General features: G+C 39.7%; 2 protein-coding genes, 1 long non-coding RNA gene and 2 other non-coding genes across 5 annotated transcripts; 2 read left to right on the top strand and 3 right to left on the bottom strand.

Moving 5' to 3' along the window:
- Positions 1-2510: 2510 nt before the first annotated feature.
- Positions 2511-2582, top strand: Trnad-guc. The gene has a single exon. It is a non-coding gene; the product is annotated as a tRNA-Asp (tRNA).
- Positions 2583-5244: 2662 nt separating this feature from the next.
- Trnad-guc lies at positions 5245-5316 on the bottom strand. Its single transcript has one exon. It is a non-coding gene; the product is annotated as a tRNA-Asp (tRNA).
- Positions 5317-20175: 14859 nt separating this feature from the next.
- Positions 20176-21508, bottom strand: LOC124166781. Its single transcript, XR_006866504.1, has 2 exons — positions 21170-21508; positions 20176-21024 (listed from the first exon to the last, which is right to left on the bottom strand). It is a non-coding gene; the product is annotated as an uncharacterized LOC124166781 (long non-coding RNA).
- A 16094-nt stretch (positions 21509-37602) lies between these two features.
- Positions 37603-38626, top strand: LOC124167100. The gene is made up of 5 exons (XM_046544890.1): positions 37603-37647; positions 37785-37838; positions 37913-37997; positions 38085-38170; positions 38260-38626. Exons 1-5 carry the CDS (start codon positions 37606-37608, stop codon positions 38518-38520), a joined length of 528 nt encoding a protein of 175 aa, XP_046400846.1. The 5' UTR covers positions 37603-37605; the 3' UTR covers positions 38521-38626.
- A 271-nt stretch (positions 38627-38897) lies between these two features.
- On the bottom strand, positions 38898-39894 carry LOC124166483 (putative nuclease HARBI1). The gene is made up of 4 exons (XM_046544012.1): positions 39814-39894; positions 39560-39689; positions 39206-39452; positions 38898-39033 (listed from the first exon to the last, which is right to left on the bottom strand). Exons 1-4 carry the CDS (start codon positions 39814-39816, stop codon positions 38898-38900), a joined length of 516 nt encoding a protein of 171 aa, XP_046399968.1. The 5' UTR covers positions 39817-39894.
- Positions 39895-72089: the final 32195 nt, after the last annotated feature.

The following is a 72089-nucleotide window of genomic DNA, read 5'->3' as shown; positions in this document are numbered from 1 at the left end:
ATCACAGACCGCCCCTGACCACGTAAAAGCCCATCCTATTTTATTTAACATCCTCCAATCCCTTATTAAACATCCCCGCACCCAAGGGCGTATCCAGGATTTTTTCGGGGGTGGGGGGCATAAGAGTCTGGCGGGCAAACCGTCTTCTCAAATTTGAAATCAAAAGCAACATACCAACAATTGGGTAGTTACCTTCATCAAAGAAAACGAAATGCATTGATTGCTATTCGTTACCCACCATTAGGGTTTTCATAATATACAAATTATTTGGTTTTAGAAATCCCAGCTTAGACGAATGGCAATGGTCAATTTTAACCTCATTTGGAAAAGGCCAGATTGGCGCCCATGCGATGCCACTCATGACCACCTAGATACTAAGTATCTAGGTAGTCATGTGCCACTCCACGTGACGTTATAGGGACCTAGTTTCTACACGAGAGGATAGGAGTTTTGCATCGTCTGAGATTACCAATGCATGCATGAGGCACAGAGATCAGGGAAACATCTCTTAATAATCACTTATTAAAATTGTCTTAATAACCACTTATTAAAATTCTAAAATAAAGCAGGGTACTCAGCTACCTGCTAGCAGCCTGCGTCGTATCAGCGCTCAAGCCTCGCCTCAAGGTCACCTTACAGGGAGGCAGCGGGAACCAGAAATACGTTCCACGGACTTTTCCCATCATTCCTACTTAGCCATCGCGTTTTCGCGCGCTTGAAATTTTTCACTTTTCGTTTAATCGCGAAAAATAGATATCGGCATTCGAAAATCTAAGAGCGTGAAATGCGTACTCTAGGAGTAATAATCTTTCGATTTAGGCAATAAAAAAATAGTAGGAAACCACCCTATTACTTTACGAAATATTCTCTTTATTTGAATGCGAAAGTTATTAATATAAAATTAAAAGATTGAGGTAACAAACAAATCAAAAATAACATAATGATTCCCGCATCAAAAATCTGGTATATGTTTGAAGCGTCTGGGGGGGACGTGCCTCCGTCCCCCCTAAATCTGCCTATAGGTACTCCATTCCATTGAGTGCTACACAACATGATACAAATGAGGCATTCAGGGGCGTATGTGTTGGAGAGACGAGAAGCCCCTTACCCCGAAAAGAGGAAATAAAGATTTAGTCTAGAGACGAATGGATAACGTGAATTATACGCGAGCAAATGGCTCCGCAATTCAGCGATACCCCGTCATGTGCAGCCACGAAGCCAGTTCGGGAGGTTTGGGAGCAAATCCCCCCGGAAATTCTCTCCTGTGTGGTGACTTAGGCCAGGAAGGCTGAGGCGATTCTTATATCTATCCTATGTGACGACATTTTCCGATATAGTTTCATTTCATAATTTCTAACAATAACGAACAATGAATTTAATTTCCAAGATTACATAAACGAGATAAGTAGCTGACACATTCAAGGGCGCAGCTAAGAATTAAGGCTGGAGGGGGGGTTAGGTGCAACTAATACCGGTGTGTGTGGGGGTATGGAATACCCACCAGGAAATGCGAGATAAATAAATTGAGGAATTTTGAGGTAAATGGTTCAAAATGATGAGTTTTACGGCTTTCTGAGGGAAATTTTATTAACATATATATTATTCTATTAGTAATGTCAGTCCAATTAAGTAAAATGGATTAATCTTAAAAAATTCTCTGAGTCTCTGAGCTCTGGGGGTTTATCCCCCAACCCCCCCCCCTCGCTGCGCCACTGGACACATTGAATTATACCTCCTGAAGAGGATTGAGTCAGCGCTGGAATAGAAAGTGCCTCCATGACAGTGTCATCAGGGAGTTTGAGGGATTGAGAGTGGGGAGTATCCTATTATAGAGTAAGTATATACACTTACACTCACTCTATGATCCTATCTAACTCATACTTACGCAGTACGGGTAGTACTATTGCCCTTACTTAATTTCCATTCACAAATAGATATCGCGAGAGTGATTTTCTTGGGCCAAATGGCGATGTTATTCTCATTAACTATTCATGAAATTATTTCAATAAGTCCTAGCATGTTTGTTTGGATAGGTGAGGGGAGAGGTCACTCCAGACTAAACCACAGAAGCGTGAATATCACATATTCAGGTTAGAGGGGGCTAGTTCTTTCTGTGGGCGCTTCGAGAACTATATATGGGGAGTGTTTCAAACCGTAGGTTGGTTTGGGTAGAGCCCATTCCAGCCTAAACCACTGGCCGTAAGTAGCAGTACAATACCTTTCCCTCGGCCAACTCGCATTTCGAGGATTTTTGAGTTCGATACCAGAGGGATTCACCCAATATTTGAACCCGGCACCCTTAGATCAACCCCTTCCGCTTCAATTTATTCTCTGAATATTGTGCTCCTATCCTCCATTTATTTTTTAAGTGAAAACTTCTTTAGCGGCGTTAAGCACTTTTGCGGGATGGGGAAAAAGCTTAGAATTCGCGTGAGCGTCACCGACCCGACACCGCGATCGCTACAGCTACCTATAGATTTACCTATTAAAATTCATTTCTTTATATCACATCCTCGGTAGTATAGTGGTCAGTATCCCCGCTTGTCACGCGGGAGACCGGGGTTCGATTCCCCGCCGGGGGGGATTTTTTTCTCAATCTCATACAATTTAAAAAATTTTACAATGGATATTTCAACTACGCAGGCTTACTAGGTATAGTAAATAAACTTTGTTAATATATTGTTAATATACAGACTATTAAAGTGTTTTTGTTTTAAAAATATTAAAATTGAAATTAAAAATCTATAGTGTATATTGTATAAGTTCATTAAATATAAAGAGCTCGTGCATGAACGTGTAGAAGAGTGTACACGCTATAAAAATACAGGTCAGTGCAATTTAAGGCAGTTTCTTTTATGTGCATAGTGAACAATTATAGGTTTAAAGCATATTAAATAAAAGAAATAAAAGCATATTATATTTTAATATATAAATGATGTTACTTTCTATTCATACACATCGTATTTTTAATATATATTTAATAATAAACAGTTTGCTGAAGAAAATAATTTCAATTTTTGTTGAAAAATGAGTATTACTGGAAAAATTAGTTCTTTAATAATATTAAGTCTATATAAAAAATGAATGGATAATAATTATTTCAGTTTTCACTTCTATCGGCCAGTCCCACGACTGCCCCGTTTTTTTCCTGTGGTTCTTTTTTATTGGAATTGTAGCTAATGAAATAATATTTCGTAGTTTGTAATCAACCTGGAGCAGTGCAATTAAAAGTGGTCAATATTTCATATTGTTCACCAATGAGTCCTCTTCCCGTAAGGACCTCGAGAACACCGCCATCGCTACTCGCATAAAATCATTTTATCCCTTCCAATGCTTAATATTTCATGAAATATTAGTTCTTAATGTATAATATGGATGTTTTTAACATTACTAATTTTTCAAAATATCTATTTGTTGCCCTAAATAGTCATAAATTGCTAAAGTCTGATGACGAGCTACACTCGTTGCATTGCGCGATTTGGAATCAGAAGTTCATGACGACATAGAGTCGTCAATTCAGTGCAAGGGGTTAAAAGTTGAATGTTCTTCCCGATGGGATAACAGGACCTCATTACGTTTCGTTTGAAATTAATAATAATTAGATTGTGAAATTGCGTTCAAAATAAAAATAAGTACGCCTGACCCCACTTTCATCTTGTCCCTCACTGAAAGATTTCCAAAATACAGTGCTGGTCAGCGCTATTATCGAAGATACTGGTATAACAGCGCGCTGGTATCTTTCTGGTAGGTCTTTTTGTATGAGTCCCAGGAAAACAACTCACTTTGTCGAGGTTTGAACGCTTTTAATAGAAGCATGGTCTTCGATCGTATCCAAAGATAACGAAATGAACTTCGATGAAACGTGCAAGTACATCGCATGAAAAACCTCCACTGTCTTCACCATAGACCATTTGAGAATCGGTGTCTTGAAGTAAAACATAAAAACGGTGAATGTTAAGCGTTAAAACCCATACAGCTTCAATAACCTTACCGCGGCGCGGCTAATCCAACTCCCGTCGTGCGGAGAAGAACCCTGCCGCGCGATCGAAAAATCAATGTAATTTCCGGCGACGCAAACTTATTTCAAAGAAAACTGCATAAAGACCTCAAGAAATCTTCAAACAATGCTCTCATATATGTTACTCTGCGCGACCTTGCCGAAAACCTATTTGAAACTCTACCTAAATGTAAAACTTCGTCGAAAAACAGTATCCGCCATTTTGTTACTGCACGGTAAGAATTTATGGGCTGTATTCTTTAAGATTACGGAAAATTAAAGAAAAAACACCATGCTAACAGATTATATGGTTTTTTATTCGGCAAGAATCCACCCATAACTTCACCATTCACTTACTTAGGAAGATTTTCAGAGAAAATTGAAGACGGGCGTTTTTATGGAAATTTGCTCACGTTTGAGCCTCTGTATCTCAGTAACGGGTAGAATCTATGTCAAATGAAGTACATATCAATAAATTTCAATCAGTTTTTAGTATACCTGCGAAGTTTCAAGTTTATAACTCAAAAAAAGCCATTTTGTAATTTTGTCCGGCTTTTTCCGATTTCCGCCCACTGTGCAGCGCCCCAAATGACCAAGAAGGAAATGGGGGTGGGAAGGGCGAAGCGGAGATAAGGGGAACATTTTCGCACAGGGGACCTCAACACTTTGAGTCGCGGCCGGTAATTTTAAAGCCCTACCGAAAAATCCAGCCATTTTTACTAAATTCGCAATTTTTTTTACTTTAGCGTCAAAAATATATTTATATCGATATGTATTTCAATAAAAATGGACTTTGCTCTTCTTTGTGAATGAGTTGAATAGCACATATTGCTAAAGTTAAAATATATATTTTAACAATGAAAACCTACTGGGCAGTCGTGGGACTGGCCGACAGAAGTGAAAACTGAAATAATTATTATCCATTTATTTTTTATATAAACTTAATATTATTAAAGAACTAATTTTTCCAGTAATACTCATTTTTCAACAAAAATTGAAATTATTTTTTCAGCAACCTGTTTATTATTAAATATATATAAAAAATACGATGTGTACCAGCTCTTTATATTTAATGAACTTATACAATATACACTTTGGATTTTTATTTTCAATTTTAATATTTTTAAAACAAAAAGACTTTAAAAGTTTATATATTAACAAAGTTTATTTACTATACCTAGTCAGCCTGCGTAGTTGAAATATCCATTGTAAAAATTCTTAAATTGTATGAGATTGAGAAAAAAATCCTCCCCGGCGGGGAATCGAACCCCGGTCTCCCGCGTGACAGGCGGGGATACTGACCACTATACTACTGAGGATGTGATACTAATAAACGAATTTTAATAGGGAAATGTATATCTCGCTGTAGCGGTCGCGGTGTCGGGTCGGTGACGCTCACGCGAATTCTATGCTTTTTCCCCATCTCACAAAAGTGCTTAACGCCGCTAAAGAAGTTTTCACTTCAAAAAAGTTGCAGCAAATGATGAACCGCCTTACAATGCATAACATTTTTTTATTACGCTCAATTTGAACTATTTAAACCATGGAAATCATAAAAAAAAGCATTGTTCCAAGCATTGCATTCAAAATCCTGGATGACAAAAACTCGAACCCTCAGCGAACGGTTCTTTCCTCCAAAGAATTTTCACACAAAGTAGGCTGAGATAAGGGTGCCGGTAGCTACAGCGGACTTTTCGTCCTCAAGGCAATAAAAGAACTCTTTTTCCATCGAGCAGTTGATTTTTAAAATAACAAAACCACTAAGCAGTGAACTGGATAAGTACCACGGGCGAAATATTACGCCTTCACGCAAACTAAGTTAATGAAATAGAAAGACGTAATATTACGTCCATGGCACGGAAAGTGTTAAGGGTGTTCTATACCTCCGCGAAAAACGGCTCTGCAGACTTCAATTTGCTCGCCATTTACTCGCTTATTCTCCACTCTGGAGAGAACTTCTTTTGGATATGGTTTAAGTTAAGATTATTGTTGAAGGCTAGTGAAAAAAAATAATCTGAAAAGCATTTCTTAATTAGTTATTGGCGCTGAAAAACACAATAAAACGCCTGTTTTCTCGATGTAATTCTACCTCGTAGAAAACGCGATTTGAATTTTTTTTTTCGGGAAATGAGAACATTCGTCCATCTTCTTGGAAATAAGACACGATTCATGAATGTCATCTTTGTAATAACCACGCTGTAGTTCAAATTCCCGAGCGTGTTTTCTCAACGTCAAGCGCTTACGATCTTTTCTTCCATGGCGCTGCTGTGTGATCCCCCACTCTCGAGGAAAGAGCTTCCCACCCCACAGCAGTCTCTCTCACTACTTCCCCTCCAACGTCTCTTGTGTCTCCTCCTTTCCTCTCTCTCGCCCATCTTCGGACCCCAGCGAGCCAACAGTTTTTTTTCTTTATCATCCGAAGCCCTGTGTTGTGTTGCGAGCGGTGTGTTTGAAACGGGGGGAGCACGAGTTTTCAAGTTTTCTGCTCTCATGCAAGGAAAGTGAAAGGAAATCTAAGAGGAAGAAGAATATGAAGACCAATAGAGGAGAAAATAGGAAGCATATCTTTTGTGGGAAGGTAGAAAATAAGTACTAGGAATAATCCTTTTTAAGTGTGATACATTATTAACTGTTTTTATATCTTTAGACACGTATTTTCGTCCACGTAAAATCTGTAAAAAAACGTGATGCAGCTAATAAATACACTATCAAATTATTTTAATTATTTTTGGCATCCTAAGTGCCAAAATTGCTTCCCTTGTGCCCCTGCTTTTCATAAATCCGAATTGGTCCTCATCCAGGAATTCTTCTGCTCTTCGTTCAATTCTCCTGTAAATGATTCTTATCAGAATCTGCCGCATGTGTGGTCAGGCTTATGGTCCTAAATTCTTCGCACTTCTCAGCTCTCTTCTTTTTTGGTATGGGAATGATGATGTTCTTCTCAAAGTCACCAGGTAAAACTCCTGTTGAGTACATATCGCAAATAGTTTTATACAGTTGAGTTAAGACCTTTTCTCCTGCATTTTTTATTAACTCTGCTGGAATGTCATCTATTCCTGGAGCCTTATCCTTTCTCAGGTCTCTTACTGCAGCGTCAAATTCCGATCTTAAGATGCTTGCTTCAATGTCATCCTTTTACCCCAAAAGATAAGGGGCATAAGATCGAAATTCAGAGGAAAAGGTTCCGCCCTAAATAAATGGATAATTATGGTAAAGCTAGAGACTAAGCCGGTAGATACCGTAGTGGTACAGGTTTACATATCTATGACGGACTACTAGGATGAAGAAGTCAAAGGCGTCTACGAAAATATCACAGCAGTAATCAAACAGGTAAGAGGCGGAGAAAACCTTACAATTTAAGGTAATTGGAAGGAGAAGTCTTTGGGTGTCAGTATTAACGGATAAAAAACAGTACATATGCTATGATTCGCTGATGGCAATGCAGTCATAGCAGAGACAGAAGAATTTTAAGAAGGATTTTACAAATATAGAAAGGAATATTGCCAGATATCGTTTGAAAATTAACAAAAGGAAGACTATGATATTAGTATGCAGCAAAAGAGAGGAGGCTGGGACAAACATTAGGCTAGGAAATCAAAAGCTAGAGGAGGTGATAGCGTTTTCTTACCTGGGAGGCCGGATTACCAACGATGGACGAAGCAAGAAAGAAATAATCAGTAGAATAGCGCAGGCGAAGAGGGTTTACTACTAAAAGACGACTCTTCTTACATCTGAGATTACAAGCATAGAAGTAAGGAAACAATTCATCATATGCTCAGCAGAGAAGTCAATGAGTGGAAGCATTCGAAATGTGGTTCTACCGAAGGATGATGAAGATAAAATTGATCGAACGTGTAAGTAATGAAGGAGTGCTAAGAAAGAGGGAGAAAACACAAGTCTTCTTAAAAACTTAAGCAAAAGACGGTACAACTTACTTGAACACATTATGAGACATGATGGCCTGATGAAAACAATCGTAGAAGGACATGTGTAAGGGAAGAAGGGCAAGCGACGGCCCCGAATGAGTTATACATAGGGCAAAGGGTTATAAAGGATTTAAAAGGGAAGAAATATGTCGCTATGAGGAGGCTAGAGGATAGGAGAGAGGAATGGAGAGCTGAGTCAAATCAATCTAAGGATTGTTGACAAATTATTATGATTTCATACCTATAATCCCTTGGTACCTAGAAGAGCAGAATATTCAGAAGCATATTTGTCCAACAGCGTGTACTATAGCCCAAACGTAGCAGGGTGAATTTTATCAACACACTGGCATTAAAATCTGGTTTTGGGGTAGGACAGGGATTATTCTGTTGGACAATATTGGATGTATTTTTTATTTTAAACTAAATTTTGGTAGAATTACAATTAAAATTCTCTCTCATTTCACAGGCCTGTATTGTCGGCTTTCGAACTCAAAAGGTCTTGTTTATTGAAGTGAGGAACAGATACTGCTGTATTTGTGCGAGAAGTAGAGATAAAAAATCGGAGGTGAAAGAGCTAAGGTACAAAAATTGCAGCAAATCCTCGGCAGCATTGGAAGCTGACATATTAGTCAAAGAGTTCAGAACAGGTATAAAAATGCACGAATTAAAATATCATTGGATAATTGGTACGATAATATAAGGCACGGAATAATTCAGTGTCATTGTTCTAGAAAATACTATAATACTATCATTTCATTCGTAGGTGATGGTGACAGCAGCGTTAGGAAGAAATTGATTGAAGTACTGCCCTACGGTATCAACTGCCCAATAGTTAGAGTGCATAAATCATTTATTGTGCAACTACTGCAACAGGTTGAGGGAAATCGCAGAGAAATCAAACAAAACAGGAAGGTTATCAGTCGCTCTGCGTCAGAAAAGGGAGACAATACCACGGAAAGGGACACATTTTCGTTCTTCGGCCGATACTGTAATAATTTGAGTGAAGCTGATTATTTGAATCCACACCCCCTTGACAGTATTGTAAAATGATATAATGTTAATATATAAGCATTTTGTTACCACTTGAGGCGGTAATTTATGAGGCTTTATTATACTTGCCTCATGGATAATGGCAGAAATAAGTACTACAGGGATTTTATTGAAACGTAGACATTATAACGCGGAAGTGTCTGGAGTAAAGCCAAAAAGGCAAGGATGTAAGACAAGGGCGTACCCAGGGTCATAACTAGGGGGGAGAGGGCAATCCATGATCTAGAGGGGGGCGCAAACCAAGTTGCGACATTTTAGCATAGAAAAGGTGAATGAAACAAATATTTTAAGAAAATAATAACAGCGCTTATTAGTTTATGGTATCGGTTCCTAGAAAAAATATCTTTATTTTAGTTACATATCTTATTCCTACTAATGCATATCACTTTTCGTGGATTTACAGAAAATTTGTTGAATACTTTCGTTTCAATTCAGTGCTGATTTTGCTTAAATACTTTTGAGATTTTTTCTTCTGGAGGGGGCAGCTGCCCCTCCTCTGCCCCTCGCCCATGATGTAAGGTTCGATTTTTTCTTGGGAGAAATTCAGGAGGAACGCCTTCTTTGTTATTACTCATCGTCCTTACTATAGCCAATTAAAAAAAATAAAGTTCTACTGTTAAAGACTGCTGGTACACTAATTGCCAATGGTAACGTTTCTTCCTCTGCATTCAATGTGTTCAGCTAAGCGTTTGAAACTTTCATGAGGTGAATTGGATTCTTTGAAAGGGCATCTGGCTATGTGCACATATAAATTTCAATTTTTAGGTAAAATTTCCTAGCATCCACCACAGTAATGACTTTAATACTATATTTCTTTGGCTTTTGGATAGATACTGCGTTATCGGCATCGAAATGATATAAGTTGCTCAAGGATCGTTATGTATTCTGATTGTGTATTTGCAAATTCAAATTTGTTGGATATTTTATTAATGAACTCAGTAACTGCGACTTTCTAGTCACTTTTCTTACTTTCTAGTCTAGTCTATGACTTTCTAGGTCAAAAAAATATTGCACCGTAGAAAAAAATCCGATAGCTCAGTGTAAGAGAAAAATTTAACATACTTCTTTGCTCCAAATCTCCCTAATATCAACATTGAGAATTTTATTCGCACCTGAGAGAAAAAGGAGACAAATAAAAGTCAGTTAATCATCTTCACTCACCTGCCTAGTACCACGATCTCTTGCATAATTTCCACAAACAGAATTAAAGTAGGGATTTGTGATTTCCACTATTATATCTAATAATTCTGCGCAAAAATAGGCGAAATGCTGATGATTCATTTCACTCAGCTTTTGCACATGGGTGTACTCCAGGAAGATGGACCATCGGTGATTTAATCAATCCAAATGCGAGCGAATGAATTTTCATCGTCTTCACGATGGAACGGAAGCGAGAATAAATTGCACCACTTACGGTCGCATCGGGTCAAAACATCGGTTGCAGCAAAACTAGGGAACACTTTGAATATTAAACGTTACTTAGAGTTAGAATTACATGAAATTAGAGAATTACAGGAAAAACTCCAATTCAAACGCCATCATTTTAATAAAAAACATCGAAGGAAAAAGTCAAGTTGACCCGATGCGATCTGTTCAGGGTTATTGGCCTTATTAAAGCTGTATGCGATGTATGATGCAATATGCAATTTATGATGTTCTTGCCATATAAATCAATAAATTTTAAAAATAATTGAAAATCTGTTTTCGTTCATTCATTACTCGTCACATTCATTAGTGCTCTACCTGTAACGCTATGATTGCTGAATAAACACGTTTCATAAAGTAACAGTATTGAATACACGTTTTCAAATGGACGTGGGTGATCACTATTTCATTCATACTGAGGAATAACGTAAAAATGTAAAGTTGGACGTTAAAAAAAAGTTTCACGAAGTACGCGCATTTCGGTTAGCGTAATTTACTTTTACGATACTTTGAATAGCACTTAAAAATTTTGTGATGCGAACGTTGACCAGCTCTCCCGTTCGAGGGGGAGTCGAATAAGGAGAGAACAATGCAAGTTATCACCTTTCTTCTTAGAAGCCGGCCGTACCTACCAGCCTCTTGGAGAGCGTGCGTATTTGGATCCTTCCAAGAAACGTCAGCCGAGTGGCTGAGATGGGACTAATGCCACCAGAGAGCAAAAATCAACCTCCGAATCCTGACCACTCTCAACATCGCCCCTCCGCAGTGAAATTTGATACAGGGTCGGGTGTTGTTTTCGGTCGAAGCGAAGCTCGACCCCTTCTCCTTTTCTTTTTTTCCTTCCATCGGCGACCACTCCCCTCCACCCAAGGAGGCTTCCCATTCCACTGGCCGTAGCGGCCGACTTCGCAACTAAAATCCGGCGACGGTTGAATTTGGATTTTTGAATTAGGATAGAACCCCCTTAAGGAGGGTAGGGTGGGCAGCGGGAGGGAGGGGAGAAGACGACGTCTAGGGAACTTAGGCGATATCTTCCGAACAGATATCCGATCGTCTTTTGTTCGCACTCTTACCCTCCTACAGCATGACGCAGCACAAATCTATAGCCCAGATATAGATTTGCAAAATACAGCTGCTCATTATTTTTACGCAGACAGTAAGTCTGGGGTGGGCCTCTCTCTACCCTCACCTATTCAAACCAACCTATGGGTTGAACAACTCCCCAAATATAGTCTTCGAAGTGTCCATGGAAACAAAAAGGCCCCTCTCCAGTAAATATGTCATATTTACACGTCTGTGATTTAATCTGAGCTCTACCCTCACCTATCCAAATCGACCTACGGGTTGAACCACTCCCAATATATATAGTCCCTCAAGTGTCCCGGGAAGGAAAGTACCCCATATCCATACAGTGACTATGTGATATTTACACTTATGAGGTTTAATCTGGGGTGAGCTCTACCCTCACCTACTTAAACCAACCCACGGGTTAAACCATTTAGTGAGTTAGTTATTTTCAATAATAAATGTAATGGATATATAATACATGTAATACCTCTACACATATATTACCTCTTTTGTTGGAATATCCTCCTAGGAATTGTCGCATAGAGACCGAGAATGGATGGGGGAGTCTAGACTTGGAAGCAGGGAAAGGTGTGAGGGGAGGGGGAGCGATACGAAAGCAAGAAGTAAGGGGGAGGGGAAGTTAGACAGCGGGAGGAAAGAGAGAAGATCGCGTCAGCCGAACTGTGCCGATGTCTCCCGAGCATATCCGATCGTCGCGTCGTTCGTTCGCACTCCTGCAAGAATGGAGAACTGAACACCCCCTCCCCCTTCCGACCTACCCACACCACATTGACCCCACTTCACCTGCATGCATCAGCTGAGGTGGGGTGATGTCTGCTAGTTGCTCTCAGTTATCACAGTCAAATGGGACCCTGGTATTAGACTCTCGAAATAGGCTAGCCGAATACTGCGTACCAACGGCGTCTGAGGTCCTATGCGATAGAAATGACGTATTCCGCTGGACGGGAAGACCCAGATAGTAATTTCCTCGCTTCTCTCAACTTCATGTCGTGAGGGAAACGATTCAGGAGGTTCAGGGGCACGTAAAATGGCAGGTTCTTCTCGACGTGCGGACAAAATGCGTTTGCAGTTCCATTGGAGTCTTTCACTCACAGTCAGTCACGTAACCGTATTTTGAAAAGAAAATCCTACGTTGGATGGGAGAGATAAGGGTGAACGAAAGAAGAGCCTTCCTCATCCAGCCATTTCTTCATAAGCACTGCTCATTACGAGTGATTTTTAACGCAGTGACACGCACGAGTGCAGAGGTTTTTTATACCTAGAGGCACGCACGTGGTTGAGGAGGGGACTGTGAGGGCTTCAAACCCCCCACCCGAATTTTTTTTTGGTACAATGTGCCGACTACCCGCAATACCTCTGCTGAGGAGGCCGCCAGCCCAGGTTTTCCTACAGGCAGGAGCCGATTTAGGGGGGGTTCAAAGGGGTCATGAATCACCAATGTTTTAGAAAATTTTCAAGTTTTATTATTTGTAGAACTGACAATTACGCTGGCATAGACAAAATCCATGTAACTACAAAAGACACAGACAATATGTGAGGGAAAGAATGACTATAACGCGATGCATAATAACGATACACTCCAGTATTTTGCATGCAATTTTTTGTAAAAATCGAAAAAAACTCATTGTGTCAGATTCAAATAAAGTCGGAACGCATGTACGAGGAGGCCGCCAGCCCAGGTTTTCCTCCAGGCAGGGGCGGATTTAGGGGTATTGTCAGTTCAAAGGGGTAATCACCAATCACCAATATTTTAGAAATTTTTAAAGTTTTATCGTATTTACTCGTATTTCAGAAGGTATTCATAATCTTCGCCCATTTTGAAATGATAACCATTCGTAGAATCAGGCATATGATCACAATTTCCAAGCCAATAAGAAAAGTAAGGTTGAAGGATGATTTGAATACTGTGTTCAGATTGATTGGAATAAACAGGGTTTTCCTTCGTACAAGGTACAAGCATGAGTTAAGAGTCCCCTGTAGTCTAACTTGTTCTTCCTTCCAAAATTACCACAGAACTTCACATGATTTCACGATAATCAGTAGATGCTTCAGACCAGTGGCGCTGCGAGGGAGGGGATAAATCCCCCCTCCCTCAGAGCTCAGAGAAATTTTTAAGTTTAATCAATTTTACTTAATTAGATTGATATTACTAATAGTATAGTGTAAGGATTAATAAAATATCCCCCAGAAAGCCGTAAAACTCAGCATTTTGAACCATTTATCTAAAATTCCGCAATTTATTAATCTCGCACCTACCGCTTATCCTGGTGGGTATTCCATACCCTTACACAACCCGGTATTAGTTGCACCTGAACCCCCCAAACCTTAATTCCTAGCTGCGCCTCAGCTTAAGACAAGCTTCCTCATCTCAGGACAAAAGGGCTCGTCTTTATCAAAGAAGAGCCATATCATCAACAAGGCTCTCTTGAAAATGGTAGGTAGTTGAAAAAGGTTTTGGAAAAATATTACTATGGTGTTCTAGTAACAATTTCATTCAGATAACAAAAATCTCTGTTAACATTAAAAACATTGCCAATGGAGATGGTGATTGTTAATGCTTGAAATTCGTGCTTTGGAAATGATTTCATTTGGGCCACTCGTCAATTATCATCTACATGCTACCCTAGAAGCCGCGTTAAAAGGCGTGTGGCAGGGTGTGTTAGGACACTAGCCGTCTACATCAGGGGGGCAGCTAGTAATTACGACTAGGGGGTTTTAGGCGCAACAAATACTGGGGGGTTGGCGGGCATGAAGTTCCAGCATAACCAGGAGTTGCGGGGGCCCTCCCCCGTGAAATTTATAAGATAAATGGTTCAAAATGGTGAGTTTTGTGGCTTTCTAAGGGATATTTTATTAATCGTTACACTATTCTATAAGTAATATTAACCCAATTACGTAAAATGGATTAAACCTTAAAATGCCTCTGAGCTCTAGGGGTGTGGGAGGGTTATCCCCCAAAACCCTACATCGTGCACCACTGGTCTAGATTTTAAATGAAATATTCAGGCATTGAGCCCCTCTAGGCTGTCTACGATAAGTACAAAAAATTCCTCCTTCCACGGATTTTGTCAGCGCTGCTGCCGGAGGAAATGCCTCCATGACCATATCCCCATTCTTCATTGTCATGAGCGAAGCGGATATTGGAATGGGAAGGGAAAGGAGAAGTGAAGATAGTCGGGGGAGGGGGAGGAAGGAGGGTGTGGGGTACAAGAGAGTGGAGCATTGGCAAGGAGAAGGGGGTGGGGGAGGAGAGGTCGTCAAGGCAACTGCAAATGTCTTCCAAACAACTGCTATCGCCCCCATGCTGGGCTGGAGAACTCAAATATCTCGCCCCTCATCCAAACCAACCCCCACCTTACCGACCACACTTCGAGTCCCTAACCTGCATGCATCAGTGGAGGTGGGGTGATCTTTGATAAGTGCACTCTGGTCTCACAGTAAAATGGGACCCAAGACTGTCGAATGGGGCGAGGCGAACACTGCGTCTCAACAGCGGCCGCTTTCCTCAAGTTGCTCCAGTGGAACGAAATAGACCATGACATTTTCTACCTGACGGGGAATCGCGGATAGTTTTTCCTCGCTGCGTCGTGCGAGAAGAGAGCGAGGAGGCTCAAGGAAACGCGTGCGGACAAAGTGTCTTCGTGTACGCAGCTCGAACGGGGTCTTTCACTCACAAGGGGACACACCAGTCTGGTGGAACGCCTTTTCTGATGATATACTTTTTAATGCGTTCGAAGTGCCGAATGATCCACTAAATGCTATATGGTTGCATTGACTAAAATAGGAGGATCTAGGGAGGGGGGCTCATAGGCCCGCCCCCCCCCCCCCCCCCCCAGAGACTTCAAAAATGGACGAGATATTTAATAAGGCTATCATTACGTTCGTTTTGTTTAGCGTATTACGGAATCTCAATCATTTACTTCCATATTAAAATAAAGAGAATATTTCGTACTTACATCAATTATTTTATGTTGTTTTCAATATCAAATATGAGCAGTGGCGGATCCAGGATTTCTTTATGGGGGGGTAATAATTAGTGTGTATTGTTTCTCGGTAAATTTCTATGAGACAAGATTATTAAGTAAATTTAATAATTATACATAAAGATTTTTAAGAGTAATTAATTAAGTAAAAGCATTATTAAAATAGACAGAGAATCAATAATAAGTAACATTGACACATAAATGTGTTAGAGTTATAAAGGAACCAATCTACACTGACCTGCAAAATAATAGCAGAGATTTGAATATGGCCTACGATTCACCAGGTGCCAATGTACCCAAAAAGATCACACATCAAGCGTATTCAGAATACGCTAATATTCATAATGAATACTCAATTGTGGGTAAAATTTAGAAGCCACTAAGGGCTGCCATGTCAATTTTTAAAAATATCCTTCACCTTCATCTTGAGATCTACATCAAAACACCTAAACGCACCAAGCTCCATGCATCATATCTGTTATATTCCCTAATACTCGAAATATATTTTTAGAATTCCCATCACTGAGGAACATGCCAAATTAAAATAAAATTATTTGTTCATAGATGAAAGCAGGGGCGGATCCAGGATTTTGTTCTGGGGGGGGGGGGGGGCACAAGGATACCTCGTAATGCAAAACGAACGCAATGATAATAGGACCGTATTAAAAATCTTGCATTTTTTTTAAGGGTCTGGGGGGGCACGTGCCCCCCTAGATCCGCCTATGAATATGAGAAGAGCGTTTTCCTGTCAGGCTCTCGTGCAGGTTCCTCCCCCCCCCCCCAGAAAAATCCTGGATCCGCCCTAGTTGACTGGCCTGACTTGAAGAGTTCAGTTGCAATTCATTATTATCCATATGCTAAATTTAAAATAGCAGTACATGGACCCATGGTATATACCAAGGTAATTGACCCTATGGCGGCGCAAAGCCTTCAATAAAAACTTCACAATAATGGGACCTCAGGTCGCAGGCCCTTTACTAGCAAAGTTTTTTTTCTCTTTCACTTCGATTATTATAGCCTGTTTTCAATTAATATAGTTGAAAGTATTTTCAAGTAGTATAGTTTCACATTCAATCATAGCACGCCTAGGTATAAGGAATTTTTGTACGAAAGATGTCGCGTTGCGAACCAGGGCCATATCAAAGTGGGAGGAAAAGGGCTCCAGGCCACTCACCAAGCATGAGCCTTCCTCAAATATAGAGATAACACTCACAAAATTGGAAAAAACCGAAAACATCATATATGAGGGAATTCGATGCGAAGCTGGGCTGTTTATTGGTTAACACATAGTCGTCCATAATGATTTTTCCACGATAAATAAGATATTATAACGGCAGCGTTGGAACTCACAAGTAGATTGTAAGACTCGTAGTGTAGCCTACTAACTTATGTATGATTTAACGTATGTTTCTGAAATTTATTATTTTTTCTAACAACATGCGGTAGAATAATTGGTTAGTATGCGTGACATTTTTTTTTGACCGTGTGGAGTGCATGAGGGAGTCCAATTGCATGCTGCATGCGGGTGATTGACAACCCCCTGCAAAACACCCTAGGGGTAGCTCGCAGGGTACATCTACATAATACCCCACAAGCCGCCTAAAAGACGTGTGGTAGGGGGTGTTAGGACACCAGCCGTTTACAGCTAAAAAACAAAAAAATTAAGTGCTCTAACGAAGTTGGGACTAGCGTTTATTAAAGTCCTTTATGGTTCGGGGGAAAAACGAATTCCCATATCTATCCGCTCGGCAAAATATCTCTCTTAATTTATCGCTTCTATCGGACCTGGAAATATGTATAGTGTGGCTCTAATATTATGTTCTCTGTGTCGCTCTTAAATATATCCATTCTCAATTGTTCAAGCAATTTAAGCCAATCGCGCAGCCTCCGAGTCTCCAGCGGCTCCCAGCCTAATTCGCTTAACATCTGGGTAACACTGTCTGTACGCCCGTAGCAGTTTTTAACGAAACGCGCAGCCCTCCTTTGTATTTTATTCAGTTCGTGGATTAAGTCTTTCTGCACCGGATCCCATACGCTCGCTGCATATTCAAGGTGCGGTCGGACGAGAGCGAAATAGCACCTTTCTTTTACTTTCTCATCCGAAAATCTTCGCACAATACGTATGACGAATCCCAATTTCTTCAGGGCTATGCCGCAAATATTCTTTATATGTGTTCCCCACGTGAGGTTCGAGGTTATCGTAACTCCCAGGTACTTCACTTCGTCTGTTGCCTTTATGTTAATGCCATCCACTGCATAAACATAGTTAGAGTTGGACGAATTCCGCAAGAAATGTACCGCCATGCATTTGCTCAGATTAAGTTCGAGTCCCCACTCTAGGCTCCACAAATGAACGTTGTTTAAGTCACATGATAGAATTTCATAGTCAGAGTGATCACTAATTTCGCGATAGATGACAGCGTCGTCAGCAAATAAACGTATTTTACTGCTAATGCGGGAGCAGAGATTATTAATGTATATAATGAACAACAGGGGGCCGATTACGCTTCCTAGTAGAGCACCTGATGTAACTTTTACAACATCAGAGCTAATTCCGTCAAGAACTACTTTTTGTTTACGATTCTGAGGAAGTCGCGTATCCAGTTTACAACTGTTTCGTTTAATCTGCATGACTGTAATTTGTATAAAATTTTGCTGTGAGGTACCGTGTCGAACGCTTTCTTAAAATCTAGAAATGGTGCGTCAACTTGTCTTTTCCGTTCACCAGATTTTATTACGTCGTGAAGAAAGAGCGCGAGCTGTGTTTCGCATGATCTACCTTTTCGGAATCCGTGCTGACAGTCATGGAGGAAGTAACGTCTGTCCAGAAAGTCATGATATTGCTAACGATGATATGCTCAAGTATCTTGCCTTAAATCGATGTTAATGAAATCGGACGGTAGTTGCCTGGGTCATGTCTGTTTCCCTTTTTGAATATGGGCGTAACGCTTGCAATTTTCCAGTCTAGCGGTAACTTCCCTTCGGAGAGTGACTTCTTGAATATGATCTCTACGTAAGGTGCGATCTGTGGAGCTAACTCCTTGAGGACACGCGCAGGTATTCCCTCCGGACCCGGAGATTTACTATTCTTAATCGATTGTAGTTGTTTAGTTATCCCATCACGTTGTATTGATATTTCTTTCATCGATTCCTCAGTAAATGGGATGTCTAAATTAAATTGAGTATCGTGAGTACCTATTAAGTAGATATAGATGAAAAATCTTGTTAGCATATATATATCTTATTAATATTTCACTTTTAATAATTGTCATACTGAAATATGGTAAATATTTAGTAGAGTAATTTTTGTATGCTGTTTAAAATTCTAAATTGTAATGTGCTGGGTTGTTTTTTGCTTAACAAATATTCGTCGATAATGATGTTCACAAATGGTTAACGCCAGTGGCGTAACTATGAGGGGGATGAGGGGATAGATCCCCCCCGAAAAAGCCTCAGATAAATAAAAAATTTATTTAAAACCATTGTCTAGTATTGAAATTGAATAACTACATCTGTTTAAAGTTAAAATTTTTAGTGTCAAAATGATGTAAAATGAATATCCAGGGATGTAATTTTTTCAACAATTTTTCCGATGCTTTGGGGGAGGGGGATTCGCCACCCCAAACCATCCCATCCTCCCTAAAAAATATTCCTAGTTACACAGAGAAAAATGTTCAGGCGGTACGCCTAAACGTTCGGCCCTAACGACCAAATATTTTAATCGGTATGGGGCTGACTGGACTTTTCTGTTGAATTCACTGAACTTAAATGACTGAACTTTTCAGTGAATTCAACAGAAAAGTCCAGTCACACCAGTATAGATGCTCCCACCAAAGTGTTTCCTGCGGGTGACAAAATGATGCAGTTGTTGCATAGGAACAATCTAAATAATATGACTAAACGAAACTTCATCATAATGTCTTAATTGAGTCAGTGCTATTAGTCAAACACGACCAGATCCATAATCTCAACTACCTTCTGTGATGGAGTTTGGGTAAAACCAAGGATATTAATAGAGGGTTTAGTCACCTTGATAATAAAAGAATAGGCATTGTCTTTACAGAATTTGATTAATGTGACTAAATTGTTTAATTAGCCTGTTTGAAATTTTTTTATTATATTGGTAAAATGCTTTACTAATTTGTCTTTTTTTTAAACTCCCTTGCGGTTGGTGTAAAAGTTAACGCACAAGCTGGTATTTTGATTAATTTATCTCCCCATAAATAAGGTAGACAATAACTGGACCTTTTTTTGCATGAAGTGTATTTATTAAATATCTTTAGTACATACAAAAATATTTTGTTCATTCTCAAGTATTCGTGAAAACGGACAGCTTAACATTTTGCATTCAAAGCATGAAACATTTTCAGTGAAATCAACATAAAATGATGACAGATGATAACTCCATGATATTGTAATAAGTTGAGAATAAAATAGGAGACTTCATTAGAAGTATTGACTATAATTTAATTTTACATTTCCAAAATTGGGAGATCCTAACTCATTGGCACCCACCACAATACAAGAATTGTCTGTAAATTTGATACCGTTTAAAATGACATTTGTGGATGCTCTACACAAACCTTGGAAAAAATTTGGCATCTTACTCTTAACTAGAGGAAAAAAATGTATTTTATCTGCTTGAATGACATTGCAGTTTGAACTGAAAGTTATCCTTTTATGAAATCCTTTTTGAGATAGAAAGCGGTAGGCTAAACTTAACCAAGTTTTAATACAAATAGGCATTGGAGTGTCGATACGACTAGAAATAACAGTAGCAATTCGTTGTAACATTCTATGCCTTCTTTCAAAGCGCATACACCACGTATGAATTAGTGGTCCGCAGTTAGAACACAGCAGTAATGAAGCATGAAGCGAAACTTGGGTTTAAAGGAATTACCAAATAACCTAATATATGTATAGAGAATGATGTTGAACAATAAGGTAATGAAACTGATCGATTAACTCAACTTGAATTGATGTACAACACAGGATTTCAACAATATCACGTAACATTAAGAAAAGTCTCCTAGATGGGTCGTCTTCAGGCACTAAATTTCCTATCATATGGGCAAGGCATAAAACGAAATTGATCATTTCACTGGCTGATATTCTAATAGACCCACGACATAGTTCTTCTTCAGCAATAGCGGCAGGTTTATTAGAAACCGTATCTCCATATTTAAAAATAATAATTCTAAATCCAAGCTGATCTTCGGCGCAATACTTCTTGGAAATTAAGTCTGGCATAATAATTATAAGGTCATATTTGGTTACAAACTATGACTAACCAAACTAACTAAAACTATGACTATGACGACTTCTAAGATATCATGCATCAAGTCGAGGCTTCCCCCTTCTATTACTTTGAACCTTTCTACCTAATTCCATATACATTTTTCCATCATTCCAGTAAGAGAACAGTTACGCACTTCAACATCAGCATTGTAGGATTCAACAGTTCTCAATAGTTCCTTTTTTTCTTCAGTGCATGAGCAGGACTCAGATTTAGTAAGTTTAAAAATTTGACAGATATAAGTAGCACTAAAGCTCTCTATAAAACCAAGAATACAACGAAAACCAAGATTGTCATCAATAATAGATCCCAATGCAAAATACACTTGAACATTTCCATGCTCTGTCACAACAAAAATATGTACCTTGATAACTAAGAAAATTTAACCCTTCAATGAACTTACCAGAAATAATATGGTTGCTTGAAGAATCAAAAAAAGGATTATCGGGCTTCCAGTAATTAGAATGGAAAAACATAGTCAGAACTTTAAACTAGACATAAATTCAGAGGGGAGACATGGACAATACAGATAAACTGCTCCTAGTTGGTATAGTCCACTATGAGAGCCTAAAACAAATTCCAATTTCAAGATCATCAAGAAATAATAATACGACAATTACCAAACATAACTAATTAAGACTAACAGTCTTTCCTTGGCGTCTTGTTCAAAGGAGGCTCGTCTCGCACAGAGTCGATGTTAGCACGGAACACCTTGCAAAATTTTAGAAACTGGTCTGGCGTCAGTAATAATTTTAGAGTATCTCATCTAGTAGCTGAAAGGCTACTTTGTCTATTTCTGCTCCTTCAAAGAAGTACAATGGTTAAAACTTGATAACTAAATTTAAATCAAATTAAAATTGAATTAACACCATAAATTAGGTGTTAAATGTAAGTTTCTGCAAAAAAAATACAAAAAAGAGGAGGAAAATACGCCTGCAAGAAGGATTGAACGTGGCCCCCCCGCGTTGTAACAACGGTCTCTAACAACTAGTCTAAATCGGTTACCATAATAAATATTTACAAAAACGCCGCAATATATTATTATTGTAAATAATCAACCGTTGTTTTGAAATGTGAATAAAATGTGACTACAGTCTCCATTTGTAAGTTTAAGAGGATTACTAAATGCACACAATTACATTACGTAGTTATATATCAGCATCAAACGTAGATGCGTAAGAGAACTTAATTTGCAGGCTTTTTTCTATCGCTCTTACGCACTAACTGGCAGAGCTTCGGTAACTATGTACGTAGAGCTTCAAGCATACCGACAGAAGATGAGTAGTGATGACTTCTGAACAGGGTTGACTAGACGTGTTCCATGTTATTTGTTGGAGATACTCTGGGTGATGTGACTAGACTAAGCTAGAGGGGCAGCGCAAAGCGTTTAGACAATCTACCAAAATACCTCGGATTACGTGGCAGAGTGTCCAATAATTGCCATAGAGGGGGCGGACTGGATAGCGTTTAGCTGTAACACCCAAAGTTGTTTTCTCCGTGTAGGCTACCACTGGTTAAAGCTGATGATAAAAAACTCTTTATCCGCTGACGGTGTTAATGCAGCTATGAACGCAACCAGTAGCACGCTGAGCGGTGGGCCTCCCACCTAAATGTGACCTGCACCCTGATTTTGTAACTGTGAGAAGGGCGAGAGCGATTTCGTTGTCAGGGGCAACGCGATTCCCACGACAGAGGGTGATAGCAGCGATTATGAAACCGTGATCGCATTCTTTATCACGCTGCGAACGTCATCGGCCTATCACGTTCGAAACCGATGATGACAAGCAGATGCTGAAATAAAAACGAGCAATAAATGAAAATATTTGCAAAAAATTATTGTTTATTTAATTTAAAAATGCCCTATAATGGAGTGAAAACCAATATAATTCCTAATAATTTCTACTGGAGTGCTGCCTTGACTTTATTAGTTGTCCACGTTGTTCAATTGTTATATGCGCATGGTGGTGAATTCGATTGAGCAGCTTTATTTTCAAGCAGCAAATTGGAAAGTATTGCTTATTGAAGTACATCCGTGATTTAAACGTCAATTACTTTATATCGAAGTTTTATTATCAACAATTGCCAAGAACTTTCTCCAATATATAAACATCGTTAAACTCCTTTTCGATTTTTTAATCATCATAAATCAACTATTAACTACTTACATTCAAATAGCTGGCGCGATTACACTTCCTTCGAATTTTACACTTCCATTATAATTTCAGCATTAATTAGTTTCAATCCAAGCTAACGACTTTTCGACCATTCTCTACGATATAGCAAATATAAAGACTGCAGCATCTCCCGGCGAGCATTAGCGTAATAGATTACGTTATCACACATCGAAAAGTAATTATACAATTTCCCCATAACTTTACCATAATACGAGTACTTTATCATAACATTACCTATTGGCGAAGCGTAGTACTTACCCTTGAGCAGCCTCCATTTTATGTTTTCGTTGTTTGTTATTGTTATTTCAAAGACTCCGCAGACGACGCATTCTCGGACGCGGTCTCGAAGAGTAGCAGTGTGGGGGAGGGGGAGGAAAGAAAGGTTCCAGGATGGGTGAGGGTACCGCGCACGCCTTCACTGTCTTCTTTCGCGTTGTGGTCGTTCGGATGGAGTCCTCGTCCAGATGATCTTCTTCTCCTGGGTAGTTGACCCCGTGTCCTTCTTCTATTGTTCTTCTATGGTGTGAAACCCCCCACCCTGCTTCTCTTCGAGTCGAGACCCTAAAAAAACGACCCTTCTATCCCCACAGCCTTCAATATCCTCACTTCTCGTCACCCAAACCCCATTCTCCACCTTACGCCCTCCCTTCTAGCACAAATATATTTATAAGGAGGAACTCTTTAAGACTTGTCACGCTTGATAATGTTGTTTGTAACGACGAAACGCGTTGTGTAATAATAAAACTCAGAGAAAATATTGCATTGTCTTATTTTAATAATATTAAGAACTTCCACCATATCGTGCCCAACATCATACAAGATGTTCGCTGAAAAAATTACTCCAAAATTATGGAGTCCTATTGAGCAAATACATAAAATTCCATCAGTTGTAAGGAGTAATTTTGAAATAGAAAACTACAACACGGAATTAAGAGCTCCAAAGATAAGATAATCTGCAGCCAATATACTTATCTAGACCCTCGTCTTAAGGTCTGTTTACACGGAGCATTAACCCGAACGACTTAATGTCTACGTGTCTGAACGCGCGAATGAACTCGGAAACTACAATACGGAATTAGGAACTCCACAAAAAGATTATCTACAGCCAATATATCTGCAACCTTGTATTGAAGCTTGTTTACACGATACATAAACACGTACAAGTTAGTGTCTGAATGTATGGACGCGTGAATAAACACGAAAATGCACTGTGTAACCACTCAACTTGTTCGAATACATGTACAGAAAATAGAGCATGCTATAATTGCTATATGCTATAATTTGGTTCATGAATTCGCAGATGTTCCGTTCCGGTCCAAAAAAATCATTCACGCGAACAGACATCAACTCGTACGCGTTAGTATATCGTGCAAACAGGCCTTTAACTTCTATACGTGAATGTATCGAAATACACATCTCCATTTTTATCGTTTCTCTAAGTAGCCTAAACATCAATGTCATCACTAACTCATGAAAGGCTGGCGACATCTTTCTCATTTTTCATCATAAAATTATGACAAAATGTATACCAAGGGTGAAATTATGTTGGCCGACATCCCTAATAGGAATGCCTTCAAAGCCAAATGAGTTATTTACATCAAATTTCACCCTAAACAGACAGCCAGAACTTCACTTGGGGGTAGTTACTCTGGTGTGGTATGCGGATTGCTTATACTGGTAATCTGTGGTGAATTCGCTCGCATTAAAAAGGCCGTTTCACACGGAGCACGTAATTGCGCAGGTTAAAGCTGCATTAATTTCTCGTTACGGCGTGCAAATGCGTGAATGCACAGACAAAATTAAAACAGGGGCTACTTTGCCATCTCACGTCCGTGCATTATCTCACTCGTTCCAGCACTTCAACGCTTTAAACGACGCAATTTCCACTGCGCCTTCGTACAGGGGCGCAGCTAGAAATTAAGGCTAGGGGGAGTTTCAGGCGCAACTAATACTGGGGTGCCTGGAGGTTTGGTATACCCGCCAGGGTAATCCGGTGCGAAGGCCATCCGCCAGAAATTTTTTTAGTATAAATGGTTCAAAATGGTGAGTTTTACGGCCTTCTGAGGGATATTTTGTTAATACTCACACTATTCTATAAGCAATATTAATCCAATTAAAATAACAGTGAAGAGGCTTATTTGACGGCTAAAAGTTTTACCTGTTTATACTACTCCGCAGATAAATTGGATTAAACCGCTGACAAAAAGGATACAAACATTCGTTTAAAAGAGACATTGCAATTTTTCCACTGAATTTATTTTCACTCGACGCGTTTCGTTGTTACAGCAACATTTACAAGTTTTACTTCCATCATATCGTGCCACATATCATACAAGATATAGGATACCAATAGTTTGGGAAAATAAAAGACTCTTCACCTTTGGCCCATGGCTGGCTAATGGCATGCCTGACATTCCATTTGGCTAATGGCCCATGGCTGGCCCATTAGCTTGCAAATGTAGAAGGAAACAATTTATATCAGGTGCGGATTGATAAACAAATCGGAAACATCGTGCTAACAAAATGGGCTTCAGACGGGATTAATATTAATGTTTCCCACAGGTTGATGTTTGCAATGGTGAGCGGTGAGGTTTTTTCGGTAGTCATTGGAATTCCGTTCTAAAGATGGTGCATGTGAGGAGCAACTACCGTTGAGATAGAATGGCTTGGGCGGGAGCGGAGTCGCGAGACGCGTGTTGTCACAAAGTAGCTAAAACCAGTAAAATGTTATTTGGCAGTGAAACTAGTTAAGTATTGAAGGATAAATAGCAAAAAAAAAGTTTCCCTTCCCTTGTTTAACTTGGGAACGACGTTCTAATGTTCTAATGTTCCTCGCTCACGCAAGTTTCCATTTCAGCGGCCAAACAAAAAATATTATAAATAAAGCAAATCATTAATTGAATTGTGTGACAATTAGGACATGGAAAAAGCGTAGAAATATGTAATAAATTTAGCGTGAAATAAATAAAAAGGAAGAAAAATATCCACACGAATAAAAAATGCTCTTCAAAAATACCTTCCTAAAATTATATAACGATAGGTATTACTTCTTAAAGTTACGATTTACGGTCATTCACGATAACTATCCCCCATTAAATCCTCCCCATAGTTACGCCACTGACCAGGACCATACTTAAATGCAAAATATAACTGAAACAAAAACACTTCTTATCCTGATGCTCAGCTTAATATATTTAGAGAAGTGATCTCTTATAAATTTCCATAGGTGTTTCTATATTTTCAGGATTAGGGATGTTGAGATCCTAAGCAAAGAAATCACCAGGGCCGCACACTGGGTGATAGAAGGGGCAGATGGGGCAGACCAAGGCAGAATGCCCCGGGCCAGTGGCCTTAGATTAGTGAAATTTCAAACGTTATTTCTCTTCGGGGGAGGGGGCCTCACAGCCAAACTCTACCCCCGGCCACAAGAAGTCTGTGGGCGGCCCTAGAAAACACAAATGCATATAAATATTTGAGTTAATTTTGCAGTGCTAATGTTAATAATGATTAGACTACGCGATTTGATGGGGCAAACATCGAATTGGTGGCAAGTAGCGAGAGTGGTAGGCAGGCTGTTCAATAAATGCGCAAAGCATGCATAGGAATTGACCACGATCTGAAAACCTGAGTGCAAGAACCAGACTATGACCAATTTTTGCAAAAATGAGATTCCTAAAAACACATGAAGCTCCTCCCCCTTGACTAGAGGACATATTTTTTCAACTGTAAGCTCCAAATAAGTTCAGCAGAAATTGTCGAAACCTACCTTCTACCCTTCGAGTGACCATTATTATTATCTATTTTTCTCAAAAATTCACCTTTCATTATTATTATCCGGACCTTCAACTGTCTTTAATTGCCTATACATTTAATGCTCTAAATTAAAATATAATGATAATAGAACTTATATCACAGCGGAACTTCCCCAGGTCGCACCTCCAGTTTATGCTTCCAAATTTTTTTTCCAGCATTCTCTGTATTCAAAAAGTGAATGGGATAAATTTCAAATAGTGGGTAGGCCCTAGATTGAGCAGTGTCCCAAGCCTACAATGATGTCGGTGGGTCACTGGGGGAAATCCAATATCCATGCGGAAGCAGCTCTACTTGTTCCAATATGAAATAATCAGGTTGGGGAAGGACGTATGGACTACTGCACTTCAATGTCGTAGTAGGTATTACAACTTTTTGTTTTGCGAGGTAATGGCAATTTCCACCTCGCTATATTTAAAAATATAATATGTGAGTAATCAAACCACTTTTTATGGTTAATTTCCTCCGCTAGCAATAATAATTGATATAACTTTATTCAAAGTTAAATTGAACCAGCTTCTGATTTCTCACATGAGAATAAATTTAAAAAATCAATAACAACGAGGGATTTCAATTTGAAATCGAAATAATTTTTTATCCAAAGGATTAATTATTGTTTTATACCATGTCTCTTTTAAACTTTATTAATCTTACAATTACCCTAAAATCTCAATCACGTCGGAGGCAACAATTGATTTCAAGTACCCTTCATTCGTTACCATGGATGAGATGTTCAAGGCTCTGGCGCTGAGCAACAATGGGAGTTCCATGGAGACCACTTCTCGGGTTCCTCATTTGGCCCTTATAGCTGCTTAGTTGTGGACTTGTGTAACGCCGTCATATTTGTGTTTATTGACTTTATGTTTATTGATAAAGTTGTTGCTACGGGTATTTTGGTTGTTGTGGGTTGTTGACTGAAAAAATGAGATTGTGTCGCGTTACAAATATATATCAAATAAAAGAGCATTTTAAAAGTTTAGTTGTTGGAATCAATTCGTATACGCGTGTGATATTTCCACTGAAATCTACTAGAGAGCGATAATAGCAAAGGTGGCGTTACAGACATTTAATTGGTGGCTTAACGGTGGGATACGACGTAACTGGTGCTTCGGCGACTCGGCATTAGAAGTCTCCTAAAAAAAAGGTAAATTTTTACAAGAGGTACAATCCGGATTTCGCCTTCAAACCTTCACTTTCCTGTAGTATTTTTGCCTCCTGATTAACGTGGTGACATTCATTCCTGGCGGAAATTAATAGTTTTCGAGACATTTTAACTTTTATGGATAGCGATTTTCGGGTTCTGCGCATGCGCGGCCATATTGGAATGGCGGTAAATGAGTTTCACGGAACATGTTTGAAATTGTAAACAAGAGAAAAATATCCCTAGTGATGGTCCAACACATAACAAAGTGGGAGGTAGAAGTGGATAAATAACTTTATGGGCACATGTACGGGCTGGTCAACTAGAAAAAAATATCCTTCGAGCTGGTCCAGTTGGTAAAGTGGGTAAATCACTTTCCGGGCACATGTACGAGTTGGTCAACTAGAAAAAAATATCCTTCGAGCTGGTCCAGTTGGTAGGGTGGGAGGTAGAAGTGGGTAAAATGTGCTTACCTTCCAGTGCTTATGGTTGCCCAGATGTCCCAGGCAGGTCTTCCTCTGCTTGCGCAGATGTCCCAGGCAGGTCTTGTTCATGGGAGAGTGGCGGGTACAATTGGGAGGCTTGTATGAAGAAGGCGTGGAGGAGGTTTTTTTTAGGGATGGAGGAAAGAAAGAGATATCGGGATAGGTATTGGTGGAGAAAATGTTTGCGAATACCGGGACGTTTCACACTCTCCTTCACGTCCCGCCAGAGTCTCTCGACGTTTTGCGTGTGTATCTCAGAATCGTTAGGGTCCACAAAATTTTCGCTATGATTCACTGTTTTATGTGTGTAACCTAGATTTTCTAGATTGGAGTAAGCCTTCCAGCAGTCGGAGATGATGATGGAGCCCGGGAGAATGTATTTGGTAATGATAGGCTCCAACGTACTTCGATTCCGTTTTTCGCCGTCTCCAGTTAACGGAAGAATGAATTTTTTCTTTGATACACGCTCAATCCCCCCGAAAAGCCAAATTTGTTGCAAAGGACGTCCTTTATCGTGTTTTCGACGCACAATTAAGGTTTAGTCGACTTCCACAATAATTCCTTGGCCGCCAATTGGTTGTTGGTTACGGAGCCAATGGTCTGTAACCTCACTGCAAAAGGACCTCCAGTCAACCGATGACTTGGTGGAAAAGCCCAAACACTCTTGAATGGTACCGTGGTCCCAATGTTTGGCAAGCCAGTGATTGGCAAATAGGATCACTTTCCACGCAGGCAGATGTACACCACGCAAAAAAGTACCTTTAAATGCGGATACTGAAAAACCGCAGGGCTTACTTTTCTTTTTATTTTGTGATTTCCGCGTAAGGGAGCAACGCCACAAATGCTTCTTTTGATGAAAATGACAGGGAGCAGCACACCGGGGGCACGTAACAGAAAAGGGAATAACACCGTGGCTTTGTAGAAATTGGAAAGCAGCGTCTTCCTTCTCGTAAAACGAGCTGATGGCCTGGAAGTAATTGAAGTCACAGAAATCGCACGCCATGACGACAAGGACCAAATAGAATGAAACTTTAAATTTGGCGGCATGGTAATGTTTGGGCATGCGCAGAAGGTGAAGTGCGTAAAGTAAAGGGTGAGTAAGTGAAGATCGTAAATGGCGGCGCATGCGCAGAACCCGAAAATCGCTATCCATAAAAGTTAAAATATCTCGAAAACTATTGATTAACCCGAAAATCGCTATCCATAAAAGTTAAAATATCTCGAAAACTATTGATTTCCGCCAGGAATGAATGTCACCACGTTAATCAGGAGGCAAAAACACTATAGGAAAGTGAAGGTTTGAAGGCGAAATCCGGATTGTACCTCTTGTAAAATAATACCAAAAAAAACCGGAACGGTGGAAGGAGATATACTTCGGCTGCAAGGAAGGAAAAACCGGAACGGTGGAAGGAGATATACTTCGGCTGCAGGGAGTTAAAAAAAAATAAAAAAAAGAAGAGTCAAGACTGAAGTAACCACGCAGAATTTCAGAGGTAAGTGCCTGGGTTGGCAGCGTGTTTTACCTCAGTGACGAAATTTTTTTTTTTTCGGGTGTAGTGCTAGTTAGATCTTGAAATATTACGATGAGCTATTTAGCTCGATATTTAAAGAAAGATTTGTTGTTGTTGGCGGAAGAGTTGGGAGAAACAGTTCCCGAAGATGCAAAGATTTTTCGATAAAAAAATTGATAACTAACAGCTGCAATGATGAAGAAGAATTCTGTAAAGAATGGCTTCAATTTCGAGAAAGGTTACGAAAAGAAGAAATTGAAGAAAGAAGACGAAGGGAGGAGACGCAGTTTGAGTTAGAAAGGTTAAAAATTCAAAATAATGGACTACGCGATGGTGTGTCAGATCAAAACATGCCAGTTAGACCAAAGTTTAAATTATCAGATGTCATGCCATGCTTTGACTCCAAGGAAAATGACATTAGTCTGTATTTGGTCACTTTCGAAAGGCAGGCAAAAAGGGCGCAAGTTCCCGTAGAGGAATGGGTTGTGCATCTCATAGGGCTTATGCCGCGTGACATTGCGGAATTAATTGCCAGGGAACCAGAAGAAGCAGCGAACAATTTTGATTACGTAAAAACACTATTGCTGGAGAGGTTCAAGTTAAGTTCAGAAAAATTTAGACAGCTATTTTTCAACAATTTGAAGACAGCTGAAACATCGTGGAAGGAATTTACGTATAAGTTGAGGAATTATTGGAATGGTTGGATTTCTGGTTTGGGAATAAAGACATTCGAGCAACTTAGTGATTTAATGGTGACGGAACAAATAAAAAGGAAGGTTCCAGCAGAAGTGAGAGACCATTTCCTTGATGAATGGTCTTCGTTTAAAGACGTTGATATTTTGGCAAAGAAGCTGGATGATTATGCTAACGTACGTGAATTATTCAGCATGAAGACAATTAGAGAAGATCAGAAAGAAAAGTTTAAGTATAGTGAGAACCGCTGGTTTCCCCGACAGAAAGATAATTGGAATAGAGAAGATAACTCACCGAATATCAAAGAATACTCCAAAGAAATTGAAAATGCTTTTGAACAAAGAGCCCTTCGTAAGTGTTATATCTGTCGGTCGACTGATCACCTAAAATCTGAATGCCCTAAGCTAAGGCCCCCCACGCAGAGAACGAAAGAGGTGGTGGGACGCGTAATGACATTCGAAAGTGATGAGTTAATGAAAGATTTTATGTCTGAAGGTTTGGTAAATGGATACAAAATGCCGATTTTACGAGATACTGGCTCGTCAATAGACATCATATCTCAAGATTTTGTAGCCCCGGAAATGCTGACTGGCGAGACAATATGTGTAATGACTCCTTTTTCCCAGAACCCTATTACACTTCCCCTGGCGGAAGTCGAACTAGTAGGTAAATTTGGACGCGTGTTTGGGAAGGCAGCTGTAGTCAGACGCGAGCTGGATCGCGGCATATATTTGCTGGGAAACCAAACGGCAAAGCTTGTAGGAGAGGTAAGGAAGCGAATGCCAGAGCCAGAGTGGGTGTGTGCGGTTCAGACCAGGGCAATGAAAAGACGTGAAGATAGAGAGAAAGATGAGCAGGAAATTGCACTTCAGGAATCCATGGAATCCATTATTGAAGAAAATGGCATAGAAGAGAACATACAAACAAGAGTAGAAGAAAAAAAAGGACAAGCTATTCCCGAAATATCCATATCGCGCGAAGAATTAGTACGACCTCAGAAGGAGGATAAAACTTTAAATGCATGTTTCCAGAAGGTAAAAGAGACAAATGTCGATTCAGAAGAAGGTGTTGAATGATTTTTTATATAGACTGCGTGACTTTGCGTTCATCGACGTGACACAAGCGAAAAAGGGAGACAGTCAACCTTCGAGAACACCAACTTATTTATTTTCGGTTACCAACCAAACTATTCCGACAATTAACAATCGATAGTATCGATACACCCAGTATCACAAATACATATTTAATATATACATTACCAAATTTATGTATTCATATTTTCCAACACTCCCACTATTTGTGATAACTCTTCCTTAAAAAAACAGTAAGAACACAAAGAAAAAAACATAACTCACTGTTACTTTGAAATAGAAGACACAATATTCAATAATGTTCTAAATCTAACAAACTTGTCCTTACACAAAGGTTTTCTAAAAAAATATCTGCTAACTGATCGTTACTTTGAACATATTCAACATTTACAATTTTCCTTTCATACTGCTAACGACTGAAATGATATCTAATATCAATATGCTTAGTCCGCTTGTGGAACTCGGGATTTTTGACAAGCCTTATAGCACTTTGGTTGTCCACATAAAGTGGGGTTGAACTCACACAATTAAAACCAATATCATATAACAGTTTCTTCAACCATACTACATCCTTGGCAGCCATACATGCAGATACATATTCAGCTTCAGTGGTACTGAGTGTCACCATTTTCTGACGTTGAGAGACCCAAGTGATTGGACCACCTGACAGCAAACACACAAATCCAGTCATTGACCTACGAGTATCAGGATCTCCTGCAAAATCTGAGTCACTAAAGCATATCAAATCTTCACTTGAACTACCACTACTGTACAATATACCATAATTAACTGTACCTTTGACATATTTGAAAATTCTTTTTACAGCATTAACATGGCTTTCATCATAATTATTCAAGTACCTACTCACAAAATTAACAGAAAAAGAAATATCAGGTCTACTAACAACAGCAAGAAACAAAAGTGAACCTACAGCTTGGCGATATGGAAATTTTGTAATACCACTATTATCGGTTGCTTCACTCAGCCTTACACTGGGAACAGCAGGAACATCCACCAGAGTAGAATCAAATAGCTGAAATTGCCTGAGGATTTTTCCGGCATAAGTTGTCTGATGAACATGAATAGTACCTGCGGCTCGATCTCTCATAATTTCCATGCCACAAAAGTTCCGAACCTCTGAAACTTTTATTTCATACTCTTTACCAAGAGCTTCCAGAACACCATGAATCATCTCCATATTGCTCCCAATCAGTAGACCATCATCTACAAATAAAGCTAAAATCATTCTATTAGGACACTTAATTTGAGTGAATACACATTTGTCAGCATCACTGGCAACAAAATGAAATTTACTGAGGAATTTAACAAATGTTTGGTTCCAGGTTCTTGGAGATTGTTTCAAACCATATAATGACTTATTCAACTTACATACAAGCTCACAATTACCATTACATTTTACCTCAATGCCTTCTGGGATTGACATATATACCTCTTCCTTCAATTCCCCATACAGGAAGGCGGTTTTAACATCAAAGTGGACCATCTCCAAATCTTCTTCAGCTACAACTGCCAAGAGAGTTCTCAAAGAGTCATACCTCACAACTGGTGAGAATGTCTCTTCATAATCAAGCCCTGGTCGTTGACTAAACCCTCTTGCACACCACCTAGCCTTGTAGCGTGTGCCACTTTCAGAGTCTTGAATTTTAAATAGGTACCCATTTCGAGTCTATCACTTCCTTGCCATTTCTCGAAACAATAGTCCAAGTGCCATTAACCCGGTGGGCTGATAGTTCTTCTTCTACAGCTTTCTTCCACTTCTCCTTCTCAGGCCCCGTAACAGCTTCCCTATAATTGATCGGCTCAGCACACTCAGCGAAACTTACATCAATACCATATCGCTGAGGTTTTCTTAATTGTTCTTTATCTCTTAAACAACGTTGAGCTACTTCTTCTCCTTGTAATAGCTGAGTTTCTTGACTACATACTTTTGGATAATCTTGGCCTATTTCCCCATCAATTTGTTCATTTCCTTCTTCTCCAAGCAGTTGAAAGTGGAATTCTTGCTTACTAATCTGCACTTTCTCATCTGCTTCATTGAACTTGACATCTTTCGACTCTACGATCCTTCTTCTTTCTGCATCATAGAGACGGTAGTTCTTTGTTTGACTTTGGTAACCAACCATTACCATTTTCTTCGCCTTTTGGTCCAGCTTCTTTCTAAACATGTTTGGAATATGAACATAAGCATCTACTCCAAAAATTCTCAGATGAGATAGTTCGGGCTTCTTTCCAGTCCAAGCTTCATATGGTGTGATACCATCCTTGTTTATTGTGGTACGATTTCTCAAATAAACGGCTGTATTTACTGCCTCAGCCCATAGGTAGTGTGGAAGATTTCTTGCGATCAACATTGACCTCGCACTCTCCATAATTGTGCGGTTGTCTCGTTCTATACGACCATTTTGCTGAGGAGTAAATGGCGCAGAGGTTTCCAGTACAATTCCATGACCCACTAAGTAAGTCTTCATATTTTCATTCAGGAATTCAGTGCCACGATCAACTCTTAATACTCGAATGAATCGACCTCGTTGATTTCTCACAAGAGTATTGAACTCTCTAAAACATTCGAAAACATCAGACTTGTGTTTCAAGAAATATACGGACCTGAACTCCGAGGCTTCGTCCTTTATCAAAAGAAAATACTTTGCTCCACCAAGGGATTCAACGTGCATGGGACCACATACGTCAGCATGTATTATGTCAGAAGGCTGACATTTCCTGTCTCCAGGTACACTCTTGTATGTGTTACGATGAGATTTCCCCAGCTGACAAGCCTCGCAAACGAATTTTTCACCTCCTGATTGGTTCAGCCCCTCGATAATGCCTAACCTGGATAATTGAATCATCGCTCCAGCATTCAGATGTCCCAGACGTTCATGCCACACTTTGAAGCTATCTCTTGACGCGAGATTGACCTGGCAATCAGTGACTACAACAAATAACATTCTATATATTTCGTTCTCCTGTTTCACGCCTGTAGCTAGCACCTTGCCATCTTGACACAACATCACGTTATTTCCTGCAAACCTAACCTCAAAACCTCTTGAAGTACATACGCCGACTGAGAAAAGATTTTTCCGAAGTTGAGGCACATACAAAACATTTTCAATTCTCCCAAGCTCCCACTTTTTGTTTGCGTACTTGCGGATTACAACAGTTCCAACTCCTACAGCTGTGCACTTCGTGTTATCTCCTAAAGTAACTGAGATATCTCCGCATTCAACTAAATCATTAAACCACTCACGTCTGTAGCAAATATGCCTAGACGCACCGCTGTCCATGAGCCAGGTCTCTCTTACTTCACTACGTGAGATAAAATCTTTCACATCTTTTGCCTCATTTACAGGTTTGCTGCGTTCATGAGTAGAATCTTTACTGAAAGCAACAAAAGCACTCACAGAATTCCCAGATCCTGTTTCTTCCTTCTTCTTCTTCTTCTCCGTCTTTTTATTCTTCCTGCAATTTCGGGCAATGTGGCCAGGTTTTCCACATATAAAGCAAACAATTTTGGCTTTCCGCTTACTTCCAACTTGTTTTCCTACTGCCCTTTTTTCATCTCTATCTATCGACATGGCTGCAAACGCACTCGCCGACTCCTCTATCTCCGTAATTCTTGCTTCCTCGGCGATCAGCCTCTCCTGAAGTCTCTTTACGGTCTGGTCAGCTGCTGCGACGTTATCCCACGCCGTAATTAGTGGATGAAACTTAGCGGGAAGGCTCCCCAGAATCTTTGCCATAAGAGCAAGATCCGATATCTGCTCTCCGACGTCTTTTAGTTGGGCCACAATATTTTGTAACTTCGCAATATGCTTTACGACAGAATCACTCGGCCCCATTGTATATTCGTGAAACCGCTTCATGAGAAGAAGCTTATTGGCTTCCGACTTTTGCTCATGCACGAGACATAGCTTTTCCCACATTTCAGACGCCGATGTGCACGTAAGTAAGTACTCTAGCTGTGAATACTCAACTGAGGATGCTATAATGCACATTGCTTTTGCATTGTCCTTCACCCACAGTTTCCCTGCAGTATCTTGAAGATTTGCTGGCTGTTGACTTGTTCCCAGCACCACATCTAGTATTCCTCCAGCAAGGAATACAGTCTTAATTTGAAATTTCCACAGCTGGAAATTGGTGCCATCGAACTTGGAAATGCACCTCGTTAAACTCCCCGCTTCTGCCATGACGGAATACTCGCGATCACTTTTCCTTAAGTTCGCACTTCACTAGTCACGTAAATTTCTATAAAATGTTGCCACACGTAGCTGGGCCCATAACCTGTTGAATGATTTTTTATATAGACTGCGTGACTTTGCGTTCATCGACGTGACACAAGCGAAAAAGAGAGACAGTCAACCTTCGAGAACACCAACTTATTTATTTTCGGTTACCAACCAAACTATTCCGACAATTAACAATCGATAGTATCGATACACCCAGTATCACAAATACATATTTAATATATACATTACCAAATTTATGTATTCATATTTTCCAACAGAAGGATATTTTTTAAATGAAGGATTGCTAATTCTGAGGAAGAAAGAACGATTAGAAGAATACAAGGAGCTCGTTGTCGTACCGAATGATTTACGTGAGAGATTGCTATACTTATCTCATGAAGCAACGTTGTCGCATTTAGGCGTGAAAAAGACAAGAGATCAGGAGGTCTATTCTGTATCTTGGGGGCGCTTTATTGCGCCGCCGCTATTTCCCTCTTTCAAATGGCATCGATTTTGATTCAGCAAATAGCATCGCGTTATACTGTATTACGCCGATTTTGAGGGCGTAATATTTCGCCCTGATGCTATATGTAGTCGGTATGAAAAACATCGTAGAGCAAATGATACAAGCCGTGTGCTTCAGAAAGTTATAAATAAAAACGTAATTATTAGAGAGAATAATAACTATAATTAATTTTTATTTATTAATATATCATTAAAAAGCTGGTATTAACAGCCAATTTTAGATATTATGATATTACCTGTTGATCCAAATCCAAGTTGACAAATGACAATCGAAAACGGTTGTGCGGCAACACAAACGACGATACAAATCGATTAAATTAAAGTCATAAACATAAATATATATATCTAGCGGAAAATTGAAGTTGAGATACATAATGGAAAGGTAAGTCATTATATATTGACTTCGGCATTAATATTATGTGGTATTTATGCTGAACTACGAATGTATTTGCAATAATTAATGATATATGGGAAAAATTATAGCAACAAAGCAAGGGCATTTAAGATGACGCAGAAACAAACTGCGACATTAGCCAACTACATGAACGACCATCGCGAGTTCGCCCTTGGTAAATTTCATGGGCCAACAGGAAGAGCCGACCATCAGAAGCTCTGGGAAGAGCTGGCTGATATTCTCGCGCTGCACGGACCGCCTAAAACACTCGACCAATGGAAGAAGGTACGATCTCTCACGCATTTTTGAATTTAATCATTTATATGAAATAATATTGATCTTACGTGATATTATTTAGGCATGGAAGGACCTGCGTGGAAAGGCGAGGCAGTAGAATGCCCGTGCATGTGCCGATAGGCTGGCCACGGGAAATAAAGAGGTCAGAATTGTGTATGACTATGAAAAAATAACAATTTAATAACTAACTCAATTATTAACTGTTTGGTATTCCATTATAAGATTTCTTGGTTATTTAACTGTTACTTATGCTACCACTTTGGTTTAGTCCATTATTATTTATGGTTATAATTATACAAATTACGCTGATGATGTAGCAACAGTTATTCAACCAAGAAAAATTAAAATAATAATTGCTCTCCGTTTGTATTTTTATACTGGTTTATATGTTTTTTTAAGGGTCACACCCCTATATTAAGTGATATTAACAATCTTATTTTGTCAATAATTGGCAAGCAGACATCCACCCCCTTAATGGATATTGGTGCAAACTTGGAAGGTGATGCACCACAAACAGTTAGTACCATATACATGAATTTCATATTTTTATTGGTTTGCATTTGACAATCACAAATTTTATCAAAACATTTTATCAAAAATTTTATTCAAATTTTATTTAAAAAATCAAAAATGAACTTATGTTTTTCCAACAGATTAATGTTGACATAGACGTCATTGCTGATGATATTGGGGATATGATTAACGAGGTAAGAGCTTATTACGTTATATAAATAGTAGATGTTAGCTGTAACCAGCACTATCCACTGCCTTTCTTTCTTAGGTTACTGTGCAAAGTACTTCTGAAAAGCAGCTGCAGCATCAGTTGGAAGAGGCACTGCCTTGTACATCCACATTAAGTTATGAACGTAAGAAAACTATCTTCTTTACTTTTAGAAAATATAATTTATGTAAAATTGCAATCAAAATTTAACTATGGTGATATTTTTTCACAGGCAGTCACCAGAGAGATAAAAAAAAGTTAGGGGATATTGAGGCACATCTTCGCAGTGCCGACTCTTCCCAACTTAAGGTGTTACAGGTAGCTACGCCTTATGTCTAGAAACACTATGGTTGTTGATACTCCCCAGCCAAATTTTGATAAAAATTATTGCTTAAACTCCTGTGTAGGCCATTTCTGATAGCCTCACCAGTCTCACCCAGGGACAGGCAGCATTGCTTGACCTGGAGAGGCAGCGAATGGAAAAGGATGAAGCGGACAGAGTGCAACGAAGGGAGTTTGAGAAGGAGGTCCTGAGGCTTGAGGGTGAACGCTTACGGAGGCATTCAGAAATAGTATCCGCTCTGAAGGATTTAGTAAGTACTCAAAGCCAGTTAGTGGAAGGCCATGGGAGTGTACAGGTAATGGTGTTTCCCTTGGAGGAAGTCTAGAGTGTATAGCTTAAATGTGTATACACATATATGTTTATTGCAGAGTTCATTTCATTTTTATGTCAATCGTTCATTGTACCAAAAGTTAATTTCATTGGTTAAACAATTTTTGTTATTCCAGTTAATTTCATACAATGGAGAAAGAGTAGAAGCACATTGTCACAAATATTGTAATTTTTTATCAATAAACTAATAATTTGTTATAAAAATGTGTTTAAATGTTTATTCTAACAACGATAAATCATGAACTCTAAAGGGAAGCAGAAAAAAAGCTCAATGTTGGGAGCCCAAATGTAGAAAATGACTTTGTTGGACTATATAATATGTATAAAAAGGCCACTTAAAAGGTAATGGAATGAAAAATTTCTAATTTAAAATTATATGGTGAAATAACGTTGGATGATATTCATCTGCCTCCTCCTTGCTATGGTGAGTTGATCTCCCCCAAATATGTCTCCCCTATGGCCATTATCTTGTAAATCTTCATAGACTTCATTTTCTGGCAGTGGAATTCTGGAATCCAAAACAGTTATAATTTAACGCCGCATGATGCAATACTACATGTGACTAGAACATAAATGTGTACATGCTGTAGTAGGCTTTCTAAGTATGCAGCATCAATACTTCAATACCATTTCAATATGTTCATTGAAACTACTTAGAAGAATAGTCATAACTATCATACCGATGGTGCATCATTATGTTGTGCAGTATTGCACAACAAACAATAATCTTGGATGCCTTCTCTGGGGTGTAGTGCAAAGTTCGGTCTTTCAATAGGCATCTCCACCTTGCTTTTAAAACTCCGAACACCCTTTCTATTTTATTCCTTGTATGGCAGTGGGCCATGGTGAATCTGTATTCCGGAGTTCCCTCCTCAGCTTGGGGCAGTGGAGTGATCAACCATGGCTCCAATGCATACCCAGAATCTCCTGCAGATGGCAAAATATAAAATCATCAGTAATTGGAACTTTACTTAGCTGATTGATTATTATGATAGTTGGGAAAACACGTGTATTTTGATCACTATTAAACCCACCTAGCAAAAAATATCCTCCATCAGTGTTTCTCATTATGTTCTTTAATTGGCAGAAGTTCCATATAAATTGGTCGTGTACGGACCCAGGGTATGTGACCACATTAGTTATTACCATTCTATCATCACACGTCTGGAATTTTTCAAAGAGAATTACTTTAAATTTATATTAATCCAATTACTTAAAATTCCTTCGAAGAGCAATGAAACAGAATGTTTGTTAAGGAAATATAATGAAATCAATCTGAATTTCTCACCATCTGTGTATTAAGAGAGAAGTAGCCTTTCCTGTTCCTATATCCTTCTGCATGAATGGCAGGAGTGACGATGGAGATATGGGTGCAGTCAATTAACCCAACTATTCCGGGAAATCCAGAATTAGCTCTAAATCTGAAAACGAAATAACTGGAGAGTTAATAAAAGTGGAGAGAGTCATTTTTTCAATGCATCATAATGAATGTACCATACCTTTCTTGTACCGCCGCCATTTCATTGTCTGTTTGGGGAAAATTAATCCACTGGTGTAGGCGGTCGCAGATACTGGAAGTCACTTTGGTGACACACCTGCTCACAGTGGGCTGGCTCACTGCCATTAAAAAGTCCTGCCCAACCCCTCTTTGGTACGATCCTTCCGCCAGAAATCGCAAGGCGACTAATACCTACACAAATGAATTTAAAATCTTTGCTGAACATATTGCATGACAATCGAAGTTCACAGTTTGGTTAGCCCACATCTAAAAAATTGTTAATATTTTCTAATGAAAATGAACTTATAAATTCTATCTTCTAATAGATTTAAAATCTTTTCATTTACTTGCGTATGTGTTCTTAAGCCACTACGACGTCTTCTTGACAGCTCCGGATGCAATTGCTGACACAAGTAAATCGCAATCTCCTTACTTACGCGAAAATATCGAGTGAAGTCCTCTTCTCTGACCTCAAAGGGATTGGAGTGATCCCTGATCATTCTCCTCTCCAAGCGAAGAAATCGCCTTTCCCTTAAATATATTTCACGAGCGATATGTAACCACACTAATCGACGGGCCATATTTGTATCTTTCACAATCTATCTCGCCCTTCTCTAAAATAAATTTCGCGCGATGTGTGGAACCGACGATCTTCGCACTCGAATGAAATGAAACAATTGAGTGCGACGATCCGCGCTTTAAAAATGCCCTGGTAGGGGGCCGCTATCGGAATAACGCGAGCCAAATGCTGGCGTTAATGTCGATGCTATAAAGCGACCTCAAATTCCGCTTAGGGGCCGCTATTTTGAGATAGTGAATCGGGGGGGCGTAATATTGCGCCAGAAATAGCATCTTCGTCGTGATAGCGGAGCCGCTATCTGTTACAGAATAGCCCTGCAGCTGTTAAGGTACTTCTTTTGGCCTGGTTGTTGCTCAGATGTTGAAAAATATGTACGATCTTGTGATTCCTGTCAACGTGCAGGAAAAAGTGGAGAGCGGAGGAAAGCACCTCTGATGTTAGTCCCAGTGATTTCCGAGGTCATGAGTAAAATAAACATTGATGTTTGTGGACCATTGCCGGAGTCAAGAAAGGGAAATAAATATATACTCACTGCTCTTTGTTTGGGATCGAAATATCCTGATGCAATGCCAATGGCAGAGACAACGTCTCGTACCATAATTGATACCTTGCTAGAGCTATTCAGCAGATGGGGTTTTCCTAAAGAATTACAAACAGATCGAGGTTCCTATTTTGTGAGTACCTTGACTACAGCATTTTTTGAAAGAGCAGGCAGGTAGCAAGGATTCATGTTGTACATAGTTCTGTACAACATCCTCAGAGTAACCCCGTAGAAAGGTTTCACCGAACCTTGAAGAGAATACCACGCGCACTCTGCTTCGAGCGAGGACAAGATTGGGAGAAATGTTTGCCTGGGGCACTCTTCGCAATCCGGACGGCCGTTTCTGAAACTAGTGGGTTTTCGCCCGCCGAATTAGTCCATGGAAGAAACCTTCGGACGCCGTTGACGTTAGTCTATGAGTCCTGGATGAGACCAGAAGAACAAGAAACTCCTTCAGCCGAATACGTACTAAATCTAATAAATCGAGTGAAGAAATGTCAAGAATTGGCATCGGAGAAAGAAGTAAAACGAGCGAGTGAAAAGAAAAGGTTATTATTATCGAAAAGCCATCAGTAGATCCTTTGAACCGGGAGATATGGTCCTTGTGTTAAATTCTAACCGAATAAATAAGTTAGATGTCCATTGGATAGGACCCGGTGAAGTATTACGGAAGTTGTCCGATACAAACTACATCGTAACTCTACCGGGAAAATGTGGTCGTGATGACAAGAGTAAAGTGTACCATATTAATATTCTTAAGAGATACTTTACCAGAGAAGGGGTAGTTAATTATTTAAGCGCACTGGCTACTCAAGTGGCCCCTGATTTAGAGATAGAAATCCCAGAGATTTCCGGGAAGGAACAATATGAAAACTGGCCCGAAAACGCAAATCTATCCAAAGAGCTAACGGAAACACAAGCAAGTAACTTGAAAAATCTTCTAAAGACATTCAAGGACATGTTCTCTGTAAAACCAGGATTAACTCATCTGGTAACCCATGACATCGAATTGGTTGACAAAAATCCAATACAACAAAGGCCGTACAGGATGTCGCCAAGGCAAAAAGATATCCTTGAAGCAGAGATAAAGGCGATGTTGGAAGGAGGCATTATTGAAGAAGGTGAATCAGAGTTTACTTCTCCTATGATATTAGTGGAAGTTCCAGGCCGAGATCCTCGGCCGTGTATCGATTACCGGAAAATAAATAAGAAAATTAAGACCGAGTATTTCCCAATACCGGATATCGAAGAGAGAATTGAGTCGGTGGCAAGAGCGAATTATATAACAGTCCTAGATCAAGCGAAAGGATATTGGAAAATCCCTTTGACTCCGAGAGCGCAGCATATCGCAGCATTTGTAACTCCTTCAGGAACATATCGGCCGTTGCGCATGCCATTTGGCCTTAAGAATGCACCATATTTTTTTAGTAAATTGATGAAAAGGCTGTTGAAAGGATGCGAGAATTTTGCATTGCCTTACCTAGATGACACTGCTGTATTTTCACAAAGCTGGGATGAACATCTCATCCACTTGCGGGAAGTATTGAATAGAATCAATGAAGCCGGCATCACGCTGAAACCAAGCAAGTGTTATTTTGCTCAGAATTCGGTAAAGTATTTGGGCCATGTAGTGGGAAAAGGGAAAATGACTCCGAATGAACTGAAGATTAAAGCAATAATCGATTTTCCCACACCAGAAACTAAAACAGACATCAAAGCTTTCATCGGAATATGCAATTATTACAGGAAATATATACCCATGTTCGCAACTATTGCAGCTCCGTTAACATCGCTTACTCAAGGAAAGTCCAAAAAAGGGAAGATTATTTGGACGGTAGACTGTGAGGAAGCTTTCGTTACTTTGAAAGAAAAGCTTAGCAGTGGACCAGTGCTACGAGCTCCAGACTTTACCAAGGAATTTATAATACAAACTGATGCTTCAGATGAAGGCATTGGAGTAGTCCTGTCGCAAGTAGATCAGGAAGGCGAAGAACATCCTATCTTATACCTAAGCCGAAAGTATAAAGGGGCTGAAAAAAATTACAGTACTACAGAGAAAGAATGTGCTGCAATTTTATGGGCAGTAAAGCGCCTTCATTGTTATCTTGATGGACAAGAAAAATTTCGTATTCAGACGGATCATAACCCGATTACTTGGCTTCACTCAGCCGCCAGTAGTAACCCAAGATTAATAACATGGGCGTTAACATTACAAAACTATAATTACAGTATCGAATACAGGAAAGGCAGAGATAATCAAAATGCTGATAGCTTAAGTATATCTATTCAGAGAAACGTCACTGAGGTAGAGACGGTGTCGGGCTTGGGCACTTGCCTTTCAGATTAAATTAAACAGAACTTCTTTGAAATAAGTTCGTTCTTAAGGGGGAAGAAGGCTGTAACGCCGTCATATTTGTGTTTATTGACTTTATGTTTATTGATAAAGTTGTTGCTACGGGTATTTTGGTTGTTGTGGGTTGTTGACTGAAAAAATGAGAGAGATTGTGTCGCGTTACAAATATATATCAAATAAAAGAGCATTTTAAAAGTTTAGTTGTTGGAATCAATTCGTATACGCGTGTGATATTTCCACTGAAATCTACTAGAGAGCGATAATAGCAAAGGTGGCGTTACACTTGTTATCTTTAAGCCATTGCTAAGAGATATAATGGGCTGCGTTCTTTGCTGCTGCCGACGCCAGGAGGAGGAGGAGACGGAGGAGGAGGTGACGGTCCTGGCTGAAGCAGTGATGGAGGGAGTTGGAGAGGAAGATGATCCCTCCGAGATTTCGCTGCATGCGTCCAGCGAAATCTCGGAGGGAGGCTACCTGGGGGACATAGAAGACGAAGGAGAGGAGGAGCTTCTACCTGTCCCCCACGATGGCAGCGGTGAGGGCTCGGGGTCCTATCACCACTTTCAGCCGCTGGTTGAGAGGGGCCATAGGTCTTTCGAGCGCAGCCTGATGGCTGGAGGTGACTTCTTAAAAGAGGCCATGGGTACCTCAGTCAGGAAGCTGTGGAGTGAGTGAGAATGAACGGGGCCAGAGGAGGGTCACGGCCCTACTCTGACCTCGGGGGTGCGTGATATAGGCCTGACCGGAACCGAAGGGGACCGGAAGGGGAATCCCCACGTTAAACAGGATAACGAGCCGAAAGCGCGGCCTCCTGGGCTCGGCATGGAATACGCTGAAGAAACGGTGGAACACAACAATTGTTCAACCCAAATACAATTGAAATCAATCCATGTAAATTAATTACTCAAGTAAAATATATTTTCGTGTGTTTCTTGCCAGGAATTTCGTTTTGGGGGGTCCAAAACGAGGGGGGAAAATTTTTTAAAAATAGGTTACTAACACCATGCTAACAAGTTGTAGGTAGAGGGTTTTAAACTAATTTTTACACTTTTCACAATCGAAAAAATTTCATTTCATGAAGAAATATTTTGTAAATTCATTTTTCAATATGGGTCAAGCTCACTGGCGTCTTGCCCATAAGGAATCTCGGACGCCGCCCCTCCCAAATATTCGAAAAAGGAAAAAATTAAATATCCATTAAGTCATAATTATACATCTAATTAATCGAAGTTTTATTCAATCGCATGCATCGAGAGTGTACGAGTACATATTCCCCTCCAGTAGAATACTTCACGGTCTATCGCACTCCATTTCAGCAACTAAGGGAAATAGGACGCTGTTGAGACGCAGTATTCGCGTCGCCCGTCTGAGCGTCTATGCCCGGGTCCCATTTGACTCTTGATACCTGTGTGGACTTGGTAACGATCACCCCATCCCCGCTGATGCATTCCGGTTGTGGACTCGAAGTGCGTTCGGTGTGGTGGGGGGTAGGTAGGAAGGGGGAGTATTCAGTTCTCCAGCCTTGCAGGTAGGCGACGGAGCAAAAATCGGAGTTGTTCGGAAGACATCGGCATTGTTCGCATGACGTCATCTTCTCCCCCCCTCCAGCTCTCTTACCTCCCCTCTTGAACTCTCCTTGCTCCTCTTAACAATGATTCGCCGTTCCCCCAAGATACAATAGACAAGATATTTTTAATGCTCTTATCATTACGCTCATTTTGTTTTGCGTATTACGAAGCCTCAATCATATAATTACATATTGAAACTTTCACATTAAGCATTCACATAAAGAGGACATTTCGTACAGTAATTGTTGTATGTTGTTTTTAATCTCTAATATGAGAAGACCGTTATCCTGTTGACCCTTGTGCCCCCCCCCCCACAGAAAAATTACTGGATCCGCCCTTACTTCTAGTAAATCGTTTTATTAGTGTCAAAGCCTGTAAAAGAGGGCCTAATTCTAAGATTCCTCCTACCAATGATTCGCAGTCCCCCCAGGATACAATAGACAAGATTTTTATGCACATCTAGCATGCCGGTTTTGGCCCATAGAACGCTACCATTGCTTTTCATCCGACCTTTACCACCAACTGACTCTCTTTTCTAGATCCCTTGCCTTTTAAATGTAGGCATTCTTAAAAAGAATAAAACCACTCCTGCCCTATCTTTTAGTTGGCTCATTACAGTTAAAAAGGTATATGAACCGGTTGCAGCTGATTTAAAAGGATTTGAAATCGATAAAGAAATACAGAACAAATGAATGATTACAAGAAAACTTGAGAGAGAAAATGTGTGCACGTCGGAGACTCGAACTAGCGATAACCACCATCACAGGTGAACGATTTCTCCACTAGCCGCGACGCGGTAAGGTTATTGAAACTGTATGGATTTTAACTCTCAGAATTCACCGTTTTTAAGCTGCGCTTAAAGAACAGATCCTCAGAAGGTCTACGGTGAAGGCAACAGAAGATTTTCACCCGAGGTAAGTGCACGCTTCATAAAAGTGAATTTAGTTTTATTTGGATACGATCGGGGACCATGCTTTTAGTAAAAGGTAAAAGCGTTCAAACTTCGAAAAAGTGAGTTCCTTTTCAGAGACTTGTACACAAAGACCTCCCAGAAAGATACCAGCTGAGATCTCTGTACCTTCTTTACCCTCCGATCCCTAAACCCCTGAATACCAATGCGAAAACGATACAACCCTGAGACTCCGAAATCTCTTAGCGATTTTCTGACAAAACTCATGGCTACATCTTAACAAATAGGCAGATAGTTCGCAAAAACAATGAAAAATTTTTGTGTCTAATTCTAGATCAAATAAATCAACTTACTAGCTTGAGAACTCCTCTCATCGCTGGCAGTCGTCACATGAGCAGTGGAAGAAGAATTGGAATGAGTGTGTTCAGAAGAATTAGATGGAGAACTAGAATTAGGAAATAATACCGGGATGTATGGGGGATTGGAATACCTACCAGGATAAGCGGTCGGTGCGAGATTAATAAATTTCGCAAGTTTAAGATAAATGGTTCAAAATGGTGGGTTTTACGGCTTTCTGAAAGATATTTTATCAATACTTATACTATTCTATTAGTTATATCAATCCAATTAAGTAAAACGGATTAAACTTAAAATTTCTCTGAGCTCTCTGGGGGGTAATTTATCCCCCAAACCCCCCCCCCCCCCCCTCGCTGCGCTACTGGTGCAAGTACCGACGTGCCCCGTGTAAAACGGCCTAAAAACCATGCATTTCATCAACTAGCTTTGAATTTAATTTGCCAAGTGCTTACTTTCACAGTGATCATTGGTTTATACCGAAATTGACACATTTTATAACTTGGTCTTCATAGGAAATTGTTACCGAGATCTGGCTGATTTTTCAAAATAAGTAAAATGGATTGAACTTGAAAATTTCTCTGAGCTCTGGGGGGGGGGGGGTTATCCCCCAAGCCCCCCCCCCCTCCTCGCTGCGCCACTGGATAGGGTGCTTCGAATGCAGAACTCCGTCCGTCAGATGGGACGTTATGCCATGGTCCTCTTGGCACTTTTCGTTTGGAGCAGGCTAATTTCGACGCCGGGATTCTCTCCACCCCCATCCTTCCCCCATGGTGCTAATGACCACGGCTGTTGGTCGCCTCCTTCGTAATATCATACTATACCGTCCAGGTCTTACGTCCCACGTGGCTGTCAATTTAAACGTTGCCAAACAAAGTTTTCTTCACCTCTTATTTGTTTGCTTACTTCTCTGACTTTTCGTCTACGAATTCGGACGAATCATTGTTAAGAGGAGCAAGGAGAGTTAGAGAGGGGAGATTAGGGAGCATGAGGGAGGGTAGAAGATGACGTCAAGCGAACAATGCCGATGTCTACCGAACAACTCCGATTTTTGCTCCGTCGCCTACCTGCAAGGGTGGAGAACTGAATACCCTCCCTTCCTACCTACCCCCACCAAAACGACCACACTTCGAGCCCACGACCGGCATGCATCAGCGGGGATGGGGTGATCGTCGCTAAGTGCACACAGGTATCAGAGTCAAATGGTGCCCGGGCATAGACGATCAGAAGGGGCACCCGAATACTGCGTCTCAAGAGCGTCGTATTTCCCTTAGTTGCTGAAATGGAGTGCGATAGACCGTGACGTATTCTTCTGGAAGGGAAGACGCAGATAGTGGTTCCTCCCTCTCCCAAGCTCATACCGTGAGGAGTACGAGTGAGTAAACTCAGGAACACGCCAAATGGCAGGTTCTTCTCGGTTTACGGCCGAAATGTATTTGTGTATGCAGCTCCAATGGGTCTTTTCACTCAGTCACGTAACCGTGATTTTAAAAAGAAAATCCTAAGATGGTAGGGGAAGATGTTAAGTGATAACGAAAGAACAGCCCTCCCCATTAATCCATTTCTACATAAGTACTGCACATTTCTTTGACGCAGACAGACGCGTAGCCAAGGAGGGGGCTATCATGGCGCCCCCCCCCCCAAAATTTGTTGCTTCACCCTGTGACGACTATCCGCGATACATCTGCTGAGGAGGCCACCAGCCCAGCCTCCAGGCTCCGTTCCGACATTCCGTTTTTCGATACACTCATTTTTCACTATAGGGTAGTTTCCTTCATCAAAGAAAACGAAAGGCATTGATTGCGATTCGTTTCCCACCATTAGTGTATTCATAATATACAAATTATTCGGTTTTAGAAATCCCAGTTTAGACGATTAATGGTCAATTTTAACCTCATTTGAAAAAGGCCATATTGGCGCCCAAGCGATGCCACTCCACGTGACGTCACAGGGACGTAGTTTCTGTACGAGTAGATAGGAGTTTTACATCGTCTGAGATTACCAATGCATGCATGAGGCACAGAGCTAAGGGAAACATCTCTTAATAATCACCTATTAAAATTGCCTATGGTCGGAAAGTTTTATTTATTTGATAGGGTATTAATAATCCTTATTTAAGCCAAGCAGTACCTGCTAGCAGGATACTCTTCGCTGCCGCCATGCTCGGTTGCAATAAGCCTGTATCAAATCGTAGCGGCGTTCATAGTCTCGAACCCAGCAGCAGCAGCCATACGTCACACGGGGTTTTCCCAACATTCATGCTTAGCCGACGCGTTTTCGCCCGCTTGAACATTTTCACTTTTCTTTTTATCGCGAAAAATAGATATAGTCATTTAAACATCTAAAAGCGTGAAATAGTAGTCCAGGAGTATTAATCTCTCGATTTAGGCTATAAAAAATAAAAGGAAACCACCCTATTGCCACCTTTTGTGTTTTGAGGGTTATTTCTTGTTGTGCGAAAAATCCACAGAGAAAAAATCATTCGCCTTGGCCGGGATTCGAACCCGGATCCCTCAGTTTCCGGCCGAGTGCTTTAGCCAGTTAAGCTACCGAGGCGTCATTCTTCCCTGTGGAAATTTGTGGACTATAGCGGACAAGGTGGTATGGACTGCTGAGCATATTATGCGACGAGCAGTCCAAATCGTGCGCACGGCGCCACAGCCGGAGAGTAAAGTCCGAACTTTGAACACATATAGGTGTTCTCTCTTTGACGAATTTAAGTATACCGGGACTAGCCACGGTGATAACTTTTACGGGAGTCACCCGCAATGCACAATTGTGCGAAAAATCCACAGAGAAAAAAAAATTTTTTTTTCGCACAATTGTGCATTGCGGGTGACTCCCGTAAAAGTTATCACCGTGGCTAGTCCCGGTATACTTAAATTCGTTATTTCTTGTTATCATGTTTTGATTTATTTAAAGTGATATATGTTAAAAGGAAATAGACTTGACATCCTGTTATATAAGGGGGGAGAATTGTCACCTTATTCAGCGAAGGTTACTGATCGTCTAAAGATTCTAAGGTCAGTCATTGTCCCTAAAATCCTTTACTCATCCCCGGTTTGGTCCGGCCCCATCTCCAATGCAGACATCGAGCGGTTGGAAATCGGCATTCGAAAAATACTACGCCCCATCAACAAGACGTCAAGATGGGTCCCCAAGGAGATCGTATACGAGATCGCCAATGAACCAACAGTGCGAAGAAGGCTGGCAGAATCGGCGAGAAAATTCTCCAAAAAGGCAGAAGAAAGCGGGAACCCAACCAAGGATGCTGACTTACAAAAAATATTGGGGGGGCCCAACCGGGGATCTTGCCCCGGGAAATTTTATAAGTAGTGAGTTTTCGAAGCATTTTCGCAAAGTTTTCGAAGCATTTTAGAAAAATCATATGATCAGCATTAGAACCCTGATAACTCGAAGCTCGAAATCTGGACACTCCGGGGAAAATCGACAATCGTGACACATTTTTCCTCACACCCATAACGAATTTTTGAGGGGGCTCGGGCCCCCCCCAGGCCCCATGGAGTCGGCGCCACTGAACCCAACCATCAAATCCTTCGCTACCGACGACCCCATGGGGTGGGACACCCACAAAAGGCCGATCGCCTCCTCGGGTTTGGCCGAGCACCAGCCTCACAGATCACCAGCGTGGGAAGCCATGCACGAAACGCAACAACAGCTGTGAGCCCAGATGGGCGGAAAGCTGTCCTGGATCCTGAGAGACCAGGGAAATCATCAACTGCATGCTTATTCGGCGATTCCTCTGTCACCCCTCAATTTTATTATTTTTATGCAAATCAAACGGCGCTGGTCGCTTGAAATCCAAGTTCCCTACATCTGGATCGGAGGAAAGAAGTGGCGGACGAAGGCTGTGACTCCTCCGACCCAGGAAAAATAATTACGTTTGTCGCGGGGCTAACCTCACTCGTCCAAATATCCTCGGAGCGAACGGAGGGGTTGGGCAAAAGCTTATCCGGGAGTTGGGACCGGCACAATAATCGGAGCTGCAAATGGATGAATTACTTTTTCAGAATTCTGCCCAAATGCAGACGAAATGGCGCCGGGTGATTCCACGTATGGAAAGGGAGTTCTATGAACGAGATGTTGTATGTGAGGACCACTTTCCGGAGAGTTCAATCACGAGGTACACCGAAATTAAACTTAAAGACGGTTCCATCGTCAAGTGGCCGAGGGGGATACCTGAACTTAAGCCAGACGCTTACCCGACGATATTCCCCAATTTGTCCGATAAGCACTTGACCACAAAGGTCACCGTTCGGAAGCCTCCGAAGGAAAGGCCGTCAACCGCAGTGCTTCAACCACGGGATACCTGCGGGAATGACGGTTCTGGCGTCAGCGTAACCCTGTTTGATAATTTGTTTCTGCTGGCCGAAGAAGCAAGAAAAGAGGCACCATTAAATGTCCAAATGGAAGTGGTGCCTATTGAAAATCCAACGGAATTGGCGCCGATAGATGAGCCTGGAGAAGCAGCACCCTTGGCAGATTCACTCTTCGCCCTCAGCGAAATTGTGGATGGGATTGGGGGTATACCACTACCTGGATCGAACTGGGCGACTGCTGTTGTCAGCAACTGTGCCGTCTTCCTCAGCGTTGGGCTAAGTTTCCAATGCGAAAAAACAGTTGTCATAAGTGAGAGCAGCGCTCTCCTGGAAGTTAAGGTAAAGTTCTCGTTTGTCTCTGACTTGTGTTTTCACGCCTATGATGCAAACAAAGCATAAGTATTGGGTGAATCATATTTCCAAAATTAGAGGAACTTCAATTCCTCCACAAGAAGATATTGCTCCCATTGCCATTTCATTCCTTTCTGTCTGCCCACTACCTTGCCATCACATGGAGTGTTGCCAACGGATTAACAGTTTTTGTATCACAGTGGATAACATGTCATGGTAAACATTAGAAATTTATAATTTGTCCTTAATATTTTCTCTAGGAGATATTACTCCTCGTTCCAAAAGTCTACTGGGATATTGCTTTGTTAATCTTCAATTTCTGCATTCCTAACATAATGCAGCCAACATTCAATTCCGATCTATTGTAGGTCATGGGCTCCTGTTACCTTGGATCAATATACAGTAAAACCTCTATGTAGTGAACCTCTTTACATCATAAACCTCCATACTTCATGCCACCCCTATGGTCCCATCTGATTTACATGTAAATTTATAGGCAAACCTCTTTATATGGTAAAACCTCCACTTATCATACCAAGGAGACACCCCCGAGATGGCCAAACTACCTCTGCAAATCGTACCGAGACAACTAGAGACCATTAATGCAGCCGCGATTATGTACATGGAATGACATTTTCAGCGATAAATGTTTCACGCTTATGTTTTTTCTTATACCCCTTAAATATGCAGTAATTTTAATGTTAACCTTTAGTTAAGGCCATTTTGTTCCATATGAGAGCATACCTAACAGGAAATAATAAAAAAGGTATCCAACAATCCTAATCATTTTAAGTGACTGTTGAATTAAGAGAGATCACATCGTTTTCTCTCGAACCATGGTAAAAATCATGCGATAGTGCATGCTTTCTGTTATTAAACAATGAATATATGTTCACTAATGCATGCATGTTTGTTTAAACACAAAAATATTATGGTTTAAAAGACAGCAGTGCCTTTCATTTCCGAATGATATGAAAAAATGGTCCCTATCTCTGAAACCTCACTATAGTGAACCTCCATACATCAAATTGCCCAAATTTTGGTCCCCTCCATTACTATGTAAAGAGGTTTTACTGTAAATGTACAGGTTTTAATATATCGAGTGGCCCTTATTTCAGTACTTTGTTCTAAATAACTGTTATTAAATCTGTGTTCAGCAAGACAGACTTGATCCTTTCCTGACAAATGGTGGCTGTGAATGTCTCCCCACTGGGGTTGGATCTTGATTTTTGACAAAAATTTTGATGGAAAAGTATTCCATCAAAAAGTTTGCAGAACTAATGTACCTAACTCAGTTGGAAGACCAAGCACATTCACAGCCATTGTTCTGTCAAATTAATATCAGTAGTGAGATATTGTTGCCGCATGTACTAGTGATTCTAGACTGTTGTCAGCATTTACTTACTCTAATGTTCATACTTGTATGAAATACATACAGACTTGGTGCCAAGTGCCTGGAGTTTGTGGCTCAGAATCCTAATAGGAAGCGTGGTGGAGGGCCTGGCATTTGGTGTGCCTGCTGCAAAGCAGAAAGGAAGCTCCTGGCTGACAGGACCAGGAGGAGAGAGAAGGCTGGTATGAAGAGGGCCAGCAAAGTGAGGAACAGCGGTTCAGCTAGGAATTAAGGCTGGGGGGGGTTTAGGTGCAACTAATACCGGGGTGTGCGGGGGTATGGAATACCCACCAGGATAAGAGGTAGGTGCGAGATTAATAAATTGTGGAATTTTAAGATAAATGGTTCAAAATGGGGAGTATTACAGCTTTCTGAGGGATAATTTATTAAACCTTAAACTATTCTATTAGTAATAACAATCCAATTAAGTAAAATGGATTAAACTTATAAATTTCACGTAACTGTGGGGGGGGGTTTTATCCCCCAAAACCCCCCCCTCGCTGCACCACTGGTGAGGAATGCACTGAAGATGTGTCGCATACGGAGCACTTGGCTTCAATGCAAGCTGCGAACATGACTTTTCACACTTGTTGGTATAGGCTGCCTTAATTTTATAAGCCAAAAGCTTTCCTTGCATAATATGATTTATTTTTTCCCTGAGAATGACTGCATCCAAAAACTTAATAGTGTTTCCATGTTTAACTTATCTTTCCAGGTAAATAAACTGGCATTAAGGGTGGAGGCCATGAAAAGGGAATGTGCAGGCTTGACGGTGGAGATTTTGAACAAGAAAATTGCTGCTCTGCCTTCGGGTCAGCAGGATCGGCTGTTAAAGCCTGCTTTGCTGCAGCAAAAGCCCGTGGAGCCAGGGGGAGGAGATACACTCGCGACTGGGTGTATGAATGCCTCCTGCTTCGCATCAAAAGTAGAAAAGCTTATGAGCATATAAGAAGCCATGGGATTCTGGCCCTCCCATGTGAGACAACATTACAGAGATATCTTATTTCAGTGAAAGGCCAGTATGGGTTTCTAGAGGCCACCTTTAGTTGCTTGAGTCAGAAAGCTGGTGAACTTCCCAAGGCTGATAGAAGGGGTAATAGCAACTTTTCAGTAATATTGTGTTATTCAATATAATTGACAGTGTGATAACATTATTACTTTCTATTAGGTACTCTTCTCATCGATGAGATGAAGTTTTCAATGGCTGTAGCTTTTGACAGGGGATCTCTCCTGATTGATGGTTTCACAGATTTGGGGGACTGGACCCCAAGGCACCAAAAGAACCAGAGAGGGGATCATGCTCTGGTGATGATGTTCCAGCCCTTCAGGGGAAGGTGGGTGCAGGCCTTGTCTTGCTTTTTAAGCAAGGGGTGCGCTTCCGGCACAGTCTTGCACCACCTTATCTTGGAGTGCATCATCCTTTTGGAGAATGCAGGCTTCCATGTGATTTTGGTTGATGCTGATAATGTCAGCTGTGGCCATCCAGTTACTCCTTCAAGGAGATTGTGGTTTGCCTCTGATTTTCCCCACCTGGTTAAAAATCTGAGGAACTTCATTGTCTCTCATTTGGAAACTTGGGTAAGTTGCTTTGGAGTTTTATCAACAAGGCCAATTGCCGTACTTAAATTTTCACGTAGTCATTCACGCTCTAATTTCTCATACATATATTCCCTCTTGGTTCATGATAAGCTTGCTGATTGTATAACCTGATTTTCAGACCCCTGTCATTTTCAGATGGTGTCATTAAGCTGTGCCATCAACTGTTGTCATGCTGAATAATACTATTGGTTTCCAGCTGAAAGCATGGCCGAAATTGACGATGGACCATGTTCACACCAAGGCCTATCAGAAGATGAATGTGACCATGGCATTCCAGGTTTGTAATCACTTACTTTTGTGTTGAAATTCGATGCTAGTACAGAATACATATTTCTTTCATTCAATGATTTTTCCTTCTGGGCTATAAACCTGTTGGATATCACGTATGCTTATGTTATATTTACTGCATTTCATCGATGTAGTATCAGGATTAGCTCATGTCATTGCACCATCATACTTGTGAAAAATCATGATTTCTGTAGAAAAGTAATTCTTTCCTGAAAGTTCTTTAGCTGTAATGTTGCAGCCGCCATGCAACTTAACAAGAACCGCCATGACAACTTGGAGGATTGCAAACCTTCCATACTTTTCCTTGAACGGGTGTCTGGTATGCTTGCTGCAATGAATTCTCACACGCCTGTGGGTGCCCTCATGAAGAATAATCAGGAGTGAGAGGTAAATTTTACCTTTTCTGATTTGGTCTTCATTTTTGTGTTTTATTACTAAGTTCTTTTCCATCTAATAATCCTATTATCTTTCTATCCCTTGTTTACCCTACATGCTCTCCTACAAAACTGTTTTATAAATGCTCTCCCCATGCAGTACTTACTTCATTTTCAGTATCCTGTTTTGGGGTTCCTCTCCCCATGCTACTGAAATCTTCAAAATTCATAAGCGCATTTTAATGCTGATGTGCAATGCCCCCTATGATGCACCTTGTCTTCCACTTTTTAAAAAACTGTGTATCCTGCCACTTTCATGCATATGTCATTAGTATGCATGTAAAAAATAACATTCTTCAGTACACATCAAATGACCTATACCACGGCCACAACACTAGAACTTGTAAAGACCTGTATCAAAACTTTATCAGGACTCAAAATACTGCCTTCGGCCCTAAACCTATGGGCCTGAAGATTTTTATTGGGTTGCCTCGAGAGGTGAACAATGAGAGTAGGACCTCGGTCTTTAAGAAGAAACTACTGAAGTTTCTGAAAAAAATATATTTTATTCAGTTAATGATCTTCTGCATTTGTAACATATAATTTATACATTCCAATTTTATTTTTATTGATTATGTATCTAAATTGACGTGTCCTATATTTGTATTTTGTGTACAACCTACAGATCTCTGGGCAAATAAAAAATATTATTATTATTATCCATACCTTCAGTCTACTCCATACCTCACCTGGAAGATCCACATCTTGTATGCATCCAGTCATACCCCCCACTCTTGCAATATTTCACTCTTTCAAAATCAACCCACACATGCCTTACCATCTCCTCGGCGTTCACATTGGAAAGCAACAGTGAAAGTGGACAGCCTTACCTCACTTCTCAGCCTATGCTTGCCCACGCAGATTCTGTGTCCTCTACCTTTGCTCCTGCCGTATGGGCCATATACCGATTACATTTGTCCCGACTATCCCACCAATCTACGCATACTTTCTTCTTAATGTCCATTAACCACTTGATCGTATGTTTCCACAAATTCGGGAATCAAAAACTGCTAGTCCGCATATGGGATAGAAAGTGTGTGTAGCAATTTCATGTACAAGTTTTGGCCACATGGGAATCTTTTTTTCATATTTAGCCTGCATATTTATTATTTCTAATTGCCAAAATGTCCTAATTTTGTCATTGTTTTTGTTAATAATTGCACTTTGTCTTTTACAGAATAATGTGGGATTTTTTTCATATTTAGCCTGCATATTTATTATTTCTAATTTCCAAAATGTCCTAATTTTGTCATTGTTTTTGTTAATATTTGCACTTTGTCTTTTACAGAATAATGTGGGATTTTTTTCATATTTAGCCTGCATATTTATTATTTTTAATTGCCTAAATGTCCTAATTTTGTCATTGTTTATTTTAATACTTGCACTTTTTCTTTTACAGAATAATACAAAATTCCTACAGTACTTGAAGGAGAGGGAAAGGGTTGCTCGGAAAGAAAATTATTTTTTCCTGTCGCAGAACACCGCTGCAGGGTTCCAGGTGACACTTAAGGCCACCTTGGAGTTGTTAGATTTCTTGGTGAGGGACTGTGGCTTCCAGTTCCTCATGACTGCTCGGGTAAACCAAGATTCGTTAAAGGTATGTATTTGAATTATTTTAATTTTTCATTTCATACTTATGTTAACACTTTTAGATTAATGGATCATGCAACAATTTCATTGCAGAGATTTTTTGGATTGATGAGATCCGCATGTGGGTCTAATGACCACCCAGACCCTATCCTATTAAAGCAGATGTTCCGCTTGATAAGCACTTTCTCACTTATCAAGCCACCAAAAGGCAGCAATGTTTCTGGGGGTGACCTGCTGGGTACCCTTCTGTCTGTGAAAGACGTTGAAGGCCGCAGCAGTCACCACCAGGAATTCCAACACATTTTGGACGACATTATTGAAAAAGGAAGCCTGTCGGAGGATATTACTGTGCTTCTTAGTCATTCAGATCACGACTTCTTCCCAACTCAGACATCGGATTTTGTCCTGTCCTACTTCTGTGGCTATGTGGCCAGAAAAGCACAAAGATTCACTCAGTGTGAATCTTGTAGGAATACTGTGTGCTCCCAGGGGGAATTCACTGAAGAGAGTGATTTTTTTCTAAATGAAATGAACCGAGGGTATTTGACCCGAGGATCCAAAAGACTTGCTTCTAAAAACCATGGAGGAGAGGACTGTGGGAGTTTTGACCTCCAGGGTTTTAGATGCAGAGACACTTTTTTATATGGCTTCTTCTTTCGCAGATGTAGATGCTCTGCCCTTAGTGGGCTGTGGAGAACACTGCCGGCAATACACAGAGGCAATTGTTCTTCCTGTTCACCAGAGTGCACTTTGCATGCAGGGTTGCCAACAAGGCTGACAATATTCAGCGAGAGAAGGCGAGGTTACTCAGCAAAAGTGCAAAGCTATATTAGTGTTTTTTTTGTGTGTGTGCTGCGTGGTACAATTGCCCACTCCGTTGTTTTTCCGTTCATGTTCTTGCTCTGCTAACCATAATTTTTTTAAGTTCATTTTAGTCCAGTCTTTGTATGTGGACTTGATGATTGCCATTTTTACCCTTGTAATAATATGTAATAACATATATTTATTCCACATTATGGTACATGAAATTATAACAGCTTACTCAAGCATGAGTTTTTACAAAGTGGAATATGGGCACCCCTGTGGTAAGGACCAGTGTTGGGGTTGCCACCTCTTAAATTAACAAGCTGACAGCTGGCTGGAGCAGCCAAAAACAGAAGAATATACCATAAGTAATGAGTCAAAGTACGCTTTTCTTTAACATGTGTTCCTTTGAGAATATTATGAAAGATTGAAACATAAAGAATGTTGTTTTTATTGTTTACCTTTGTACATATGTGATGGGAGGCCCCTCCAACAGACACCACTTTTTCATGTTGGAGGGATTGCGAGCTCTTATTAATTCCTGCAACTTTTGAAAAGTAGGATTCTTACTTGCTTTAATGAGCCAGACTAAATGTGTCCATATTACAGGATGAAGAAAAAGTGAGGTTACATATCAATTGACCTTATCATATCCTGTGCTTTACCTCCCACACGAAGGGTATTCCTGAATGCTTGGCATGTAATTTATTATTCAAGCTGCTACTTATTCAGGCAACTGAGATATACAACAGGCGTTGAAGTTCTTTTAAAACTCTATTACACGGAATTCCACACTAGGGTGCTACAAAGCATACTGTTCTGGGGTGCATCCCATCACCTTGGTGAAATTTTCAAATACCTATGTCATTTCGGTAATAGTAATAATAATAATGATTTTATTGTCATTCAGCCTTTACAGCAATAGACAACGTCAAGCTTACATCTACAGATATTTTAACAGTATGCATTGTAGCTTTATGCAATTTGAGACCAAGGACATTACACAAATTCATATACAATTTCCTTTACACATTGATAGTAATTAAAAAAAACCAGCAATCCCATCCCTAGATTTTTGTTTCAAAAACTTCCTCCAAGGAATGAAAGGATCTTGCAACGAGCCAATCGAATATTTTATTTTTGAAATTATCTGCACGGATATCTACCATACTACATGGGAATTTATTGTAGATTCTCATCCCCATGCCCTTGTAGCTGTTAAAAGATGTGGATAACCTGTAGTAAGATGGTAAGTTTAGTTTGTTGCTATTCCTGGTGTTATGACAGTGAATATTTTGTCTCTGAAGTAGATGAGGTAAATATTCTTTGTATGTAATAAAACAGAGTAAATATATAAATATTTTAAGTTCGATGGACAAAGGCTTACAGTGAGCTAATTTACCAGCATTCATCATAATAGGAATTACTTTCTTCTGCAATAGAAGGATTTCATTAATACAGCTGCAGTTACCCCAGAGTACAATTCCTTAGGTGATTATGCCTTGAAAAAATGCAAAATAAGCAGTCCGAACATAATGACCTGAAACATGATTTTTTAAATTTTTAAGTAAAAAGATAACTCTAGGGAGTTTTCCAGTCAAGAAATCAATGTGGTACTCCCAAGAGAGTTTACCATCTATTAGTACTCCTAAAAAATTTAATGTGAGGCATACAATTATCTTGTGGTGTATTTCTTAAACTAAAGTACAGCTCTTGGGTCTTACTTTGATTCAACATAAACCCATTGGTTTGAAACCATAAAGCAGCTTGAATCATAGCATTTTCTGTGGTATTTTTAAGAGTTTGTACATTAGAACCGTTACAAAAAGGTAGTGTCGTCAGCATATAAAATGGAGTGAGAATTAAGTGAATTAGACAAGTCATTAATCATTACCACAAAGTCATTAATCATTACCATAAAAGGGGGCCCAACACTGAGCCTTGAGGCACACCAAAATCAACATATGCCAAACCAGAGTTAACTTTATTTACACAGACCACTTGCTTTTGGTTTTCAAGTAGGAGCTGAACAGTTTCCAGCTAGTACCCTTTACACCGTAGTGAGTTAATTTGTCTAAAAGAATAGAATGTTTCACACAGTCAAATGCTTTACTCAGGTTACAAAATGTGGTCTGAGCAAACCCTTTATTTTCAAAAGAATTGATAATGTTATCAATTAACATGGGACCATTGCACCTGTTGTTGATCTGCCCTTAACAAACCCAAACTGAGAATCGCAGATTAATTTACTTAGGTCAAGGTAGTCATAAAACTGCTCATGCATAATGGTCTCTAGGATTTTGGCAAAAACTGGAACTAGAGAGATGGGACGATAACTTTCTGGGCAATCTCTAGGTCCCTTTTTATACACCTGAACTACTTTAGAAACTTTCAATACATCTGGAAAACGCCCTTCAACTAAACATATATTCAAACAGAATATCAGTGGATAAACAATACAATCAAGGATGTTTGTACAGTTTTCTTATATTCAGATAGGCTAACTTTGAAGCTCCTGGATAAATCTCTATGAAGCAACACACTGGTTTTCATACTAGCAAATTGGGGTGTGTACCAGTTCACATTGTTACTTTTTGTTTGTGACTTAGATTTTGCTTGAGGGTTGTTATTCATACACTTTCTTTGAGGAACGCATATGTTAAAATTATGGATAAAAACATTGAAGAAATTATAAAATATTGTATCAGCATGATCCGATTCAAGTAGATATTTGGACCAATCAATACTATTACGTGTATCTCTTAGGTAACAAATCTTTTCATTTGCGATTGATTTAGATGTACATACATTCCCAACTTCAGTTAGAGACTCACTATTTGGGGCTAAATTTCATAAGCTAACCCAAACACAGTTATAGTTAGAAAAAGAAAAATTGGATACATTGCCACAAACATTGGCCAAATTTACATTCAGTCATTTACATTTACAAACAGTCACATTAAACAACGTACTCCTATCTCACTATAGTACATAATATTATTCAAATTTAACAACAATACCAATCACGACAAATTCTCTAAATCAAGAATGCTTTACTCACTGGACTACCATGTTCCCCCTCTCAAAATATTATGTAAACTAATTACATACATCAAAATACGTTAAAATAACTTATACATCCGTACTTGAAATAAAAATGAAGAATACTACATTTTCAGAAGACACAGGCATTAAAAATAAATAATTATAAAAATGTATTACTCACAATAGCTCATGAACTGCGTTGGTATTTTGAATTCATTTTAGCTTTATTAAAACTTATATTTCTATAGCAATACATGAACTGAGTAGATACAATGAGGAAAATGAGGATACCAATTAATTTGCGCCTGAAGATGATGATAATTCATGGAAACCCGGGTCGTGCTCTGGAAATAAGAAGTGGTATAAGTAATTGTCTGATTTCCAGGAAAACTTGGTGAAATACAATCAAAAAACGTTCAGAAATTAAAAATTTCAAGAAAAAAGGGAAGCAAAAGCAATCCTGAAAAGCAATATTTGAATGGAATTGATCCTAGAACAAAAAATAAAGGAAAAAATTTAGCCATAATTTTTCAGTTTAATCAAAAGTCGTACTTTTCATTGTCCAACACTCATTATAAGCTAGAAATGATTCAGCTGACTGTAACACTACCAACCTTATGGTAATGTGAATTGCACTTATGGAACCTAACTGATTTAATTACAGCAAAAGAAACGGTAATTGCGAAGGGAACTCAGGAAGCATCAAAGAGATTGACAGAATACCACTTTTTGAATCTACAATATCATTGATTGTCTCGCATTGCCATGCACTTTTAAAAAACCGTCAAACATAGTGATGATGAAAAGCTCTCCAAATAATCATACGCTGTTGCCACGGACACTTAACTCCTCATTCAAAAAGAAAGCAAGCAGCTCAATCGCAATATACATGAAAACAACAACTCTAAAGAAAATAATAAAACTGAATTTAAGAAAGAAAACAATGATCCTTCCACCATCTAAATAATGAATGGACCTATAGAAAAGAAGTACAATGAAATAATTTCTAATTGTTTGGCATCTTCAGTAGGGTGGTGCGAAAAAAACTCAAGTTACAAATTTTGTGTCGCTATAGTGCGGAAAAGTTGTGATACGTTAAGACAATAAAAACAAAAGAGAATAATTAAAATCGGACATCATCTTCTGATTCAACAATTTTTTTAAATTTTTATCATTTTTTCAGGTGCTTCGCGGGATCGGAAGATGAGGACTGATTTTAATAATTCTTTTTTTTTTTTTCTTGTACTAAAGTATCGTAACTTTTCCATGCTATAGCGACACAAAATTTGTAACTTGAGTTTTTTTGTACCACCCTAATCTTTAGTGTGCCTGGATTAGAGAAATTTGATGAACCACAGGGACAGCGACCAGACGCCAAAGGAGCAAACTCCTTGGTATGCTGATAGCCCTAATCCCGAGGAAAAAAGCTCACCCCCTATGCAGACAAGAAGACCAGTTCGTGAGCGGGGGTGCCCTGACACTAATGTAACATTTCATGCATCAAGATGCCCCCACCCTCTTAACCCTTTAGCTGCGGGAGCGTCAAAATTTTGCTGTCACTGTGTGAGGGACATGAGTGGGAAAGATATTTTTCCATCGACCCTGGGCGTCTGCCTAGCAGTTAGTGGACCCTCCTAATCCGGGACTGACCACCCTACCCCCTGATGACAGACCATGAACATAATATGCCCTTGGTAATTACGCAGGAACGGAAGACCCACTGCCAAAAGTATAAGAAAGAGAGACCAATGCATTCAAATATGCTTCCCAGGCTAATGGACAACAGCAAGATAAATAAATTCCTAGGAAATGCAAAGATTCGTTGGAATTGTTTTCATCGTGAATGCGCCATGGAGAGCAGGGAGCTCTCTCTCTCAGAGAAGGGATAATCCGGGTAGCGCTCCCCGTGGTGAGGGTACCCAATCCTCGAAAGACGCCTTTTTGCTCTCTGCCTCTAGGTTGGGCCGAGTTCTATCAACCGTGGAAAGGACGGCAATAAAATCTTAAGGAAAGGCTGCCAGTGGTAAGAAAATCTGGTTGATCATTGAAAAACATTTTCCCTGCACTCACCATTAAAAGCATTGCCGCAGCATAAGGGGTAAGTTTGACATAACGGTTAAACAGTGAAACATTAATTTTTGGATCATACCATACCAATTTTTGGATTGTTTGACTAAAGATGCTATAGAGATAAGACTGGAAAATAAAAATGTCAACAGAGATATTGGATATTCAATCAGCAGCTCTTAGAATCGAACTCTAAGAAGAATTGATTGCCTCCACAGTCCTCCGCGACAACAATCGTGACTCGACCAATCCTACCCCTCCTGATGCCGAGATTCAACGGTCACTTCAAATATTAAATCACTAGCCTTGAGAATTGGTAACGAGACGTAACCTTAAACGCCGGCGTTCTAAGAATACCTTACCTACGTAGAAACCCTAGAAAAGTTTAAATATTCTGTTCGCTGGGAAAGTGTAAAATCTTACTGCCGTACAAAACACCGAAATGGTGGAGTTGCTAAGTATGCTAAAGGTACTTTACTTTCCAGTAGCTTGTCATATGAAATACAGAAATTAAATTCTGAATTAATGTTTGAATGTTCAGCTGTAAGTTGCTCATCTGATGAACATACTATTCTTATTTTGTGCTTATATAAGTCTCCACAGGGATGCTTTGCTACTTTCCTGGAAAATTTAGATAATTTGTTGTTCTCCCTAACTACTCATCCATCTCGGCCCACAATTGTATTGACCGGTGATCTGAACTGTAACCTCTTAATTGATGGGGAGCAACAACGTCAACTTTAACTTATCTTAGATTCTTATAACTTGAAATCTTTAGTTAATACACCAACTAGGATCACAGCTAACACTAAAACTCTTTTGGATAATGTTTTTACAGATTATAATGAAGCAAATATTGACACAAAGGTTTTTGACCCTGCATTATCAGACCATTTTGCCATTACTTCTACCTTTCATTTACAAAAAAAAAGACTAAATTACCAAACTTAACTAGACAACAGAGGTTTTACAGTGATCCCAATGTAAATTATTTTCGTATCTTGTTAAATCGAATAGACTGGGCTGAAGTGTATTCTGATAATACCCTCAACGCCAAATTTTAATCATTTTATAATGTATGCACATTGTTAAATAATAAATGTGTTTGGTGAGTTCGTTCATGCCTTCCCCTCCTTTCCCCTCTTCTCCCGATCGTCCGAAGCGGCAGTCTGCCTCAATCCCTTCCCGTGGCATGGCGGGTAACCATTACAAAAGAACTTCGTGTGTTTGATTAATGAACTCAACGAGGTTAGGCCTAGAACTTAACAATTGGCAACAAGTAATGGAGTGCGTGTGCAAATGACTGTGAATTTCGATTTTCTAGTGAGTCACACGTAGTAGGATAATAATAATAATAAATTTTATTGGTCCTGAGACTGGTATGTTACAAGTATAGGACAAGTCAAATATAAATCTTAAATTATTTGTTACAATACACATACATATATCACAACATAGTACAACATTATACATCAGAAACCCGTTTAGCACATATGAATTTATCTTACAATAATCAATTTCCTAGGAATTCATTTACATCATAATGACACTCGTTTATCAATAATAAATTTACTCTTTTTTTTTAATTTTTCCAATTTCTCTATCAGTACGGGCATCATTATCTTAACCCTTCGGAACGCGCGACCTGTGAGGTCCGCCTGAAATTACATTTTCTTAAATTCCTAAAGGCTGCTAATTTCTATAGAGGAGAGGGTCCCACTGATGCTGATGCCTACTACACCCTTTCTTCTAATATTAGAGTAGGTTTTTTTGTTTTTTCCGTTGTACCTGCGCGACTGGTGGGCAAGAAGACCTCGTAGGTCTGTTGCGCGTTCCCAAGTTTTTCTGCTACATTTTATACTACTACTAATTTTTGTGTGTCTTGCGTGTCTGCCTTGTGGTGTGTGTGATATTTTGTTTCTATGTTACTTTGTGCACGTTTTTCTGATTGTCGGTGTATTTCGTTTCGACGTGCTTGTAGTGCAGGTTTCCAATGTTGCGGCGTGTATGTGATACGCCTTTCCTCAGTTTGCTCGTGTATACCATACGGCGCGGCGTGTCAATTTTTCATGGTGTCTGTGCTTCCGCGTGAATATTTTGGGCCGTTATAGTTCCAAAGTGTCTGTGTTTCAGTGTGTCTGAGTTTATCTGCGTGCAGTTGGTGCGACGCTTTTTTCTATCGGTAAGTAATAAAAGCCTAGTGTCCATGTTTCGGCGTGTCTATGTTGCGTGTATGTTTTCGTAGATTTATTTCATTTTTTTTCTACAGAAAAAATGACCACGCAACGGAGAACGTATAATACGAAAAATTCAGTTGACATTGATAGAATTCGTCGTGCTCTATTCGATGAAGAAGAAGATGGTCTTGATATGACAAATGAACTAATAAGTGATGAAGACGAAGATGAGGAGGAGGTTGTTGAGGCACGCGTTGGGGACTCGGAAACGGAGTAGTCAGATGATGAGGAGGAATGCAGATTGAGTGGGATACAAAACAAGCAGAATTATTTCGTCGCATACAGGAAAAAGAAGAATAAAATTATTGACTCTTGGCGATGGAAGAAAACCCCAATGAGGTTGAAAAGAGGAAAACAAAATGTTCTACATGGTGAAATAGGGGTTGTTATGGGTGTAAGTCGTGCTGCAAGAACACCTTTAGAAGCGTGGGAGAATTTGTTTGATCATTCCATGCTGGATTTGATCGTAAAATACACTAATCAGTTCATTGAACTCGCGAAGCATGCAAAATATCAGCGAGAAAGGGATACCCGTTTCACAGATATTACCGAAATCTAGGCTGTAATTGGTTTGCTGTATTTGACTGGACGACTCCGAGCTCACCGTCTCAACACCCTTGATTTATGGAACAACCAAGGCCATGGTGTTGAAAATTTTGGTCTGATAATGAGTAGGAAGCGATTCCATTTTCTGCTGACATGCCAACGGTTTGTTGACAGGACTACCAGAGAAGAGCGGCAGAAAAAAGATCGTCTTTGCCATGTTCGCGAACTTTTCCAAAACTTCGTCAATAATTGCCAGAAAAGTTACTCTCCTGGAGCCGATGTTACTCTCAATGAAAAACTGGAAGGATTTAGAGGCAGATGTCCCTTTGTCCAGTACCTACCATCTAAACCTCGAAAATATGGCATAAAAATCTATGCCTTGGTCGATAGTGAAGTGTTTTATGCGTATAATTTAGAAATCTACGCGGGAAAACAGCCTGAAGAATCTCCATTTGCAGTGAGCAATTCACCTGTTGATGTGGTCAGAAGACTCACCACACCATTGCATAACACAGGCCGTAATGTAACTATGGACAACTGGTTCTCGGATGTAGGACTGGCAGAAGAATTGGTGGACAAGAAAATCAGCATTGTGGGAACACTGAAAAAAAATAAAGTTCAAATTCCTTTGCCCTTGAAGAATGTGTCAGGACGCGAAGTAAAATCAAGCATTTTTTATTTCCGCCAAAAAACAACTATGGTGTCTTGTGTACCAAAACCGAAAAAAAATGTTTTTCTCATATCAACGATGCACGACGACGATGGTATTGACAGTACCACGGGAGAAAATAAAAAACCAGAAATCATCACGTATTACAATAAACACAAGGGTGGAGTGGACACTAGTGATGAAATGTGCGAAAACTACAGTGTCAATCGAAGCACAAGACGATGGCCGATGGTAATATTTTATTCCATGCTCAATTTGGCTGGTATTAATTCCCAAGTTATTCTTGCTGGTAATAATGTAAAACCTGTGAGACGACGTGTTTATTTGAAGAATCTTGGCGAAGAATTGGTGAAAGACCAGCTAATTCGAAGAGAAATGACCTCAAGGGGTATCACTTTCCCTCTTCAACTGAAAATAAAAGAGCTTACTTCAAAAATGGAGAGTAAACCACTCCAAGAAATCACTGCCGATGAACACACGCTAGCCACTGCTGAACCTACACCCCGCAGCTCCAAAATCAGCCAAGAATCTCAAAAAAGCCACCAAGGCGCTGAGTCAATGGAAGGTGGAGGAGCCAACCGACAAGAGTCTTCCGGAGGAACAAGGAGCCTAGAGCCTGATGTAAAAGGAAGATTTGAGACAGGTGGTAATGCTTCAAATTCTGTAACACCTGGGGTAAAGAGGAAAAAGTGCATGCCTTGCAAGCATGAAAAAAAGGAAAAATCAACGAGATTCAGCTGCAAGTTTTGTGACACGTATTTGTGCCTTGAGCATGCGGTAATCATATGTAATTCTTGCTCTAAGAAGTAATTTTTATAAATAACCATAATGATTTATTGATGTGTTTCTTTTATATATATTGTTGTGATTTTTAGGGCATAAAATGTGATTTTAATTTCAATTGAAATGCCAAAGAAAAGAGTATGATATAAACATAAACAATGTGTAAGCTCATAAGAATGGTAACATGATAATTATTCTTCAGTAATGTTTCCTGTAAATGTCCTTTAAACATATTTATGCCAGCCTCGGTGGCGGTGGGGTAAAGTCCTCGCCTGCCAATCCGAAGGTCGTGGGTTCGAATCCCACCTGGGTAGGCGATCCCTAACCAGGGCATGGATGTTTGTGCTGTGCTTTGTTAATGTTGAAGACCCGTTGTAAAGGCCACAATGTGCTGTTTACGGGGAATTTGGAAATAAATAAATAAATTTATGCCATTTTATTTCAATAAAAATGATATTTTGAATTTTGTTTTCAAATTCTACACTCCTCGGGGAAATCTACTATTTTGTCTTCCTGGTCGCACTAATTGTTCCTTCAACAATTTATTTCATTCCGTGTAACCTCCAGATGTATTTTAAATTTTAGATTTTATCCATTTTTGAATAAAGTAATGAAGGTTTTGTCGTTTTCCCGGCATAAGATGTGGGTAAAGTCTTCCGGGTCTTCGACCAGCGAAGATGTTCGGGCGTCGTCAATTACGGCGTCATCGCTCTGAGGACGACGATGTCATCCAGTAAAACGTCGGCGGTAGCTGAATACCTGACCTGGTGGAAGACCAGAGAAGACTTCAACCACAAAAAAAGTAATACGCAACGGTTCTTAAGTTTAAATTAACAGAATTTTGCAATACTTGAAAAATAAAATATAGTTTCTGCAGGGAAATATGAAAACGACCTCTCAGGTCGTTGCGCGTTCCCACGTAATTTTTTGATTGCGCGTTCCAGAGGGTTAAAGAAATATTTAAACATGGCACATGGCGTTATAGGCTCTTTAGGCCCATTTGAGGGAGCAGATGAATCCTGGGAATCTTACATCGAAAGATTTAACTCATTCGTGGATTGTAATGACATTAAGGAGGAAAAGAAAGTCAGTACCCTTTTGACGGTCGTGGGTGTGAAAACGTACAATTTATTAAAAGATCTATGTACACCCGCAAAGCCGAGTTCTAAATCTTTTGAGGCCATAGAGAAAGTGTTACAGAAGCATTTAAGCCATAAACCATCATATATAGTTGAACACTATCAGTTTAGTCAACGTGATCAACACGATTATAAAACGGTGGCCGAGTATTTAGTACAACTGAAAAAACTGTTGACTCATTGTGGATTCGGTAATAGGCTTTCTATCTGCGAGATCATCTGGTTAGCGGATTATGTAACGAGGCTATCAGGAAATGTCTGTTAGGGGAACCGGAGCTGACGTTCGAGAAAGCAGTGCAGTTGGCTACTTCACTGGAGGCCGCAGACCGTGACTCATCTACCCTGACCCACCATCATATAGCCGGCCAGGCAACATCATCAAGACTTCAGGCATCAACTCCAAGGCGACCTCAGCATTTCCCTAAGCAATTGGGGAGGCAGGAACGTCCTCACCGCCGTGAGGAGGGAATCGCAAGTGAAAAAGTGAATTGCTTTTGTTGTGGTAAAAGTGGTCACACGACTAACGTTTGTAAGTTCAGAAGTTACTGTTGTAATTACTGTGGTAAGAAAGGCCATCTGGAGAAGGCTTGTATTTGTAAGAAGCAATCTATTAATTTGCCATCAAGCGTTTTATGTTATGATAAACCTAAGGCTGAATGTTCACAGCATAAGCAAAATAAGGGCACTAAATTTGCCAAAGATTGCCAGCACTATATGTTGAGGAGGACAAATCTGATATGAATGATGATGATGATTTTGACTTGAGTGGCATGTTTAATTTGCAAAATATTAACACGTCCATCAGTCAAGAACGAGTCAAGCCCATAAATGTTAATTTAAAGGTAGAAGGTCAAACCTTAATGTTTGAAGTGGACAGTGGAGCTTGTGTCTCAGTCCCAATCACAGTTTGGTTTTCGCAAGGGATTCTCTACCACTTCAGCAGTCCGCCATGTTGTAGATGTTATTTTAGATGCTTTTGAAGGTGATTATTCAGTTGCATTAATAGCATGTGATCTTAGTTAAGCATTTGATTGTGTCTCTCACCCAATCCTACTTAATAAGTTACAGCGCTATGGTATTAGGAATATTGAATTAAAACTATTAGAATCTTATATGTCAGATTGTTTCCAGTGTGTGTCCATAAACAAGAAGCAGTCTTTACCACTAAAACTTGAATATGGTGTTCCTCAAGGTTCTGTCCTTGGTCCTTTGCTGTTTCTAATAATGATTAATGACCTTCCTTTGAATGTCCCATGCAAGTCTTTACTATATGCTGATGATACCACTTTTATTCAAAGTGTAAATGACCTGTTCAAATCAAACGTGATTTCAAATTCAGAGTTGTCAGTAGCCCATAGTTGGTTCTCAGCGAATGGACTTACCCTGAATAATGATAAAACGCAAATGGCATTATTTTCCCTTAGCCCACAAATGAACTCTGAGGAAAATCTAATGTTGCTTGGCTTCAAACTTGACCCCAAACACAAGTGGGATTCTCATTTATCCTCCACCATTGTTAAGCTTTCCAAAGTTACATTCTTACTACGGAAACTAAAGCTGTTATTACCCATTGACCGCCAGTGCCAATTTCATTTTGCTTTTTTCCATTGTCATCTTACCTATGGCATTGAATTATGGGGTCATGCATCAAAATCAAAAGATGTTTTCATTATGCAAGAAAGGGCTATTAGGATTATTTCTGGTGCAAACTCATTGGAGCATTGTAAACCACTTTTTATTAAATTGGGTATTATGACCCTTTATGGTCACTATATTTATAAGTGTGTATGTGAGGTCAAGGAAAACCTGAGCTCTCTGGTAACAGCTGTAACACCCCTAGGGGTCAATGTTCACCATCACTGCACTCGGAGAAAGGACAATTTAGTAGTCCCCCACAGTAGACTATCAAAGAGTATGAAATCTTTCAATGCATTAAAGCTAAAGTATTTTAATATGTTACTTAATGAGGCCAGGCTTGTCAGCCTACAAAGATTTAAAACGATTATTTACCACTGGCTTTTGTCAAGAGCATTTTACTCATTGGAGGAATGTTCTTAGTGACACCTCTGTAATCAAATTTTAATTACTTGTTCATGTGTTATTTATTCTTCCTGATGATGACCATTACAGTGTATTTCTGTTTATAAGTCTAATAAATACTATTATTATTATTATTATTATGTTTTTTCTTGAATTTTCTTCAGTTTTCACTGAGTAGCTTTAGTGTTAAGAGCACGGGTTTTCACCAAGGTAACTCTTCACTATTGAATTGCGTTGAGAAATTTTCTCGTGATATGACAGGTTGAAATTATTACAGCCTTTTACAGTTTGATGTAAGTATTTGGATGGAGGTTGAGTATTTTGAAACTATTTTGTATGTGTTTTGGGATGATACCGGTAGCTGAGATGACAATTGGAGCTATATAAACCTGTTCCATATTCCATATTCTTTTTATTTCTATTGCCAAATCTTGGTACTTGTTAATTTTTCCTGTAATTGTCTTTTCGATGTTATGCGACAGTGGCACGGCAATATCAACTATGTAGCAAGTTCTATATTTCTTGTCAATCAACACTATATCTGGTCTATTATTAACTATAGTTTTATCTGTTTGAATAGGCAGATCGTAATAGATTTTAAATTCGCCGTTTTCAAGCACTGTTTCAGGGTGGTACACATAATATGGGGTCTTAGTATCTATTAACTTGTGTTGGTAGGCCAGTTTTTGGTGGATAATTTTTGCAACTTGATTATGTCTACTTAAATATTCTGTATTAGCTAGCATCTTACAGCCAGATATAATGTGCTGGATTGTTTCAGGTACTTGAAAACACCTTCTACATTTGTCATCTGTTATGCTTTTATCACCAAGGATGTACTTTGCATAATTTTTAGTGCGGATGACCTGGTCTTGTATTGCAAGCATGAACCCTTCGGTTTCTCCATAAAGTTCACCCAATGACAACCATTTGTTTGATGAGATTTTATCAACATATGGTTGATTGAGGTCATTGATGTGTCGTCCATGTAATTCCTTCTGGGCCCATACTTCTACCTTTCTATTTAATAGAACAGCTCCTGTGTTGGTTGCTTCATCGGTCGTGCCATTTTTTAGATTTAATGGTGTTAATTTGTTGTCGGCATATACTATTGATTTGTGAAGCTTCGAACTGTTTGATTTATCGTAGAAGAAATGTTTTAGTCCATGAATTTGGTTTTTGAGGAGCTGTTGTAAATCTATTAACCCTCTACCTCCCATATAGCGGGGTAGCGTTAGCCTTTCTATTGCAGCCTTTGGGTGATGTAAATTAAATTTTGTGAATGATGTACGTATTGATCTTTCTATGCCTGCTATTTCGGTTTTGGTCCAGTCAATCACTCCAAATGTATATGTCAACACAGGTACCGCAAACGTATTGATGGCTTTGATTACATTTCGTGCATTTAATTCTGTTTTAAGGATGGATGTTAGTCTTTTATGGAATTCAGTTGTTAATTCCTTCTTGATCTGTTTATGTTGTATTGATTTTGCTTGCAGGAATCCAAGGTATTTGTAGTTCTCATTTGCTTCCATAGATATTATTGACTCGTCATCTGTAACATTGAAGTTACCATGCTTGATTTTCCCTTTTTCTATGTGAAGCAATCTGCATTTATCCAATCCGAATTGCATTTTTATATCCGCGGAGAACCTACTTGTGACATCCAAAAGGTACTTGAGCTGTATTTCATTTGAGGCATAGATTTTAATATCGTCCATATATAGAAGGTGAGACAAAGTAAAACTGGTGTTTGTACTATTTTTTATTTTGTATCCATATTTAGTGCTATTGAGGGCATTTGATAATGGGTTCAACGCCAGGCAAAACCAAAGTGGACTCAATGAGTCTCCTTGGAATAAACCCCGTTGTATATCAATGGTTGGTGTTATAAAGCCTTTACCCAATATATTGACCATTAGGGCTGTTTTCCACTTTGCCATAGTTGCTTCTAAAAACTTAATGATGGTGCCGTGGATTTTGTATGTAGTCAGAACTTTTAAGAGCCAATTATGTGGGACACTGTCAAACGCCTTACGGTAGTCAATATAAGCAACATGAAGGTTTCTGTTATTTTTGCGTGATTGTTGTAATACTACAGAATCAATTGTCAATTGCTCCTTGCATATTGTCAATTGTCAATTGCTCCCATATGGAACTTTCGGCATCCTTTTTGCTCTTCTGCAAGTATATTATTCTGGTCAATATGGCTATATATTTTATTTGTAATACAAGACGTGAGTATTTTGTATATAGTAGGTAGACATGTTATGGGTCGATATTGTGTTGGATCTTCCGTATTCATTGTTTTGGGCTTCATGTATGTTATCCCTGTTGTGAAGAAATCAGGGAGGATTGTTGGGTTATTAATAATATCATTAAAACATTTGGCTATGGCTCCATGTAGAGACGTAAACTGTTTATACCAGAAGTT

The sequence above is a fragment of the Ischnura elegans genome, chromosome 10, assembly GCF_921293095.1.
Source record: "Ischnura elegans chromosome 10, ioIscEleg1.1, whole genome shotgun sequence".
NCBI lineage: Eukaryota > Metazoa > Arthropoda > Insecta > Odonata > Coenagrionidae > Ischnura > Ischnura elegans.
This window is presented reverse-complemented; position numbering and strand designations above follow the sequence as displayed.

Bases quoted from the DNA above. Each gene is read 5' to 3' on its own strand.
- LOC124167100 (XM_046544890.1), top strand. From the start codon at position 37,606: ATGGATATTGGTGCAAACTTGGAAGGTGATGCACCACAAACA. The intron at 37,998-38,084 runs GTAAGAAAACTA...ATTTTTTCACAG, and splicing joins ATCCACATTAAGTTATGAAC to GCAGTCACCAGAGAGATAAA. The intron at 38,171-38,259 runs GTAGCTACGCCT...ACTCCTGTGTAG, and splicing joins CCCAACTTAAGGTGTTACAG to GCCATTTCTGATAGCCTCAC.
- LOC124166483 (XM_046544012.1), bottom strand. The intron at 39,453-39,559 runs GTGGGTTTAATA...TGCCATCTGCAG, and splicing joins TGGAGGATATTTTTTGCTAG to GAGATTCTGGGTATGCATTG. The intron at 39,034-39,205 runs GTATGATAGTTA...TTTGGATTCCAG, and splicing joins AACATAATGATGCACCATCG to AATTCCACTGCCAGAAAATG.